We start from the raw sequence: 57,859 nt of genomic DNA, 5'->3' as shown, positions 1-57,859 counted from the left end.
TATAATTAACTAACTTACCTAACTTCCTTAATCTAATCAAATTAATTAAATGGGTCTTATATTAGGATCGGAAGAGTAATAATAATAGAATTAGTGGGGCAGGGTGGGGACAATGGAGCGTTTGACTTGGAAGTCGTCATGCAAAGACCTGCGAACAAGTTTCTCCTCAACCTTATCGAAGTCTTCCCATCTGCTACTTCCTCGAATGTCCTCTCTCCTCCTCTTCTTTCTTTTTCTTTTTCTTTTTCCATTTCATCAATCATCTAGATGTGCCCAAATATAATGTTATTCACCACACTCACGACATTAATCAAAGAGGTTGCCTCCAACCAATGTTTAGAAACAGAAATCACGTATGTGTGTCTCTATGCATAAATATATCTCATACGTATGCAAGAAAATGCGATGCTTATGATAATGCTGATTCATCATAATATGACTTAAATTGTCACTTAAACTATGCAGGATTTTATCATAAATTTTTAGATGACAATAATTCAATGAATTTTAAAACACAAAAACTTATTTGGTAATTTGTTTTTAGTTGATTGTTTTAAAAAACAAAGCAGTAACATGTTTTTAAAAATAAAAAAACCAAAAAAAATTTTAAATGTTTTCTTATTTTTGTTTTTGTGTTTATTTTTTGTTTTGAAAAGTTTTGAGAAATTTTTTTATCTTTTAACCTACTATCCACAACTTATTATTAGTAACGACAACATATTATTTTTTTATAGATTTTTTTAAAAATTATTATCCAAACAAACTCTTTTGTTTTCTTATTTTCAAAGCTTGCTAAAAACAATTTTATAAGATTATTTTAAGAACAAGAAAACAAAAAACAAAAATAAACAGGCCCAAAATCTCCCGAGGCAAGGCATGCCGTGCTTTTCTTTCCCTCCACTCGCGTGGGCCATCACAAATTGGCAATAGGTGGTTGTCTGAACCAACCCAACGCGACATTTTGTACTATTTAAGGAGCCGTACGAACCTTGAAAAAGTAATATCAAGACAAATTTTGAGTGGGAGAATTACAACGAAGTGCCTAAAAAATTACAAAATAAATTTTAAAAGCTGTCCTTTTTTATTTTAAAATTTTTATTCAAATTTATTATTACATATTATTTAGGTTGTTATTAAGATTTTTTAATAATTATTTTTCTTTCTTAGACCTAATTGTAATTCTCCCTTTTGAATTTGGAAAAACACTGCAGTCACAGAAGAAGTAGGAAAAAAATGAACAGCCTTGTTCCCTGGCATGACGTGGCATGTGTGCTTGATCACAACCCTATTATGCTTGAATGATTTTTCCATTGATGAGAATTTTGCCTTAAAAGATGAACAGAACAACAAATAGAGATACACGCAGGTTCAAAACATTGCACGAATTTATTGAAATATTTATATTTTGCTCATTAACTAAACCCTAATTATATTCGAGCTGGCTTTATACGGCACCTAGTGCTTGGATGCGTGAGCTGCAAACCGAGAGGCCACGGTTTATGAATGCCGTTATCGAAAGAATCTTGGGAACGATATGGTGGGCCGAGAATTGTTTAGTGGGCCGGGCCAGCAAAAGGCTCCGATAATTAGTGGGCATTCCTCTCCGCCTTTTCGTTGGGTCCAAAAGTAATTCATAAGATTTGAATTGATGACTTTATTTAATGACCGTTACTTCCTCTCCACTTAACTACTGAATATTGGCGGCAAGATTATCATTTTTGACAATGGGCGAAGCAGATAGCCCCAGTCATGGTTACGGCGCCGTTTTCACTTACATTCTTCTTCTTTTTCCAACGTATTTCACGTAAATTCGCTATTCCCTTTTCTTTCTTTTTTTTTTTTTAACTTATAGATTCACTATTCTTCGGACGAGTTTCAAATGCATTTATCTGATAGGAGCACGTGATCTAAATCCAAGGCTGGAGTAATTTGAATACAGAAACAAGTGTACAGGGCACATGGTTTCATGGGTTTTAGGACGCACACAGTGCCTAAAACGAAAGCTAATTGGTTTTTGGGTTGAGGCCGTCTTTGCCCTTTTTGTTCTAATGGGCCCAACTGTGGTCTCAATCCGCATTCCGGACTACAACATGAACCCGCCTCCCTATTCTATACACTGCATTACTGCCTTTGACCTTTGCTTGCTTGTGACTAGTGAGGTGGTGAAACAAGAGATCAAACCCAATGTTTATACTACAATATGAACATCACAATATATTATTGTTATCAAGTAAAATTGGAAAAGAATAAGAATGTGGGTGAGAATGGCGAAGAAGAAGAAGAAGAAACGGGATCAGGACCAGGAGCCATCGTCGCAGGGAGAACAGGCCTGTTTGGCGATGTCGGTGATCTGAACACCGGAGTCGTAGACGAGGCCAGCCTTCCAGTCCTGAGGCAGCACCTTGGGCGCCCATATCCATTTCCCGTCGTACCCTGACGTCACCACTATCCGCAGCTGCAATGCACCCGCCGGCACCCGATCCGTCGCCCATATGGCCCCATTCTTCCTGCTCATGAAGTTCCAGTTCGAAGACCCCACCTGTTTCAACATTCAACCCTTTTAGTTCACACATTTCTTTACTCATTTCAAGCCTTCTGCTCAGGCATTTCCACATTTCTTATTTACCTGAGCCACATCCACCCCCACTATCTCCGTCTGACCTCCCTGATACAGAAATTTAATTGCCAAGTAGTTCGGTTTCTTGCTCGATTCTTCCACCCGTACTCCCAGGTTCCGGTTTCTGTACTCGCATGGTACTCTGCTCCACACACCATAAATTAGTTTGACTGTAATGAAATTCCCATAAGTCACTGCTACAAGTACCCATTCAAACTTTGAAATCCCATTAGATAATCTGATATTATAAAACTAGTTTTTTATGGCTTCGCATCCGCTGCCTTAGATATGTCTGATATTATACGACTTCAGACCGTTACTGCTATTAATGTAGATGATCATCGTGCCATCCTGGTGGGCCCGGGGAAAGGGGACTGAATTAAGAAAAGATGAACTCCATCTAGACTTAAATACCAAGTGAAGATGAATTGATGAAAAAGCTCACCTCTTATATTCAACGTCGGCAATTCCGAGCTTCAAAATTTGTTGGCTCATACCCTTATTAGCCATGGCCACGAAGGCTCTGCTGCTGAGCACGAAATCAGTTTGATTGTTGTTGTTGAGATCGGTGACGACCACGGTAGTCCCTTCTTTTGTGCACAAACTCGGGTTCTTGCATCTTATCTGCAGAAATGTTATGAATTCAGGAGGACGGTATGCAGATGACTACAAAAGAAAATCGATAGAGGAACATAAGTTGAAGGACGCACCTGAAAGCAGGCACCACAAGCGGCGCCATCTTTGTAGACAGAAGGCACCGCCGCTGCCAGGCGTCCACCGCTCAATCCCACGGCCAAGGAGCCATACCCGCACGCCCCAGCTGCATACAAAGATCACCTCTCAGATATATGATAATTTCATTATGAAATCGGACAGGGAGAAGGGGTCCAATTAATTACAGGAAAGAGCAGAGGATTTAGAGAAGTAGGCGGCCTTGGATTGGACGACGCAGCGATCGCAAGCGGTGGCAGAGGAAACAAGAAGGGAGAGGAAGACAAGGAAGAAAGCCATATTGCGGTGAGTTCTGAGGTGTGACGAAGGGAAGGAGGAGGAGGCAATGAATAAATAGAGGGTAGAAAGGAGGAGTGTGGAGGAGGAGAACAGATAAGCATAGTTTCAAAGTGAAAGAGTAAAAAGGGGTTTTATAAAGTGAGATATTAATTAATAAAATAAAGAAGAAGACAAGTATGATTTCAACGCTGTGGCTACGTGGGAGTGCTCAGACAAGAAAGAATGAAAGGGACACGCTTTCTGGGGAACGCGGCTTCCTCGGCTCACCGGCCCTGCTTAGCACTTAGCAGCAGTATTACAGTGGGAAGAGTTTTTCGCATGCCTTTTTCTGATTCTGTGGTAGCATCGGTGGCAACAGGTGGCATTTGTCTTTTGCACTTTCGGAAATTTCCCCTTTCTTTACCCAGAGTAAAAGTACGGTGTTTTACTACAGGAGGATTAAGATATATAGAAAGTGAATGGCTGCTTTTATTCTAAAAAATTGAAGTGGATCGGCTTGGTGCTCTGTGATCATGTTATTTTGTTTTATAATTTTATGTTTTGTTGGGGTGGGGGGGGGGGGATTTGTTTTATACCAGGACCAATGACTGAGTTGCAGTTTGACAGGAGCTGGCATAAATAATGGTGATAAGGATAGGAAGCGGAAAAGAAGGGAAAGGGAGGGTGAGTTGGCTTGGGTGGCAAGCGGGGTGATTCGTTAACACTATTGGCTGCCCAAAGACAAAAAGGAAAGAAGCTTTTAAGATTGGTGGACAAGCAACGATGATTGCTTCTGAACTAGCAGTGATGAGGCTTGAGCCAAGTCTGTTTGCACTCATGTCCCACTCACGCTTCCCCATTAAGGATATCAACCAAACCCCCCCACCTAATCCCATCTCTCCCCTGTTTCTGAGTTCCCAGTGCCTATATTTTCAACACTTTGATTGATTAGAAAGGCTTTTGGCAACGTTGTCCAAACTTTAAAAAGACAACTTGATAACTACCATCCTGTGCCTCGGCCCAGAGCGCCAAAGCCCGTTGCATCCAGCTGTCTAAAACTAAGCATCGCTGAATAATAGCGTCCCCCACAACGACTTTTATTCAGTGGGATTATTCTTACGAATTAAGCCAGTCCATGATTCTGTAATTGCGATATGCTGCCAGAAAAAAGTACTTCAATCTTGATCCCTTTACATTAGGATACCTGCTTGGCTGTTTCTTGGATGCGGTATATATGCGCATAATAATATTTAAAAATAGCATTGTCCATTCTGCTGGCTAATGATCTTGTTTAACATATGAGGTCGGTTTTTAAACTCATTATTGCTTTGGACGGTATTGTAATGAGATCAAAATTCACACGAGTGAGGAATAAAATCACGTACGTAGCATTGTACACATGTATTAAATATTAAACGATGAATATATATGCCAGCGGAGTCTCCTCCACAGTCCACACCTTACCTTAGAACATAACATAAAAAGCATATAAATATGACGCTATTTTGGCGCTGCAAGTCTCAAGCATTGACTTTGATACAACTCATTACGTGACCAATGAAGAAGGAAAAGAAAGATTAAATGGAGAAAAGCGTAATTGAAGGTACACAGCATGTATTGGCTTGTCACTGCCAGCTGTTGTATTAGAAGAGAAAAAGGAGAGACGCGCTGCGGATTCAAACCTTTTAATTAAGCACAAATGACCAGTTGTATTATCTTCGTTTGTTCAGCCATATATTCTTTGCTTTCCTTCATCTTCAACACAAACACAACTCCTCTGTATTTTTGCAGGGTTATGTTCTGCATCCCCACAATTAGACATTCAAATCCCATATATAATGGGCTGCATTTCGAGTCTAATTAGTCCCACCAACAACAAGCAGACAATCGAGTCTAATTAGGAAATACTCTACTTCTTTTATTCATCAGACCCATATCACACGCTCGTGGGAATGCGACATTTGCCTGGTCATGACTTGGCCAATCTGTTTGATGTGTTGCATTATTGCATCTAATTTCCTGCTCGCTCAATCTATGTTCTCCTTGTCATTCCTCTAATAATGATTGGTACACTGAATCGTTCGTTAGATGTGAAATCAACTTACATATTAGTTAAGACTATTTACAAGCTGAGTTCTTTTGATTGTGCAACATGGGAAAAGCAAGGATCTCTTCTCATGCTTGCAACTGTAATCTGTGTTGTTTGAATATTATGAACCGCATGACTTGCTTTATTCTCTCTGTATAAAATGGGTTACTATTCGTTATGGAAACCTTGTTCCTGAGATATTCACCGGTATTTCCTTCTTCAAGGAGCCACCAAAGTTCTTGTAATTCTTGTATATGCATTTAATAATGTAATTCTGCTGACTAATTATTACAAGCACAATATCACTTGTTTCTTTTCTCCTCCATTTCAATCCTTAAAGCATTATCTAGATATATATAAATATAAATATATATATGAAATACATACTTGACATTTTATGAATTATTATCTGGAGTACACATATAACGTTGTTTTACTGAAATACTCCTAGTAACCAACGATTGAAATTATATTAAGATGGTCGGTGGTAATTAATGAACGATAAATTTAGGACAAAAACAATATTTTTAGGATATCAATACACAAATAATTTTTGTGCCGGTCTGACCCAATTAAGAATATTTCTAAGAGGCTATAACACACATGCATAACACTTTCTTTTTTTCCTCCTTGATTCCTCTTTTCTTGCGTCTTCCGACCTCTCCACGTCTCCTCTCTCTCCACCTGCAACTTTAGCTTGTCAGACATTAAAAAAAGAAAAATGTCTTGGCTTCAAAATATGGGTTCATGATCATGATAATTTCCAAACATTTATAGATGGCACAATCATCTAGATCATGACACAAAGAAGGATGCCTGGACTTTGGTGGATGAATTGGCTCCTTATGAATTGTCACCACATAAATGGGCTAAAGTAGCTGAAGTTTTATCAGGAAGGGATGCTTTTTTATGAAGTTTGTTCTTTTAATCTTTGTGATGTTTGCTTTAGTTATATGTATAAAACAGTAGCAGCAAACACATATAGCTCTATACACATAAGAATTTGGTAGAAGAACAGAGTTGAGGGGAGTTCATGTTGGACAAAAGGGGGTAGGGTTCATTGTCACTCACCCAAACAAGAAATTACAGTGATCAGATTTGGAGGAAGAAGGCGATGGAGATGAGAAGCATGAGGAGGATGAAATATAAGTAGATGGTCTGAGTTTAACAAGCTAAATAATAGAGAAGAAAGAGGAGGGTCAGGGGCGGGAGACGACGGAGGGATGAGGGATATTAATATCATGACAAGTAATCCTATATGGCGCATCTTCTGCTGAGGGCTATATCAGCAAGAAGTTAAGAGTCAAAATATGAAAAGTAAACCCCCCCCCCTCTTAATACAAGTATACAACGGAAGGATAAGAAGGTTTGTTTTAAACCTTTAAGTACGAGAAGAATGATATGTAGCTAACCTGAGGGAGTTACGCATATTTTAGCTTTTTATGGTGATATTATATTTTAGCTTTTGCAATACAGTAAATTAGAGGGGTGTTTTGATAAATATTATATTTCTTTTATATATATAATGAGAAATATTTTAATACAACCCTAAGAGCTAGAAAAAAATAATTAAATTAGTTATTTATAACAAATATATATTGACTTATCTAAATTATCATATTTAATCATGTGCATTATAATTATTTTTAGGCGGGAACCATTTACTATCAATATGAACATTTTGGATAAAAAAATAAATTTTTGAGACTATGCAAATTGAGGTTTTGTATTTAAGACTAAATTCAACTCCTAAATAACTTTTATATTAAGAAGTAGATATGGTATATTTCAATATACAAGAAATTTTTTCTCAAAATGTTTGTAGGAGTACATTAAAATTAATACTTACCTTACTTTCTTCACTAAGGCGGTACTTTCTTCATTAAGACGGCCCATCCCTGCATTCAAAAAAGGGCAAACTTAGAAAAATTTAAAATTATAACAATCTAAATGCATGCATGTATGTTAGATAACATAGGTCTTAAAGGATCGGAGGAATATTTTTTTCCACATGGAAATATCTTAGTTTGTCCCGAAGTTGCGATGTGGCTGGCGACACGGCTCCGCCCAACAATTGGGCAAGGGACGTGACTTTGGAAATTGAGGTTCAGCCCACCTTGGCGTGTCCGTTGATTTTGAGCTTTCTTCTCAGTCTCACCATCCGAACATGGATTTGGAAACACCTCAAAGTCCACCTAAAGCCTGCCCCCTTCATCCGTTAGCCTACAACTCTAGATCAGGCAAGTCAGTCCATTTCCAAATGACGATAAACCAAACCTCGTTGGGAAGAATCAATCCAAAGGACATGATTCTCATTTCTTTTTAAATTTTTTGTATCCATTATGAATAGCTCTGAAAGGCTTCTCTTTTGACTTTTGAGAAGTTCATTCATTTCAAAACCCTTCACTTCAGGTTTTAACCTTTTTTATAAACCTAATATTTTAGCATGTTCGGCTTTCTTGTGTATCCTTCGACGCCGTTACATCACTTGTTTGTAAGCGTTTTTTGTCCTTTTGGAGACTGCATGGCTGTACACAACTAATTTAAACAAATAAGTTACTTTCAGGAGTACGGACGAGAGCAACTGTTAGAGTTGCTTGGGTAAACGGGCCCAAAAAGTTAATGAATGGTTACCCGGAATAAAACATCTTAGCCTTGTGACGGATTAGTCCCGAGAAAAAATCCGCCTTCTTGCAAGCTTGTCCTCAATCATACACGAACACTGTCCACCACAAAACCCAACAAAGTGAAGTGAATAATTTAACAATTCACATGGCCATGCCCCATATCAGCATTGCACAGGGTAAGCAAAAGCATATGAGTGTGTCTGCTTTTACGTACATATACATATCCGTATATATACTGACACTTTTTTGTTATACGTATATATACCTGCGAGGGCAGGGTATTCAGACATTGCAATTTGCGACTAGTGAAGCCATCCATTTCTTGAAAGTCCTCTGGATCCAGTTACCTCCAAAAACGATGATGAGCGTGAAGCAGAGGATCATTCAGATGGCAAGGAAGTGGCAGAAAAGGGCTGCCAGCGGGAGAATTTCGTATCCAGGTGGAAGGGACTCATCCGATCATGATGGGAATGGCTGGGCAGCAAATAAGGGGCACTTCGTAGTATACAGTACGGATCGGAAGCGATTTGTGGTTCCCATAGAATATCTGAGGAGGAAGGTGGTGAAGGAACTGCTGAGATTGTCGGAGGAAGAGTTTGGACTGGCAAGGAATGGACCCATTACGCTGCCAATCGATGGCACCATGTTGGAGTACGTCATGTCGTTAGTGGGAGAACGTGTGCCTGAAGACGTAGAGAAGGCTTTGATCTCTTTCTCTACCATGTCTACGTGCCACGCCCTCCCCTGCTCTCCTCATCATCCTCTTCTCCTCACACGACAACCTACCATCTACGGCTTTTGACGATCTGCTCTAATGTCTTTAAATCAAGTATTCAGAATCATCTTTAATATCGAGTTAACCGTTGTGTCATCTGCTTTTAGGACCCGTTTGGTACGAGAGAAATAGAGGGGAAAATATTTTAACAAGCTGGATTTAAAAAATTAAAAAAGTGAGGTTTAAATCCTTTAATTTATTTTTACTACTCTTTTATGCTACTTATTCTCTTTATTATTAAAATTTTAAAACCCTACTTCTTTAATTTTTTAAATAGAGTTTATTAAAAAAATTTCTTCTTCTCTTTCTTCTATTTTTCTCATATCAAACAGTATCTTACGGTCCTGTAAATCACCAGAAACACAAGAATTAGGCCTTGCGTGTTCCAATCCCATGTCAAACAAACGAGGATCTTATTTCTACACTACAGTTCTATATGTCTTTTGAAATCCTGTCTGAGGGCATGTAGCTTTTTATTCACGCGTGAATCCTGCATGGCCAAGAGATTCAGTGGTGCACTGTCTTCTGCTCCCTACTTTATTAAAGAAACATTCAATCCTTAGCTTGGCCCTCCTGAGTTGCAACGCCATTTTTGATTTTGAGATGAGAAAGACGGGTGAAAAGGATTTGATGTTTGATTTACGCTACTGATCAATGGTCAGTGATCATGAGGTGCACATTATTGATGACAACCACCACTCCACTAGAGTTCCCACCACGTACACCCCTATATTTCAACCGCGCTATGAAATAAATCATTGAGGAGAGATAGGAAATTGGACGCCGTGCTTCAGAAGTTGTTTGTTATGAGTTGTGCAATACACGAGGATGTGAACAAATGTGAATCTAAAGTTTTGTTGCTGGCCCTCGTGTAAAAGTGGGACGCAAAGCATTTCCAGTCGCACTAATGAACTTATATCCATGTCACCTACCATCACTTTGGATAGTGTTATTGGTTGCTGGCTCGATCAGGGACAACGTAATTTTATTTTAATTGAAGGGTCAAGTGCTAATGGCTTAAATTACAATTACAAGTACAATCAAACACCGAACTCCTCATTTATAGATCAGAGGAAGCCTTAATTTTATATAATTAAATCACAAGGCCATTGGCAAAAGCAATGCCTTTTACACATCCAACCCAAACACGACGGCACAGAATGGAAGTCCTTTCCCCCGGACCGAGCTTGAGTATTGCGTTAGGCACTTCATGGAACACATCCATGATGAAAACAAATGAAATAATATCCATTTTTACTAGAACATTGATCAATATGTTGATAGCATAAATTATCTTTCTTGATGACGTGATGATCACATGCACAAGATCCAGATGGAATATTAAAATCAGACTGGAAAGCAAGCTGATTGCATTTAATTTGGACTCTTTTAATTTACTGACGTACGTCATCAAGACCAGGCTAGTCAAATGTATGAAACTTCCTTTTGGAAAAGAAAATATTTTTAATGTTCAAGAGTACGAGATATTCTGGAAGGAGAGTGATTTTTTTCAAAAAGACCAGGTTGTATTGTATTGTATGTGGATAATTACTGGTGAGAGGAAAACATGCAACTGAAAATAGAGCTAGTACATGCAGCTGCTGGCGATGGAAGGCGGAGGGTCATGAGGGGCAGTGATCTGAATTAATTAGTTGTTTGGATTTGGATATTTTAATGCCAGTATTGGGAATTGGTGCGCACCCAATTCCTAACACACGTCACCTCCACTTCCCAGCATTTTCTCTCGTTCATTTCCTCTCATTTCAATCATTACTTGAAATTTGGAAATTAGTGTTCCCCTACCTCCTTCTTTCCTTTCTCTCTTGATTTCTCTAATGAAATGGAAGAGGCGTCATCAACTTAATTGGCTCCTTAGCTTGTTAGAATTTTAATCTATATATATGGTCGTTCGTTATATATATATATATATATATATATATTGACGCTATTGAGCCAAATGAATTACATACTAGTTAGTTCATTCATGAAGCCTGTGCCAGTAATTCTATTCTTCTCAACCCATAACGTACTCTATATATGCATCTACATGTTAATTAATTAATCCAACAACATATAATCATGTGACTCCATAGTGGAACCTTTGTGTAAGTTACGTTGTCGGTCATGTATGGTCTAGAAAAAGAGAGATCAGATATATCCCCATAAAGTGCACCACTTGTAGAAATGAAAATGTCATTCACTACTTCTCTAAGAAAGGGACGGCTCTGATGTCCAATTTGGGGCTTTGAGGCAGTGGCCACAATGCAGCTTCCACTAATTCCACCCCCATGACTGTGAATCCCATTCTTCGTATATTTGTTCCAATTTTATATGACATACGCTTAAAATTTTACGACTAGCTAGCTTTAATTATTTTCCAAGTGAGTATATTGAGAAGGAAGAAAAATCGCTTATGATGCAGTCCGGTGGGCTGTCAAACTTGGGGGGCTGTGAAAGACTCGGAAATTAAAGTTGGGTAAATTATAGTGAAACAAAATGAGAGGGGAAAAAAACAAGGATTTTTAGTATGGATGTGTATACTTAGAGGAAGACGAAGTCGTGGTAAACTAAAATCACAACAAATTAAGCCAAGACCTCAGAAGTCATTCCAACAAACAGAGATCATAAATGCAAGCGACAAAAGACAAAAGAACGTTAAGTGATTCATTGATTATATTGACATTGTTGCTTGGGCGTTGCACAGCACATCACATTATTTATAACAAGTTGTGTTGTTATTTTAATAAATTGCACATTTAAAATTGTTACATCACTGTATGTTTACACAATAAGAACGTACAACAACAATAAACAAGGTATGGACCGTGTGGCAGAAGTCTAGAGGAAAGGAGGGCGAAGAATTTTAATGTTGGGGGAAATTGTGAAGCAAGTTCTCAATTCCCATCGCAAGTTCATACGCTCCCCGCCCCACCCCGGGTTAAGGTTGTATTACCACCCCTACCTACCTACGTCTTTAATTTCCCTTTTTCAGATTTTCCTCCTTTCTTTTATCCTCATGCGACACATGCTTCCTCCTATATCAAAGCACATTCCTATCTTTTTCTTTTTAAAAGGATGCCAACATACTTATTTTTTAAGAAAAGATTGCCTTATCTATTTCTCAAAATTAAACGCGCATGCATGGTCATTAAAAAAAAAAAGAGCGGCATTATTGTTTATAATTTATAAACAGTCTGTCTATTATAAATTTTATTCGGCAATATTAAAATATTGAGAGAGAAGAAAGTGGCATGAAGGAAATGAAATATAACATGTAGTGGTGAGGTAAGAAACAATAAAATAAATTATTGAAAGAGCTGGCCATAACAAACTAGGGAATCGATTTTGGTGCTCATCATTTTGATGAGTATTTTAAACTCACCAAATCTGAACGATCTATATCTGGTTTGAACTGTCTACATTTAAAATTTTTAATTGATTAGTTTAAATAAAAAAACTATTTTTTTTTAAAAAATAGTTAAGAGGTTATCTTTGTTTTACATTTCATTCATATTAAAATAATTATTTTGAATAAATAAAAATAAAAAAATAAATTCTGACTATTCAAATGAGATATAAATGATTCAGATCCGATGAGTTTAAAATGATGAGTTTAAAATGCAGTGAGATTGGTTTCTAACAAACTAGCTGTGGGTACGGGGTTTATACGACGTCAGTAGGTGACATCAAACCAATGATGTCATGACTCCTGTAGATGGCCATCGGAGGTGTATATAGGAATGGGGGGAAGGGCTTGACTCACTACACAACTCATTTGTTAAACTTTGGCCGTTAACTGATTCCCGGGCACACATATCATATCTTCAATCTATAATCAACCCAAACTAATTGGATATGGAAAAAGAGACTCAACAGCACACGTCGCCGGAAAATGTTCTGTCGCCTCACTCCGATGATGATCACCACCACCACCACCCCCAACCTCCCACCAAAGATTCATGGCTCCCCCTTACCCAGTCAACACGCGGTAATTCCTTCTTTGCTGCTTTTCACATCCTCAATTCCAACCTCGCCTTCCAAGCCCTCGGCGTGCTTCCCTTTGCCTTCGCCACTCTTGGCTGGTACGTTCCTCTCATTCTTCATACACTACGGAAATCGCTAGCTTTTTCCTCAGTCATATATGTCTATGCATGCACATACAGCTTTATTATATTTTTTTGTTAGGATGCATCTCATGGCGTAAGGGCCCCCAGAATTCTTGGTATATGCATGTATATACTTTTGGCAACTAGCTTTATTAATAATGAACTGGATCTCGATAGCTACCGTCACGACCTTCCCAGTTCATGTACATTGTAGAGATCCAAGGTTGACCCGACGGTCAACATATTTGAGTATAACGAGAGAGTTATGCAGGGCATGGGGTAGCGTATGCCTGTCGGTGGCATTTGTTTGGCAGCTGTACACCATATTCCTCCTTCTTCTGCTCCACGAATCCGTCCCCGGAGTTCGCCACAGCAGATTCCTTTTCCTCGCCATGGCCGCCTTTGGTAGTTCCTTATTTAGCCACGAAATTACTTACCTTATTGGTTGAAGGGGAGAAATATGGCTGTTGGAATAAATTAAAGGGGATATTCTTCTTTAACGTGCAGGTCGAAGGGTAGGTACGGCAGCAGCATTATTCCCGGTGATGTATCTATCGGGAGGAAGCTGCGTGATGCTCATCATCACGGGAGGTAGAACCATGCAGCTATTTTTCAACACCATTTGTCCCAAAGACGAGTGCCACGCGCACCCGTTCAGCGGGGTCCTCTGGTTCTTGGTGTTCACGTCCATAGCCATCCTCATCGCACAATTAACGCCCAGTCTGAACTCCGTTGCCGGCGTATCTCTCGTCGGGGCCATCAGCGCCGTCACCTACTGTACCTTGTTCTGGGTTCTCTCCCTCTCCAAAGGCAGGCCCACCTCCGTTTCATACGCTTCCTCCCTCTCCCGGCCTGGACATGATCACTCCGCTGTTTCTAACATCTCTGAGATTATCAACTCCATTGGCATCATTGTCCTGTCATTCAGAGGCCATAATGTTATGCTTGAGATTCAGGCGAGTGCTCTTTCTTTGTTTTTTTTTTTTTTGCTTCAGAGAGAATCCTCTCTTTAAGGTTCGTTGATTGACGTATTTCTCACGTGTTTTGAATTGCAGGGGACGCTGCCTTCAAGTCCAGAGAAACCATCCAAGGAATTAATGCGAAAAGGAGTGATGGTGTCATATGCAGTGATAGCCATGTGTGTGTTTCCGCTGGCGATTGCAGGATGCTGGGCATATGGAAACCAGGCAAGCAAGCGCAACCTTGTTGAGTTCCACTATGTTAACTCAGTGGTATCCTCTGTAGGGTAAAATAAAGGAGAGGCTTTTAATTGAATTTGCAGATAAGGGAGGGAGGAATGGCGAGCGCGTTCGCAGAATTCCATGGGCATCAAGTGACGAAGTTCACGATGAGGTTCCTGTACGTGCTGATAACAATACATTGCTTGAGCAGCTTCCAAGTCTATGCCATGCCTGCGTTCGACAACCTGGAGCAGAGATACATAAACGCAAAGAACAAGAGATGCCCAAGATTAGTAAGGAGCTGCTTGAGATTAATGTTGGGAGCATTGACTTTGTTCATAGCGGTGACGTTTCCGTTCTTGCCAAAGCTGGGTGCTCTGCTGGGAGGGATGACTCTAGTGCCCGTGACGTATGCGTACCCATGCCTCATGTGGGTGGCCATCAGGAAGCCTCCGAAAGGGGGTTATGTGTGGTGCTTTAATCTGCTTCTCGCTTGCTTGGGATTGCTTCTCTCTCTTCTTCTGGTGGCTTCGTCTATTTGGACTCTTGCCCGCTTCGGCTTACACGCTAATTTCCTCCACCCATGACCCATTCGTTCACAGCACGCTTGTTCATAAAATTCCATTAAACATGAGTACCGCCGGAAACTGGAAAGCGATCCAAGCTAACCCCACTTTTTCACCGTGTCATGTTTAGCCCCCGCTCGGTAAATAAATTAAAACCTCGAGCGCAAAATCCCTTTTTTCCAACTTCTATTTCCATTTGTAAAATGTACATTTTCATTTTATAAATGGACTCACACATAAACAGGCTTATATATGGAAAGGGAAAAAAAATAAATTCTGGTACGTTTGATCAATATCCCATGGATGTCGAGAGGGGTTTTCGTATTATCTCTAATCATTTTGTAATTTGTCTTTACTAATTAATGGAGCATAAAGTTCTTGCTGAAGTACAAAACCCCATTTTGTAATTACATGGAAACAAGTGAATGCTTCAGGTAAGACTAGGATTCTCTTTACTACCCTTTCCATCCTCTCTCTGTCTACTACTCTTTTTCTCCCTTCATAACTATTGGATCAAAATTTTAATGGTTCAGATTTAATATCTTATAAAAATAATGTTATTAAAAAAATAAATAAATTTAAACTATTAAACTTTGGTATGTGTAACATCCTTGAAAAAAAATTTATTTTTTCAAAAAAAATATATATTAAATAATAATATTTTATTAATATTAAAAAAAAAAAAACAACACACCCCAACTTTTCCACCAAAGTCGGTGGAAAAGCAGGGTGAATTGAAGGTGAAGAAGAATTTTGAAGCGGGTAATTAAAGAGGGAGGAGGAAAAATGGGGAAGGATAATAAATGAAGGTAGAAAATTTGGAGTGGACGGTTGAAATGAGAAGGATAAATAGAGGAAAAAGTGTTATGTAGAGTAGAGAAAGAGAGGGTGAGAGACGCAGGAAGAAAAAGAACAAGAGAGTGAGTGAAGATTTCTGCAAGTACGTGCTAGCATTTGGGGATCATTTAGGTACATAAAAACACTTCTTTCTATTAGATTTTTCTTTATGAATATTTTCTATATATTTAGAGTTTTATATTAGTAGTATCATTATAATGTTTGGAGAAAATTTTGTGATTTGGGTATAGAGTAAGTATTGAGTTTCGAAAATATTTGACCGTAGAAATTTAAAGATTTAGTATTAAGAAATTTTAATCGGTTTAGATTTGTCCATTTATTACCTATGATATTTAAAATCAAATTTATTTTGTTGAAAATCTGTCAATTATGATATATATTATATTTATACCGATTAAAATTAAGTTAAATAATTTATTTGGGTTGTTTGATATATTATTGAAATTTTAATCGGTTTATAGTTGTTTATTGATTGTTTTGAGAATTTTAAACTAAGATTTTGGTTGGAAAATGTATTATTCAAAATATATAGAATGTTTTTACTGATTAAATTTAAGTTAAATAACTTATTTGTGTTACTTAATATATTATTGATATTTTAATCAGTTTAAAATGTAAAATAGGTTAAGACTATATTATTAGAAAAATTTTGAAACTAGAAACTTAAGTTATAAATTGAGATTCTTACAATATTAGATAAAAACCATATTTTATAAATAGTTATAATTTAAATGAGTTATTTGGGTAGAGAAAAATTGTTATTTGAAGTAAGAATTTTTGGATAGTAAATATATGTATAAATATTATTAATAATAAATTCTATGTAATTTAAGTTAATTATTTGTTTGCATATTAAATTATATCTATATTATTTGTAGATTATCTTGTACTTCGGAGTTTGTAATTTGTGCTCTTATTTCTCAAGCTATGAGGTTAAGCTTGGAGTAGAGGTAACTGGGGTTAATTTATTTTATATACATGCCTTGGAATTGTAAAGTGTTTATTATGTTTTTATTTTCTCAAGTTAATTTGTGAAAGTATGCCTATGAATAAAATATATATTTTGTTATATGACAAATTTTGGTGAAGTGGGAAGTATGTTGATTTAATTATGCTTGAGTTGTGTTTTATGGGAAATTATGTCTTCTTGTGGTACTGAATTTTAATATGCTAATATTATGTTATTAAATGAAATGAAAATGTGTTATACTTTGTTTGAAATTATATCATCTTACTTTGAAGATTATGATATTTTGGTTCATATTGTGACTATGCATGGGGTTCATATGTGGAGGATGGGATTTTGTTATATGGAGGATAATTGTTCTTGAAATCCGCACGGCATGCCTACACTACGGATCCCAGTGTTTGGCTTTTTTGTTAGACCCCTGTAGTTCTTCCTTTTCCTTGGCCCGGAATTGATAACAAACTCTTGGGTAGACACCTCTTGCACCATAGTCCATTCTTGGGCGGTGTAGGTACAAGAGGGGGCCCATTGCTTGATGTGAGTGGGGTGACCTTTGACCGGGTTACTTAGCACAGAAAGCTCAGGTCCTTATCAAGGAGTCATAAGGAGGAGCAAGGTGATGGGAGGGCATATTTCATTGTGTTGTTGCATCTATGTACTTTTATATGAGTTGCGTTGTGGATGAAGAGATATACTCTTTTTATGTGATTGTATCTATTAAAGTATCATTTATTTCTTAAACTCTATTTAAGCACTACTTCACCAACTTGCCATCCTACTTGTATATGTCATAAATTAATACTTGATTACTGGGACTTTACGTCTCACCCCGCTATTCCTTCAATGCTTTTTAGGAGAGCCATCTAGTTTGGCTCGGCGCGAAGGGAAGCAACCAGAGGCATAGGCGAGCATAGCCTAGTAGTCCTCTTTTGGTTTAGGCATGTAATGTTATGTATATTGCCATTTTAGGACCCACAACTGTGTTGACATATACTTTCTTTTGTTTGGATGACTGTATTTGATGGAATGCTGTTAAAATGGCTGAAGGTCATAAGACTCTGCTATATGTGATACTCTTATGTGTATGACTTGTGAGCTGGGTTAAGCACCCTATGTCTCTTGTACCCTAAGTCTTTTTGGGATGAATGTTATGGTGGGCTTATGGGCGATTATTGTGTCCTAAGGCTTTGTTCTACGTTGTTAAACCCATGGGTGTTTTATGTATCCTGAGCCACTTGGAATGTTTTCAAATAAGTTAAACTCTTTATAACTATGGTAGTATTTTAACACTCTAACTCAATTCTTTTTCTACCATGGTTATCATTTTAAAAATGGTTTTATAGTTATATATTAAGAAGAGGTCTTTTCAGTATGAATAGTTCATAACTGTAATAAAAAATTGAAAAAAATTTGCTCTATAATTATAGCCTGCAGTTATGAATTGATCAGATCAAATTTTAGCAGTTTAAATTTATATATCTATTTTTAATAATAATATTTATTTTTATAAAATATTAAATCTGCATCCTTGGAGTTTTGATTCAATAGTTGTTAAGGAAAAAAAAAGATAGTGGAGGAGAAGAGAATGGGAAAGAAAGTGGAAAGAATCCAAGTTATTTAGGTAACTGGTAAAGTTGAAACTGCAACTTTTAAGCGGTGATGATTATGGCTTCGTCCTAAATTCTGTACAACAATCAAAGGGGCCGTTAATCAAGTTGGTGGGGGGTTAACTGAATAGTTTGGCTTTGGCCCACATGTTGATTAGCCAGTAAGTAACGTCTACGTTAGCACTCTAGAAGTTATGGCGCAGATAGAATTTGCTTAAAGGTATAGATATATAATTGATGGAGACATTTCTCATAGAATACAAGCTGGCTGGTTAAAGTGGAGGAAAGCTATCGGAGTTATTTGTGATAAGAAGGTACCTGAGAAACTTAAAGGAAAATTTTATCGAACTGCTATAAGACCAGCTATGATGTATGGTAGTGAATGTTGGCCAATAAAGGGAAAACAAAAGCACAAAGTCGGAGTAGCAGAAATGAGGATGTTGAGATGGATGTGTGGTTATACAAGAAAAGATAGGATTCGAAATGAAAAGATCAGGACAAGAGTTGGTGTGGCACCTATCCAAGAGAAAATGGTTGAAAATCGCTTAAGATGGTTTGGACATGTGCAGAGAAGGCCTTTGGAGGCCCCGGTGAGGAGGGTGGATCAAACAAGATGGAGTCCCATAAAAAAAGGCAGGGGAAGACCAAGAAGAACGTTGAATGAGGTCATTGAAAGAGACCTCCTAATCAATAACATATCTAAGGATTGGGTTGTTAACAGAGCATGATGGCGTCGTGTGATTCATGTAGCCGATCCCACCTAGTGGGATAAGGTTTGTTGTTGTTGTTGTTGTTGTTGTATAGATATATAATTGCGCTGCTTTAATGATTATTTTAAACATATTGAATATCCGAGTTACTTATTTCATAATATATATGCCCAGTAAAAACCCATCATGAATTGTGGTGAATAAGTTGTGCAGATATGAATCTGATAATTTTAAGCAAATTTTTACTTTTTTTTTTTTTCATAAGCTAAAAGTTTAGGTGAGTTGGGTTCCGGAGACTCACTAGAGCCAAAACATGCCTTCAGGCTCAGAGAGCCTTTACAGAGGTAATTACAGATCGCCCACCAACAAGGTTATCACATCGGTAGCGAGATTCAAACTCACGACCTTGTAAGTTATAAGTCAACTCTTTACCAACTAAACCAACTCTTGTTGGTTTTACACAAATTTTTACTAGCCCACTGTCCATACGGTATGAAATAGAAATGTCTGTTTAATTACAAATGAATAATTATTACACTAAGGTTCTGTTTGGTACGAAATATTGAAAATGTGGTATTAGAATTTGGATTGTAATTGAAAAAAATCATTAAAATAATATTTAGTATGAGTAATTGCTTATTATACGGGATTAGGCAAACCCACAAAGGTGAGATTGGGAAATACCATTTTCTCTCATGATATTATCTAATCTCACGTGCATCAGTTTGGCTAATTTCATATAACAAACAATCTCTTATACCCAATACTCTTTTAATAGATTTTCTCAATTGCAATCTCAATCCTAATTCCTCGTTTTCAATACTTTCTACCATAACCTAATGGCATAAATAATTTTTTTTTTAAAATTACTTGTGCGATGCAGGGGAATGTTGTTTTAGTAATCAGAGCAGAGAAATAAATAAGAAACTTCTTTTAAAAGTTATCACCACCAAACCAGGGAGAGCCAGAACACAGGAGGGCATGACGCGGAGGCAATCTAAAAGGAACAAATGGGGAACTCATTGAAGGATTTATGCCGAGACTGGAAAGAGGAGACAATCTGACAATTTAATTTTGAGCAGGTCGTCGTGCGCTCTGATTCTACTGAAGCGATGACATTGGCAAGTGACTTTCCAAATCATCGATGGAAGGAACAATATGATGGCTGATGATCATCTACCTAAGCGCCCTAGGACCGCAGATTATGACGTCTGATCCTGGAGAGTGGAAGCTACTTGCCTGTTTTCTTTCCTGTTTGGTTTTCTTTTCTTTTCCCGTGCATCCCCAAAAAAAAAAAAAAATTGTCACCCAGTTATACTGAAATATAGGCAGCAATTTATTTTAGTTTTTAAATTGTTATACCCATGCCTATTGAAAATCAAAGCCATATGTTTTGTTTTATTTCAAAATTTGCTATTCTTAATATGGAAGGGAGGAATAAGGCAGGAGGCTGTGGGGGTGTGTGCAGGGAGCGTGAGGGGAATTGGTTGGGAGGTCTTGTGAGGAAAGTAGGAAGATGCGGCGTGGAGGATGCTGAGAATTGAGATGGGGGGCTTGTTATTAGGTCTCGGGTATCTGCAGAAATTCAGAGGAAGGAAGCTGGAGGAAATTAGTGGGAACTGGGGAAGGCGGCAGCAGGCTCGTCGTGGGAAAGGTGAATAAGGCGCTGAGTGATGGTTGGGAGATGAGCGTCAAACACGTTTTCAGGGAAGGAAATGCGGTGCCTCATCGTTTACCTAAGATGAGTCCAAGTCCGACCTATGGCTCATAGTGCTTGGAAACTGGAAAGTCAGCCTGCTGATCTGGCTGTTTCGCCTCATGGGGATCGGCTGGGCAGGTCTCGGCCTCGTCCAATTTTTTTTTTTGAATGAAACTGTATTCATCAAAAAAGCAGTACAAATCAACAGTAGTAGGCCTAATTTTCATGGCCTCGTCCATTTAAGTTTTGATCAGCTTGTGCTTTGCCCCGTTTTTTTTTTCCTTCTTTAGCAAAAAAAAAAAAGAAGAAGAAAGAAAACAAAGAAAAAAAATAATATTAAAGCATTGTGTTTTAATTTCTTTTTTTTTTTGCCAACTTTGAAATTTTTCATTCGAGCATATAACTTATAAATTGACACTTGTTATACTTTCATATTTGTGCATATTAAGAAGGAAAAATTAATTTGAAGGTCCTATAGTTTTGTTCAATTTTGAATCAGGTCTCTAGAATTTTTTTTTCCTTTTTTATTGGCTCCTTTAACTTTTTATACCCATATTCCTCAGTCCTCACCTTTAGATTTGATTAACACCGTTAAAAATTTCCACTAGCTAAACATGTGTGATGAAGCTCTGCCCTTTCCTTCACCATCATTCTTACGGTCCCCATCCACCCTCTCCACAAAAACCTTTCCTTCCTTGGTTGCAAAGTTAAGGACCCTCTTTGACTTTTTTTTTCTGGCTAAAATATAATGATAGATGGAATTTAGAAGACTTTAGGGGATGTTAATTTTACTGCTTTTGTTTTTCAATACTGGTTAATTGCTTTTATTGTTCTGTCAAGTAAAAATCTTTTGATACTCTATCCTCTCCACAAAAAAGATTTATGCAAGCCTCCCCACTTATTAGCTATACTCAAATAACTAGACCAAAGCTATTTGCACTGATGATCACACACACACACTCTCTCTCTCTTCGAGTGTCTGTGTGTGTATAATCTTAGTGACGTCAAAGGAGGTTTAGGGTGTTTGGGTAATCGTCCAAACCGTGATTTGGGCAACAAATTTCCCAAACACCCATAAGAAATCAGAAACCATGGTTTGGGGAGAAGTGTTTTGAATTTGCTTTTGGGAAAAAAATTGAAGAGTGCCAGACGGTTTTTTTTTTAATGCCAACAGATATGAGAATTTGTTTTTTTTTACTAGACACATATACCCCTCTATCTTCTGCCTTCAGTCCTTCGCTGTTCAGAGGTAGTATGTTGTTGTTTTTTTTTTTTAAACCAGAAAAGAGGTAGTACGTTGTTACATTCTCTTCCGCCTTCTGTACTTTTTTTTATTCATTTCTTTTTTGTTTACAAAAAATTAGTCATCTTTTCCAAAAATATTTTTAATCTTATATTTTATAAATGTTTTTACACACGTAATAACAATTACTTAATTATATTAAAGATGAGAGGTTTTATATTATTATAAAAACTAGTTGTAAAAAAATGTTATAGAATTTCATATTTAAAATCTTTAAAGCAAATTAATATTTTTTTGTTAAAAAATAATTATTTTTTATAAACAATCTTATAATTTATAAATATATATACACATATTAATTATTTATTAATTATATTATCTTATATATTATTAATTATGTTAGTAAAAATTATTGCATTAACAATTTTATTTCTTCAAATTAAAATATATTATAAAATCTATCATTTATGTAATTATCATATTAACTTATGTCCTTTTTAGTAATTTGTATATATAAAAAATACTTCTGATAACAACTATCCAAGCACTCTCACTTTATCAAAATCATTTTTTTTCACAAATCTATTCTCCCAAAAATCTATTCTCCAAATCATGATTTGATTTCATTCAAATACCTTTTTAATTTTATATAATTAAAGCACAAGGCCATTAGTAAAAATAATGCTTTTACACATCCAACCCAGACACGACGGCACAGAATTGATGTCCTTACCCACGGACCGAGCTTGAGTATTGCGTTAGGCACTTCATGGAACGCATCCAGTATGCAGAAATTCTTGGGTTGGTGTCAACGGGGATTTATCCGAGTGGTAAGCGGCTTAATATCGTTTAAGTCAGGTTTCGAGTTCGAGTCTCAGCCAGGTGCGCGACGCAAGTAGGATCTAGATGTAGTTGGAACAAAGCTTCGGTGACTGGGTGGGTAACCAAAAAAAAAGAGAGCAAGTATACATGCAGCTGCTGGCGATGAAAGGCGGAGGGTCATGAGGGGTAGTGACCTGAATTATTTAGTTGTTGGAATTTGGATATTTTAATGCCGGTATTGCGAATCGGTGCGCACCCAATTCCTACCACACGTCACCTCCACTTCCCAGCATTTTCTCTCGTTCATTTCCTCTCATCTCAATCATTACTTGAAATTTGAAAAGTAGTGTTCCCCTACCTCCTTCTTTCCTCTCTCTCTTGATTTCTCCAATGAAATGGAAGAGGCGTCATCAACTTAATTGGCTCCTTAGCTTGTTAGAATTTTAATATATATATATGGTCGTTCGTTTTATATATATATATATATATATATATATATATATATTGACGCTATTGAGCCAAATGAATTACATACTAGGTAGTTCATTCATGAAGCCTGTGCCAGTAATTCTATCCTTCTCAACTCATAACGTACTCTATATACGGATCCACATGTTAATTACTCCTCCGGTTCTAAATATAGGACCCAATTATTGAATTGGTTTTGGTCCTAAATATAAGACCCATTTATCATATTTATCAGTTTTCTCTAAATTATCCTTATGGATACCCCTTCAACTATAATCAAGTAGAAAAGGAAGATGGGGTATTAAGAAAGATGATTATGGTATTTTGGAAAAAACGTGTCACATTTCTTATAATTAACTAACTTACCTAATTTCCTTAATCTAATCAAATTAATTAAATGGGTCTTATATTAAGGACCGGAAGAGTAATTAATCCAACAACATATAATCATGTGACTCCATAGTGGACCCTTTGTGTAAGTTGTCGGTCATATATGGCCTAGGAAAAGAGAGATCAGACATATCCTCATAAAGTGTAAACAAAAATTAAAAGTAGTAGTTGTGCGTCTGAATATTTTTTCCTCTTATTTTGCCCATTATTAAGGCAGTTGCATTAGAATCTACCATCACGTATGGGAAAATGGAATATATAACAGGTTTAAACAGTAGAGCACGCTAACTAGTAGCACTGGAGAAGTTAAAATGAAACACAGTTTATTTTATTCAGTCGTTGGCTACATATCAAACATTATCACATGGAATAAAGATACACTGAAGACACACGTACGTATAGGGGCACGAACAAATAATTAAAAGTAAAGAACACAGCATAATCGATATGTGTGTGTGTGTATGTATAGAGAGATCAGAGAGTAATGCGTATGAGCATAAGATAGAGTTAATGAATTAATTAATTTGCAGAAAAATGATGAGTAGGAGAAGAAGAAGGAGCGAGGGAAAGAGGAGGCTGAGCAGCCACGTTCACGCGCTTCATGGTGCAGACTCCTCTGATACATAGCAGATCAGTCTAGTTCTGGGGGATCACAGGGGATGAGTATGGTTGCTGTTCTATTTATACATCCCCGGTAGCCATCTACACGAGTCATGAGTCGTGCCGTTCCCCCAAATCGCGAATTCATTTTGCTACTTCGATACATAAGTAATGCAACAAAATAAAATCCCATAAACCGTTTTTAAAATTGCCCATCATTAATTCTTTTAATTAAAATAATTATACTTCGTGAAAAACGCTAGTAATTAAATTTGACCAAAATACGCTCACATTATGTCTATTTCATTTTAATTACATTGGCGTACGAATTTCATTTTTATTAGAAATTTATCCACGTTTATTTAGTAATCTCATGTATCCCCAATCAGTATATTTTCTGATTGATTCAAATTACTTTTAAATTTCAGATTCCTACAAAATCCAATTGTATCTATGAGACTATAAAATTATAAATCTAATGCATAGAAAATTATAAGTATACTAATCTTTTGATCCTTAATATAAGACTTATTTTACAATGTAATTTACATTATAAAATGAGTTTTCTTGCCAAGTCACTTGATAAGGTTGAATGGCAAAGTGTGACTATTGTTTGAGATTTTTCAGCTGACTGAAAGCAAATCTGATTTAGATTTCTCCTTGGTAACCCGCCAAGGTAATAGAGCTGCGGATTTTCTTGCAGCACCAGGTAGTAGAGAGGTGGAGCCCAATGGGTGGCTGACTACAGCACCACCACTCTTGCAAGAGCTTCTCTTGGCTGACTCAACTGGAAGAAGATCTGATGTTTTTGCTGATCCCTTTGTAAACTCTTCTGCTCTTTATGTTTGGAGTAGAGAGGGTGTTGGTTAGTTTTGGACCTTAGTTCTTTCTTTGTTATTGTCTTGTTTCCTTTTGTTCTTGTTTGTCCTTGTGTTGGTCTTTTTCTGGTGAGTTTTTTTGTGTGTGTTAGGTTGTATGGTTAGGTATTTTTTGAGTGGTTTTCTTTGGCTTCGGCTATTGGTGTTTGTAACTGATTTTTTTGGTGATTAATAAAATGGACTTGTTTTTTGGCCAAAAAAAAATATAATTCAACTCCCACAATATAGGTTTAGATTTGGACATGTTAAGTTACAGAATGGTTACATATCTGTCATATCATAATGAATTTGTTGGATCTATCGATTGTTGGCCTAAACAGGCAATTTAACTATCAATTTTTTTGCAGGTTATTATGTAATTCCCAGATTTAAACGTCACATGGGATTGTATGATATTTGAAAAAGTCATTACTTATCCCGTGGCACATGTCGAACAAAAAGTTTGATAATAAACACATCTGTCACATGTCATGGGGTTAACCAGCCAAATCATTACGAAAAAAGCACATTTTTTTTAAAAACGGAAAGAAAAAGAATTTTGAGAGCTAGAGAGAGAAAGTAGAGAGAGATGCTCCCTCTTGATTTTCGTGCGGCACACCCTTGCCGCCCATTGCGGTGAGTCCCTAGATAGAGAGAGAAAAAACCTCCGTTGCCATTGCAGCGGAGGAGGAGGAGAGCTTAAACCTCCCCTTCACATTTTGTGAGGGAGAGGCTACAAGTGACAATGGAAGCCACGATTGACATAACCTTGACTGAGAAGGGTGAACGGACTCCAACAACCGCTGAAAACAAACGCACCGCTAAGAAAGTCAGGATACAGGAAACAGATAGAACTGACGTAGAAATGGACACAGAACACACCGAGAACTCTGGTGATAGCAAACCCACATGGCGAGCCATTCAGAAATAGCTTTTTCATGATGATAAACCAGACAAAATGGATGAAGCTGAGACAACAGTGCAACCCATGGTTGATGACTCCAACACGGATGAGGCATAACAAGCCCCTGCGAAACAAACTCCCTCATTCAAAGACACATTACTTAACGAGGGCAATGCGACCCAAGCAAGGAAGAAGGACGACCTCACTATTGGGCAAGACGACGTTACTGTCACCATGGAAGGACTGATTCCATCCATTACTCTCTCACAGCAAGTCAAAGATATCATGACACACAGCATGCAATATGCTGTCATTGTGAAGCTGCTCGGGCAATATGTAAGACAAGACGTCTTATGTGGGAAAATAGTAAGTCTCTGGAGACCTTCTGGCAATTTTAAACTCACAGAGCTTGAAGGAGGGTGCTATATGGTTAAGTTCGAAAATTCTTTTGATTACCAAAATGCTATGCTTAGGGGGCCGTGGGTAGTCTTAGGGCACTACCTCACAGTGCATCCATGGGAGCCGATTATTTCACCCTCCAACCTGGAAATCAAGCAAGTATACGGCTGGGTAAGACTTCCAGGCCTTCCCTATCACTACTATCATAAGAATGTTCTTTGAACCATTGGTGAAGTCATTGGACATGTACTCCGGATTGACTACAACACAGAAGGGCTTGACAAAGCACGGTTTGTAAGGCTAGCGGTCAAAATAGACTTAACTAAGCCCTTGGTCTCCATGATCAAACTTGATGGTACAACCCAATTTGTAGAGTATGAAGGCCTCCCCACCATCTGCTACCACTACAGCAGATATGGCCACCTTAAAGCTACCTGTCCGACCAAAATACAGCAGCAACCACCAACTGTCAACCCCGTAAACTCCTTGGAAAATGAATTCGACACAGCACAGCAACCAGCACCGAACCCAGAACCTCAAGCGCGTGAAACCAACTTGCGAGAGACCCAACTCTTCGGCGCTTGGATGAAAGCACCATCGCGTAACAGTAAGTTCAGTCGGACTAGCAAAAAACCCGCTGCCACTAGCACCAATCTAGGAACCGAAGTCAATCACTTTGAGGTACTAGCCACCTCGGAGGACACTGACAAACACCAAAGTGGAAGCTCCAATTCTGACACCCCTCTTGAGAAAACCCTTGCGGCCTGCTCTGAAAATGACAAAAGGCAATATAAAAAACCAGATGGCCCCCAAAAGTCAACAAGCACCAAGACCAAAAAACCAGAAAAGACAGTACAGCCTGCCAAACCCAACAACTCTCTCTTTGAATCCTCGGCTTACCGCGCTATCCACATCCCGAAAACCCTTGACCCACACAAGCACACTGCAGTCTCTATCCAAGACACCAGACAAGCCTCCAATATCACAGTCGAAAAGCCCACTGCCTCAGCTGGCCCTATATTACCCAAGCCCAATTCCACAAACCCAACTGAGACAAGAAGCCTTCACCCAAAGCCACCAAACATAAGCCCAACGAAAGGAGGGTTCAAAATGAAATCTAACATCCAGATTAAACATCTGAAACAGAAGACCAAGGAGGACGTTGGCACAGTTGAAAACGAAATCACACAAGCATTAGCAGATGCTCTCGGTGCCACCCTCCCATCTGATGAAGAAACAATGTTTATGGAAGCTACGGAATCTGGCCTTAACTATGATTCTGCATCTGAAAGATCCGAAAAAGAACACTAATCCTTGTAGCTAATGAATCTCTCCATTTTTGTATGGAACTGCCAGGGTGCAGCCTCAAATAAATTCCAGCGAGTACTTCAATCCTTGCTCAAGGGATACCGACCAGATATTGTAGTACTTGTAGAACCCAGAATCTCAGGCTTGACTGCGGATAAAGTCATCAAGAAAATTGGCTATCAACATTCTCATAGAGTTGAAGCGGTAGGTTTCTCTGGTGGTATATGGCTATTGTGGAATGATTGTCATCACGTCAAGGTGCTACAAAATCATCGACAGTATATGCACACGGCTATATCGACAGCTTTGGGAAGCAAGGAGTTTCTTTTCACTACCATTTATGGGAGTCCAAATGCTACCTCTAGAGAGGCCTTGTGGACAAAACTTCTCAATTTAAACATTAGGGATGATGAGGAATGGCTTTTAGTAGGGGACTTCAATGCAACATTAGGTCCCAGCAAAAGGAAAGGAGGCTCAAGTAGATCTCAACCAGGCAATCGTAGCTTCAAAGAGTTCACTCATAAAGCTGGACTTATTGACCTTGGCTATTCTGGACCTTCCTACACTTGGAAGAGAGGGGGGACGATGGTCTGACTTGACAGGGCCTTAGGGAATGAGAATTGGCTCAAATGGCAACCCGAAACATTGATCATGCACCTGCCTAGAATACAAAGAGACCATAGACCCATCCTAATCAAAACAGAAAAAAGCTCCCCCATGAGTCGGCCACCCTTTCGCTTTCTAGCCTCTTGGGCCTTACATCCGGACTTCAGTCACATGGTCAAATCCAATTGGGATAGCAAAAAAAGGCTAGCAGATAATATTGAAGACTTCACCCAAGCAGCCTAAATCTGGAACCATGATGTATTTGGTGGAATAAATCAAACCAAGAAGAAACTGAGAGCACGTATTAATGGGGTGCAACGAGATCTGGAGAAGCACCCCTACTCCACCTATCTTATTGACATTGAGCGTGAACTTTTGACAGAGTATGAAAACCTATGCCTAAAAGAAGAGCTCATATGGGTACAAAAGTCAAGGAGTCAGTGGATATGCAATGGGGATCGCGACCCCTTAAGAATGTCATTCGATTCCCTTCCTCCGATGCCTAGAAGTTATGACCCCAATGCTCGTTGTGAGTTTCATATGGGTGGAATAGGACACTGGACCAACCGATGTTTCACATATTCAATTTTACCATACCAAAGCACTGATTCGCCAGAGAAGAAAGCAGATTCTGATGCTGAAAACTGATAATGGAGAATGGGAGGCTGATAAGAATAAACTTCGACAGTTGACTACAGAATACTTTTGCAATCTGTACACAAAGGAGCATCACATGCATGAACCCTTCAATCACTCAGGTCTGTTCCCTCCACTATCTGACTCGGTCTTATCACTTCTTGATGTTCCTGTTAGCAAAAGTGAAACAAAGCAAGCACTCTTCGATATGGCACCCCTCCAAGCCCCGGGAGCAGATGGGCTGCATGCAATGTTCTTCCAATCACAGTGGGATGTAGTGGGAGACTCACTCTTTGATGAAATACGCACGGTCTTTGAAGGTGGAGAAGTAGACCCTCGCCTAAATGAGACACTGATAGCACTGATTCCTAAAGTGGATAACCCACAAACACTTAAGGAATTTCGCCCTATCAATCTATGCACTACAGTGTATAAGATCATCACTAAGATAGTAGCGAATAGACTCAAGCATGTGATGCCCCAACTTACACTCCCAAATCAATCCAGCTTCGTCAAAGGAAGAAATATTACAGATAACATCATTATAGCTTAGGAAGCGATCCATTCTATGAAGAGGAAAACCGGTGCAACAAGTTGGATGGCAATCAAGGTGGACCTCGAAAAAGCGTTTGACAGACTTAGCTAGGACTTCATCGCTGAAACTCTAGAGGACGCACGAATACCAGAAAACTTAGTCTGCGTGATCATGAAATGCATCAGCTTGGCGAGGATGAAGGTAATCTGGAATGGAAGACCCACTGAACCTTTTACACCACAGCGAGGCATACGGCAAGGAGACCCGCTTTCTCCTTACATTTTTGTTCTTTGCATGGAACGAATCTCGCAATCCATCAACAAGAAGGTAATGCAAGGAACATGAGAAGCTATCCGAATGGGAAGGAATGGACTAGCACTGTCCCACCTATTCTTTGCAGACGACTTGATCCTTTTTAGCACCACCAACCCGGCCCAGATTAACCTCATCCGGGAGACCATGTGTGACTTCTGTGCCTCTTTTGGATAGAAAGTAAATGGAGTGAAGACCAGAATTTTCTTCTCTAAGAACACTTGCCCCCAAGACTCACTTCACATCTGCAGCATCTTGGGTTTCCAAAAAACCGATAACCTTGGCAAATATTTAGGCATCCCTTTGCTTCATGAAAGAATCACTAAGGACACATACTACTACATTGAAGAAAGAGTGCAAAGGAAACTATCAGGATGGAAAGCCAAGTCACTGTTCCTAGCCGGACGACTGACCTTAGCGCAAGCCGTGCTAACTACCATCCCTTTCTACGCAATGTAGACGACACGATTGCCTAATTCTACTTGTGCCAGAATAGAAGCCCATATTAGGAATTTTATATGGGGAACCTCCAGCCAACATAAAGGAGTCCACCTGGTAAAATGGAAGACCGTATGCCAGCCGAAAAACAGCGGTGGATGCGGACTCAAGAATTTAGTGGGTCAAAACTCATCATTTCTACTGAAAGTTGCTTATGCAGTCAAAACCCAGCCGAACCTCTTATGGGTCCAAATACTCAGAGCAAAATATGGATGGGGACGAAGGAAAAAAAAAAGAGCAGCAAATATCCCACCGCATCCTACCTATGGAGAAGCCTCAGCAATCTCTGGCATGAACTGGATCAGGGGCTTTTTTGGAAAGTAGGAGATGGTAAGCAAGCGCGATTTTGGACAGACCACTGGATTGGGGATCGAGGACCCTTATGTAATCTCGCGTTTCAACCAATACCTAATGCAGACCTTGAGAAAACTATACATGACTACTCCACCTCGACTAGGCAATGGAAGTGGACTGAATTTAGCCATCTTCTACCTCACGGCATTCTGAATCAAATTGCTGACTACCCTGTGCCCTCACATTCCAGTACCGAAGACTATTGCTTCTGGAACCTTGACAGTAAGCACTCCATTTCAATTCGGTCTGCCTATTAGATGCTTATGGCCGATGAGTGGGATGCGGCCGATCCACGTTGGAAACTTGCATGGAGCTGGCCGGGACCACAACGTATAAGGACCTTCCTCTGGCTGGTATTACAGAACAAGCTCCTTACTAACACAGAGCGAGCTAAGCGACGCATGACAAGCAACGACACCTATGGAGTTTGCAAGAAAGCAACTGAAGATATCAATCATGTCTTAAGGATGTGTGACCTGGCTGTCTCATGCTGGAGACTGATCCTCCCAACCCACCTTCACTCCAACTTCTTCGAATGCCCGTTTGAAGACTGGATACAAAACAACTTGAGGATGGGGAAGACCAATCCCCAGTGGTGTTCGGCTTTTGGTATTCTCTGTTGGAAACTTTGGGACGCTAGAAACAAAAAAATCTTTTGCAACGAGAAAGCCTCAGCATTTCGGGTTGTAAACGAGACTTTGTCTTTAAGCGAGCACGTGGAGCGAGCTAGACACTTCCGCCACAGCATGCGAATAGGATAATCTTGTTAACATCTGTTTTTTTATTTGTTCCCTGCTTTGTAACTTTATTATTTTAATAAAGCATCTCCTTTTCACTCGAAAAAAAAGCGCATTTTTTTCCTTTCAAATGATGAGACAGCTTTATCTGTTTTTCATGTGAATCGCATCAAATGACCGTTTTTAAAAACACATAAGCATGAGTTATTTGGGCCGACGTCAAGCACCACTTCTCAAATGAATCCACATACACGACCAATCCAGACAAGCCCCGACTTTCTTAAGGCTCCTCGTTTACCGATAAATAATGGACTGGGTCGGGCCCAAAAATCTCCCGTCGGAATTTTGATTATTCAGGTAACTTTATGATTTTTCCGGCAGTATTGTACAATAATCCTATCCCACCAACTCTAACTAGTCAATGTCAGAAAATTTTTCCCTCAAGTTTCTCATTTAAAACAGTTTTTCCATTAAGAAATGCCATAAATTCGTGCGTAAGCATATCAAAAGAATAATATCCAAGGAGACATCAAGCAGTGAACCAAAGGCGTATTTACTATATAATGAAACAACAAACTCACATGCTAACATAGACTAGTGAAGCATGCAGTGGATAACAAAAACAAGGAGGAACTGAAATGCACACGGAAGTGTGTGGGAATGGGAAGATGAGAAGAGATTGGGCTGGGAAAGTGAACTAGTGTAGGAAGTAGAAAGGAAAGGAGTAAAACATTGAGATCAGTTATAGAGACAAGAATGGGTCAAGTTAGCAGGTTTTCCAAGCTTGCTGCCATGAAGAGTGACAGAGCATCGGATTCTTCGATAGAATTTAGAGCGAACCAATGATCCCAGGATGTGAGCCCTTGATCTCACCACAAACGTGAGGTTCAGCGGCAACGCCACATTCTGCTTCTGCTGTCTGGCGTTCCCAAGAGCTGACACTCCTCCATACAGCGGCACTTGGTGCCCCGACACCACCACCACCATCTTCTTCTCCTTCTTCCTCTTCACATAGAACTTCTTCATCTGTTTTCACATACATCTCAACATTTTATACATCCACATTCTATCACAATTCAAACTGAAATAGATCATTTTGGACACCATATCCTCATTCTTGCCCTGTATTGTGGACACGAGTACCGCTTAGTCGCGACTCCTGTCTCTGTCACGAATTACACCCTTGTAACCAATTATCTAGCCATAACAATTCTGCGTCTAAAGATCTACAACACTCAATCCCAAATCCCGACACATATAATGTGTGATTATTTTATATAAGCTTTGCATAATATCAAGTATGCAAAAACTAATAGTGTTAGGAACACTGACGGGGAAGATCCTGTCATGTGAGGATGGAATCGGGTTGACGGGAATTGAGTACCGCCGAAGTGTGGTCATAAATAATTTAATGCGTGAAAAGAATATATGAATAAAGAAGACACGGATGAATGGAAATGGGCATTGGCGGAATAAATGTAGTGGGGCACACTTGTCGAGGGGAACTGAGAAAATTGATGAAGGAGAGCAGAGATGGAAGCAAGACCAGCAGCTTTTATAACAAAAACACCCAATCAAATTCAACTGATTCTGTATCACTGTAGTCCCCGAGATTGGTATTGACCCCCACCCCATCGAGCCCCACTGGCCCGAGCACCCAGCGTGCCATACCACCACCCTTCCCGTCCCCTTTTCCCTTCTTTTTTTGGGTTCTCGGAAAGGTCAAAGACCTTTACCCGTTGTAATTTTCACTCTGCGCATAGCTATGATCATCAAAGGGAGGGAAGATTGGGATGGGATATGAGGGATTACTTACTGCTACGTGTTTCGTTGTCTCTAACATCAAAAGCTACTTATTATTATTATTTTTTTGGCATACAAAAAGCTGCTTAGTTTTACCTGGCCGGAAGCTAGGCTGAGTTGATAGTAGTGAAGCTCAAGAGGAGTCGAAGTGACGTGGACGCCGAAGAATGTGGCTGGATTTCTGTACACGATCCTCACCGTTGAGTTCAACGACAGCATATCTGTTGGTACCCCGGTGTCATCATTCCCCGCTTGGATATTCAAGTTCTCGAACACTATGTTCTGCCCTCCCCCGCATTCCGTTCCATTTGACAAATAAAATAAGGACAATAACTACGTCAGGACCCGGTATCAAACAATCCAATCAAGACATGTTCAAAACCTAACCCCCCGGACCAACTGCAGAATCAACACAATGGAATTAAGAATTTGATCTGACCTTAACTAAAACTTTAGGGCCATAACTCTTGCTGGCTCCCCAGAGTATGAGAGAGAAGACCGTGAAAAGCAGCACGAAGAGCAAGATGAAGCATAGGTACAAGCGGATGTTGTGGCCGGAGCCTTGATCGGCGTCGCCGACGTCATCGTCGTGGTCGTCGTCGTCGTGGTGCTGGGACTGGTGAAGTTTCTTCCAGGAGGAGAGGTTTCTGGGGTTTTTGAGGGAGACGGAGAAGCGAGAGGTGGAGGACTCGCGAGAGTGATGAATGGGGGAGGAATGGTAATAATGGTGGGGGGAACCCAGAGGACTGGAGCCGTAAGACATTTTCTCCACATCGTGGTTCGACGGACTCTGAACGTAGTAGAGCGGTCTCCGAGGGGATCGAGCCGGCCACGACTGGTCCACGCTGGTCACCTCCGAGTCTGACTTGGTATGCATTCCGGCTTCTCCTGCCATGGAAGACGGTGTCAATATTCGGGAAACAAATTCAGTTTACCGTTTTTGTTTTTTGAAAACAAAAAGGGCAAGAAAGAGAAAGGCGCTTTTGATGACATTAAGGTTTACTGTGGAGGAAGATATGAAAAGGGGAGAAAAATTTTGGGAAGGAAGAGAGGCAGGAATAATACCCAGAGTCGAGAGAGATGAAGTGGCAGGGAGAGGTATGCTGTCTCTGCCCTCTACTGTAACCCACACGCAGACTTAGTACACGGGAATATCTGTTTTTCAAAAGCCTACACGCCTCGGCCTTTTTGGTCGTTTTCATTTCCAATATTTTATTACAATAAATAAACCGGCCTAGCCTCTCTATAACATAATATATTTATTGCATGGTTTATACTTATAGGTAACTGACCTAGCTTAAAAGCTTCATACGAACATAAAATTTATGACAAATTATTATTACTTGTCAAATTTGTGTAATGCACAAAGCTCGTCTAACTTCATATAATTATAATTGTCATGCAATTTTGTTTTGTTCGGCAAAAAAGAAATGTGATTTTGTTTGAAGAAGGTAAAATTTACGTGTATCTATTATTTATATGAAAACCAGTTTTTCAGCCTTGTAAAAAGGAATAGCATAATTAATTTAGGGAATAGGGAGTGAGAAAAATTGGAAAACGCGTGTGGGAGGGGCACAACTGAAATGCCAGTTAGAAAATGACTGGGATTGAATGGTGAGCTTTCGCTCCGTGCGGGCATCCAATGGGGGAGGCGCCGTTGGGATTACTTTATAATAACACAACAACGCCCACTGGTCAAAGTCCTCCAATGCACTTTTACACCTATTTAGCTTTTTTTGAAAAAAAAAAAAAACAGAAATTTGTTTGGGGCTCCGCAGTGGCTGCCTTTCTACAATAACCAATCAATTAACTGAAATGAATGAATGGGCGTTAGCAGCACAAAACAATTCAACGTTTTTGTGACACGGGAGAACGTTGCTTGACTCACAAAGCTCAAGGGGCGGGCAAAAATGTTCAAATGAGTTTGGTTTGAACACAAACTTATGTGGGCCCAATTCTGAGAGCAGTCTGCAGTCTGCACCACGTCGTTGCTTTTACTTTTTCAACAACACGCCTATCTCTGATCTAATCTCATGTTGAATGTACATACATGATTGAATTCAATCGCATACGCTTTTCTAATGCCGTCCTCTCCTCGTCCTTTGCCTTCTCTCTCAATTTCCTCCCCCCACACAAACAAGGAAAACATCCTGCCCCTGCCCCCATCTCATTCCCAACTACAACTCAACCCGCCTAATCTCCGCCCCCAACCAGCTTTCCCCGTAATTCCATTGCCATTAATTAAATCAGACTACTCTCATCTCAATTGTGAGGCCCAAGTGTCAGGGCGGGCTGGTGTTTTGGGCCTCCTCAAATTCCCGTACGAGCTGAGGATCCACATTCTCTTGGGGCTCCCACGTGGGCTGCTCCATGTCCGCCCATTTCACCAGAAACTCTGCCTTCCCCTCCTCCCCCTCTCTTCTCCCCATCACTCTCTCCGCCACCGCATACTCCAGTCCCGCTTCGTAGTCTCCAGCCACATCCTCTGCTACATACTTCGCCTTCACCCACTCGTTCTCCCCTCCGTCTTTCCATTTCACCAAATACTCCGTGTTTTCCCCCTTCCCTCTCTTCTCCGCTATCCCCTCCACCTCCGCGTACTCGTATATTGCCCCCTCCAGATATCTTATCACGCTCTCCAGCCCTATCCTCCTCCCGAACTGCATCGGGTTCCCCTTCGGTGTTGCGTTCAGAACTTCCTTCGCCAGCTCCAGCGGCGTCCGTCCCCTGTCGTCCTCCGCCTCAACGTCCGCCCCCAGATCCACCAGAAGCTTCACCACGCCCGGCCTCACGTATCCGGCCGCCATGTGGAGCGCCGTCAGTCCCCCCGAATTATCTCGATGGTCCAGATTTGCCCCCGCTTCGGCCAGGGCCCTCACGCACGGCTCCGACCCCAGACCCGACACGAACAGGAGCGCGGTTCGCCCGTCACTGTCGACCGCGTCGATGTCCCTGCCGTCGTCGGCGTCAATGAGCTGCTTGAGAGCTGCTTCGTCGGCTTTCCTGGCCGCAGTCCACCACCGGGTCTCGTACTCGGCCACCACGTCTTTGGCGATAAAATCGGAGGGGACCCAGGAGGGCTCATGACCATCTTTCCATTCGATCAGATACTCCATGCCAGTACCGCCTTCAAGGGCTCTGCTTCCGATAATACCTTTAACTTCTCCGTAGGATTCATCCTCCTTGTCGACGGGAGCGGGCGTGTCCTGGAAAATTTGCTTTTCTTGATTTTGAATGGCGCGGAAGGTGAATAAGGCGGCTTCAGTCGGTTGAAGGCGAAGAGATCGTGCGGGAAAAGTGAAAAGAGGTGAAGAATGTTTGTGTTTGGAAGTAAATCTGAAGTGGGAAACAGGTTTACTCAGAAGCAGAGCTTCCATTTGTGAGTTTGGTGGTTTTGGTTGAGGATGGCCGATTAAATGACGGGGACGGAAGGGTGATGGTGTTTGTTTGGAGATAAGGAATCACATCCACTTCGTGGTTGGAAGACGGACTGGATTTGGATAAAAGGACAAAAGACAAGAAATTTTATCATTGTTAGGGCTATATTTGAATTAGCGATTAAAAGAAATAATTTATTTTTAATCTGATTTTTTTAAAAAAATTAAATTAGGTAAAATTTGGATTAGGTAATGTGATATGTGTTTAAATTGATTTTTATAAAAGTTGGTTTGTAAAATAAAAAAATTGTTTAGATTATGATTAAATAAGTAAATTTAGTTTATATAATAATCAAAATAAGTATAAATTTTATTAAATAATAAAAAATTATTAAAAATATAAATAGACAAAATATAAGAAAAAAGTTATGTTTAATGAATAAAATATATTTATATTAGAAATTATGGTAATCTGAAAATTTTTGAATCAAATGGTATTACATAATAGATAATATATTCTACATAATTTATGTAAAGATAAAATATTATAAAAAAATATTTAAAATTATTTTTACTTAAAATAATATTAAAAATAAATAACTAAAAACTGGTTAAAAAACACAAAGAATATATAGGAAAAAATATAACAATAACATAAACATAACGATAAAAATATCTTTTAATTCTAAAACTATTTTTATATAAGTTCTAAGTAAGTTTTAAGTGTTTTTATAGTCGTACTTAAAAAAACAGTTTTATCTATAAGTTAGATTAGTCAAAAACTATGATAATTTTTAAATTTACAAACTAACTTATTGTATTTATAAATTACTTTTTTCCCCCCTCAAAACGTCTTACCAAACAGGCTGACTAATGACGGCTAGCGCTAGCCACAGGTCCACAACTATTGGGCTACGAATCTCAATGGCCGTGCCAAATGTTCACTCCAAACATTTGTGGTGGTTATGAATTTTCCTCGCAACTGGTTTCTTGCATAGCCTCCCATGTTGCAATCACTAAATTTTGCTAAAATATGCGAAGCCTTTTAAAGCATACAATTAATCTTCTCTTGCATTTGCCATCAAGTGTGATGGAGAAAGCATGCGATGAATGTGCATGCCTCACTCTTTTGTTTTGTTTGTTTTTTTTTTTGGGGGGGGGGGTTCTGGTTAACATGACAATTAGGCCATTTACGATTATTCTTTTAAGGACAAGAGGCCTACTCCTTGTGCAGGAATCCATCATGATGATTGCTGTAAAGAGGCCCAAAACAATTGGAGTTGAAAAGGGGAGGCTGGCATTTAAGCCCAGAGAAGGAAGAGGGAATCAAGACGCGTGGTGATTAGGATTTAGGAAGGGGGCAGGGGGATCAATTTGGGTTCCGCGTTGGAAGGAATTCGGTGCCATTATATTATTCCTCAGCCGCTGTACGTTTTGACCTTTCTTTTCTTGTAATTGAATAATGAAATCCAGTGGTGTTCCGAGCATGTTGGCCACCTGTCTTAATTGATTTATGTTCTAAAACAGAACAGGTGGGGCCATTATCATTCACATGGAACGGAACAGGGAACAGGTCCGACTTCTCCTCACTCCTCACCGCTATTCAACACACAGCTCATCCATGACTTTAATAGTCAACTCCGCTCATTTTTAATTCCGTGGTGTCTGCAGTTAACTCAGGGCATCTCCCCACACTAATGACGATGACCATGACTATGAGCAGCATTACTTCACAACTCAATTCAATGGTTTAAATGCAGATTTCTGGATCTTTCATATATGGCGTTATCACGACGCTGAACAGCTCCAAAATAAAAATGTTAATTAAAACATGACATAAAAAATCGAAAACTCAATCACAAAAATTACTTCCATGTGAAAAAGGCCCAACCTGTCATTTTATCCCAACACAATGTGGCCACAGCCGAAGCACCAAAAACAAAAAAAAACAAAACAAAAACAAAAACACAAGAAGAAGAATGTCTCGGAGACTGAGTATAAAACGAACCAATGTGGTTGAAGTTTGCGCGTATAGGAAGCCAAGCTTTTGCGGATGATGAAATGGAATTAGGTGAGGCGTAATAAAGTAATGGAAAAAGGCGGGCAGCACATCACATGAGCATATCGTGTGCTGCGGCGTCTTCCACACGAAAAATTGGTATATTGTCGCCTGCTCAGTTCCAGCCCATACATATGTTGCATCTCATCTCAAATCAGTGTGAAACCCTGTCTCACGCGCTTCTCTCACCCTATATTCTCCTCCTCAATCATCAAGCCTCATCATTATCAACTCTAAAAACAAACATGAATACTCTATTTTAATTCTCAATTATGCCTTAGCTTTCCAAATGCATCCTCCCATCCAATCCCATTTCCCTTCTACACCCAGCGCGTTCTCGCTCCCTTAACCTCTTTCACTTGTATCCCATTCCCACCACCTCCCCCTTATATACTCCCAGCTCCTCTGCCTCTGCCTGCCTTCATCATTCACTCCTCTCTCTCCCTCTCTCCCTCTCTTTGCCTTCCTCTTCATTCTATCGCCATGCTCCGTTTTTGCTTCCTCTTGCTGCTGCTGCCGCTGGTTACTGCCGAGGACCCTTACCGATTCTTCACCTGGAACATCACCTACGGCGACATCTATCCCCTTGGTTTTAAACAACAGGTTCTTCTTCTTCTTCCTCCTCCTCCTTACCATTCTATGTCTCCCTCATTTTGACTTACTCCTCAGCTCACGTCCATCTCATTCGTTCCGCATGCAGGGCATCCTCATCAATGGTCAATTTCCTGGACCCGAAATCTACTCTGTCACCAATGACAATCTCATCATTAATGTCTTCAATAACTTGCCCGAACCCTTCCTCCTATCCTGGTCATTACTCTCTCTTTCTCTTTTAATCTTCTTACCCTGGGGGAAAAAACATGATTACAATGTGCTGCCATGCTGCTTCATATAGGTTGACTTCCCTTCCATTGACTGTGTCAATTGAGCTATGTAAATGGACTTTCTTTTTTTCTTTTTAACCGAATGGCGTGATAATTGGGGTATACATACAATAATAAAGCAACCTGGCTTTAACACCCATTTTTGCATCTCCTTTCTTATAAAACTAGTCTTTCTTGATTGTCAATCCATTCCACCATGAGTGTGATCTAACAAATGCCTCGTTCCGAATTCGCGTAAAAAATACGAGTGTCAAACTGATCTCAGGGTGGGTGATCAATGAGACATTTCCATTCTTTTGATAAATTATAAGCCATACTCTAGAGACACGCCTTTATAATGCTAGCCTGCATTTTTGTTTCTTGTTTTAAAAAAATTTCGGCCGAATCTGCCTTGGAGTGAGGATTGCCAGCTTTCTTTTCCTTCTTGTTGGCATGCCAGTCCGACGTTATTGAATTCGATCACAACAGAAAGGATGGGTTTAACTTTTGTGGGCTGAAACAGAAAAAGGGACAAAACATGAATGGATTTAATAAAAGTCGCTTTCACCGTCACCAGCGAAATAAGGCTACCCAACAAAACCGAACCACCTCACATGCTAACCTCATCATCAATTACTATATCATTTGCTCATGACTTTAATGTTGAACAGGAATGGTATTCAGCAAAGGAGAAACTCTTATCAAGATGGCGTCTATGGAACCACATGCTCCATCCCTCCTGGAAAGAATTTCACCTACACGCTGCAAGTCAAAGATCAGATTGGAAGCTTCTTCTATTTCCCTTCTCTTGACGTCCATAAAGCTGCCGGTGGCTTTGGTGCTATCAAAGTCCTTAGCAGACCAAGGATTCCCGTCCCATTCCCAGACCCAGCCGGTGATTTCTCTCTTCTCGTTGGAGATTGGTACGCCATCCCTCATCAGGTATCTTTCTTTTCTTTCTTCCATTTCTTCCGCCCTCTGGCACCTGTTCATTCTTTGGACTACGTACTAATATCCTGCGACATATGATTTCAGAGATTGAAGGCCGTTTTAGATGGTGGCCACAGGCTTCCTTTCCCTCAAGCTTTACTAATTAACGGGCGTGCAAACGGCTCTAGTTTCACTGTGGAGCCAGGTAGGCCTTTTATTTCCATCTCCCCTGGCCTTCCATTCTCGGGGTACAAACAGACATTTGACAAGTGAACGGCATTATATCTATAATAAACAGGGAAAACATACAGGCTCAGAATATCAAATGTGGGACTTCAAAACACTATCAACTTCAGGATTCAAGGCCACGACTTGAAATTGGTGGAAGTTGAAGGAACTCACACTGTACAGACCACCTATTCTTCATTGGATGTTCATGTGGGTCAATCCTATTCTGTGCTCATCACAGCTGATCAGGCACCAAAAGACTACTACATTGTAGTGTCCACTCGTTTCACCAGCAGGGAACTCACTAGCACTGCCATTCTTCATTATAGCAACTCTCAGCAACCAGTCTCCGGCCCTATTCCTGCTGGACCAACCACCCAGATCGATTGGTCTCTTCAACAAGCTCGTTCAATAAGGTAAGCGCCACTCTCCTTTACATCTCACTGATCAATTTTGCTCTGCCAATGGCATTGATTAACCCATTTCTTCGTATTATTATTGCAGGACTAACCTTAGCGCGAGTGGGCCGAGGCCAAATCCTCAGGGTTCTTACCACTATGGTCTGGTAAATGTAAGCAGAACAATCATACTGGAGAGCTCAGCAGCTCAAGTTCAGGGCAAGCAGAGATATGCAGTGAATAGTGTATCGTTCATTCCAGCTGACACCCCCTTGAAGCTAGCTGATCACTTCAAGATTGATGGCGTTTTCAAGGTTGGAAGCATCCCAGATGGCCCTTCGGGTAAACCAATGTATCTTGATACTTCGGTCATGGGAGCCGATTTTCGAGCCTTCGTGGAGATCGTATTCCAGAATCATGAGAACATTGTCCAAAGTTGGCACATTGACGGATACTCATTCTGGGTCGTAGGGTAAGAAGTTCCCGCATCATATCAAAGTGAGCTTGTCTCAAATCTCATGTTCACAATGAATGTTCTAACAATACATTCTAATGCAGTATGGATGGTGGTGTGTGGACTCCTGCTAGTCGTAACGAGTACAACCTCAGAGATGCAGTTTCGAGGTGCACCACACAGGTAGGTTTTGTTGCTTTGCTGTGTGGCAGAGAGTTGCAGATCCCATTTGCTCGTTAGCAGAAATTCAAGTTGTTTTTGTTGAATTCTGTGTGACAGGTATATCCCAAGTCATGGACTGCAATTTACATGGCACTGGATAACGTGGGAATGTGGAATGTGAGAAGTGAATTTTGGGCAAGACAGTACCTTGGCCAACAATTCTATATGCGAGTGTATTCACCAGTGGAATCGTCCAGGGATGAATATCCTATTCCAAAGAATGCTCTTCTCTGTGGCAGGGCTGCCGGCAGAACTACAGGATGATGATGAAATTGCTCAAGAACACACACACAGTCAATTGATCCATTCTTTGAAAAGCACAATAATGGTTTATTTCAAGACAGGAATACCATTACACCATGATAATAAATTATTCATAATTATTCATTTTTTTATTATATCATGTATTATTGCCCTTCATTGATACAAATTATTCACACTGTTTCAATCTCTGTCTGTAATCGTGATCTATTTTACTCATTGCCAAAAGTTGGGTTTGAGGCTTGTGATTGTAAGCTTGTTTTAGACTCAGTCATGACGTTTGCTTGGAACAACAGTTCAAGAACAAGAATCAATTTTTGAGAAGTGAACTGGTGTTTGAATACAAATTTAATGGACCAAATCCAATGCCAAACATAAACCTTTATACATCAAACTGTTTGTCAAGAGATTATAGCTTCTCATTGGCATTACAAGTTTTTTCCCCAAAGTACAATTCAACACCACATTATATATATGTGCGTGTATAAAAGAAAATCATCCTTTACTTCAAATTTTGTCATACATTTTTAAGGAAAATTACATTCAACATAGGAAAGTTTGAAATTTATATGAATTTTTTTAAAATGATAATTATTTCTGAAAAATAAACTTAGTACAATCTTTTATTAGATCTATTGGAATAAAACCCTTGTCAATTGTGATAACTGATAAATAACCTTACATTTTGAGATGGAGGCCTAAGCTTTGCATTGCATTGTCCTGGACTTCCGGTCGAATTTCCGGTTCATGCTCCGGGAACCAAATAAAAAATAAAAAAATAAACAGAGGAAAAAAATGAAGGAAAGAAAGAGAATATACCGAAAGAAAACGAGAGAACAGAAAAAGGAGGAGGACGAGGGCGAGGACACTGACCTCCGGGAATATTATGCCCCAAATTTGCATAGAGAGGAAAGCATGGCAGACTGGTCTCACCTTCCCAGGGAACTCCTCCAATTGATAGCTGAACGCCTTCGGTTTACGTTCTACCTTCTCCGTTTTCGCTCCGTTTGCTCCTCCTGGCGATCCTCCGTTTCCCTCCTGCCTCACCCTTTACCCGCTAAATTCCCTGTTTTCTCCAATGTTGGCACTTCCGGTCATGGCACTTTCTGCCTTTCCAAGCGTACTCTTTTCCTCGTTTATCCACCTCCCTCCCTCTCCTTGTCCAATTCCGATCCTCATCCTTGGTTGATCAAAATCGAAGATGTTCGTGGTCAATTGGGTCTTCACGACCCTCTCTCCAGGTATCCTATCAAACCCCTTCCTAGGGATTTTCCCAGGGTGATGGATGTGCATGACCTTCCAGTCGTCGAATTGGGTCAAGAATATGTTCTCAACGATTTCAGCCCTCTTAATTCATTAGAAGATGCTGGTAGCTTGTATTTAGAAAAGGTCGTATTTATGTGGTTGAATTCCAAAAGCCAAGAATTTGCTTTACTTACCATTCATGTTTCGGGTAAGCTGGCTTTGTTTAAATCTGGTGATAAGGAGTGGACTATAATCCCCGACATGCCCACACCCTACGATGATGTGTGTGTCTTTCAAGGCCAGCTTTATGCTGTTGATGGTGCCGGAAGGACGGTAGTGGTTGGATTGGATTCAAGTGTTCGCTTGGTTGCTGAACCTGTGTTTGGCGGTGACAAGAAATTCTTGGTCGAATCCGATGGTCAACTATTGTTGGTTGATAAATACTTATCCTTCGACTATCAAAGCCTGGAAGCCTATGATGGATTTGACGATGATGTTTGTTTTGGGTGCGAGCAAGCAGTTAAATTCAAGGTTTTTAGGCTGAATGAAGAAGGCAAGGAATGGGTTGAGTTGAAAAGTTTGGGGGATCGAGTTGTGTTTCTCGGTGATGATTGCGCCTTTTCTTCATCGGCATCAGATTTATTCATCAGCGAAGGGAACCGCATAATTTTCAGAGATGATTATTTCAACGATACTGCCAAGGAAAATGGTCTGGGCGTTTTTGAATTAGATGACGATCGAATTTCTCCTATATCTGATTACCCAGGATATTGCAAGTTGTTCTGGCCGGCTCCAGATTGGCTCAGATTGCCGAGACTTAGAGTGAGTGTTAAATTTTTTTCCCCGATGTTTTCCTGCAAAATTATGCAATAAATTTTCTAACCTGGATGCTTTATTTGGTCTCTGCCATTCTGCAGATCTCAAAATCCTTAAGTACTTGTCATATATTACAGCTGCTTAGTTTGAGCATCTCTGACCTTTGGTTCATGTAGCTTCCACAAAACATTTAATAGTATGCATACTTATGGATAACATGTTGATCGGTTCCGTGATTGAATTATGGGAAGTAAATTGATTGCTTCCCCCCATTGTTGACGTTACACAATGAGGTATCTTGGAGTAGTTCATTGATTAGAAAAGCCGCAGGACCAAAATTTGAAATATGATGGGCTTGGTTAGCTTGGCATAATCACATCGGAAAAGGACAATGACGTAGTAAAAGATTGTGTAATTGATTGGAAGCACATTGCTTTCTTTCAAGTGATAGAGAGTTTATTATTAAGATTCAAGAAATTACTTTGTTTTGCCTACCACATATGTTAGCAGATATTTCAGTTGATTTTATGGTACTTTGGTCCCACAATAGCTGAACTTGTTGGTTGGTTATTCTTGGTCAACTTGAATGCCATGAAGGTCCTTGAGAAGCGTTTGAATATGGATTTGGGTTTTGCATCTTGTTCATATTCGGATCATAGAGAGAGTGGAATCGTAAATGTCCCTTAAATTGAAAATTAAGCACGCCTTCTTTTAGCAACTGTGGATAGCAGTTAGCTTCTTGTAGTCCATACGCAAATCATGATTTCTTCCATTATGCGATAATAGTGACGCTGGAAATACTGGTTAAATATTGCAAATGGTGGCCCCTATATGCCTCGCGCACAGTGTCAATTTTTTTGTAGTTTACTTCTATTACAATATAAAAAATGTTGTCCAATAATTCCTTTGCTAGTAGCCTGGTATGTAGTTGTAGTGAAAATAGGCGTATGCTATAGATTGCTGAGTGATCCGCTGGGTAGATAATCGTGGTTGCCAGTCTCAGATTATAATGCTGTTATAGCATGTGCAACAAATGCAGGATCAGTTGGAAGAACTGGCCCTGTAAAGATCCTGCTCCTGGAAATCTAAGCGCAGGCATGGATGCTCAGTGGAAGCTGAATGAAGAGCTAACATGCTAGGTGGAGGTCAAAAGAGAGCCAGCATACTTCAACATCTCTTTTCATCGACTAAGACAGAAGAAAACTTCGATTGTGTCACTACCTGAGAAAGTTTTAGAAAAGGAGTAGTATGATCGGGTCCAGAATGCCGTCTTCACTGATCCAGATGATCAGAGTTGCTGGTTTTATTATCTCTGGCTTACTTATCTGTTATCAAATGTGTATTGGTCAAAAAGACTATTTTCCCCCTACTTTGCTGTTTTGTTGATTCATCACTGAATGTGCTGAATGTAATTTCAAGAAACTGAAACTCCAATGTACATAGAGAAGCTTCTTTAGCCAAGACTGTTATCTTGGCGTATCGCTCATGATTGTTTGTCATTTTCAAGCTCTTTCTTGACAATTTCGCTGTTGGATGAACACTAAATAGTGTTACATGGTAGTAATATTATAAATTATAAGGCTAAATAGACGCATATAAATCGATAATGATTACAGTTAAATTTCATGTTTTTCAATTTACTCCATGCATATGTTTAAGCTGGCGTCAAGTTAATTTAGTTTAGCAAAAGCAATATTCTACTTGTATCGGGAAAACAAAGGTCTAATAAACAAATTTTTATTCTGCAAAACAAGAACAAGTATTTGAAAGAACCAAAATAGCTTTGAAGGTTTTTACGCTTAGTATGAAGAACAAAAAGGTGATTTTTAGTACTTAGGGTATAATTAGGATATATTAAATATTTCAGATTTTACTTTTGATGCTATAATGACGATTTTATTGGCTAACACAATTTACCACTTGATCATAACTAATAAATCTATCTTTATATGTGATATAGCAATTTAAATTTTTGCCTCGTAAAAATAATTTTAATAAATTTCATTGTTTTGGTGCTGGAAAAAAAAAGTATGCGTAGTTTTAGGGGTTGGGTCTTCCAGTTTGGAAACGCCGACGTACAGTTACATACATCGTTACCATGTCGTATCGTGTCTTGCCCCTTCAATTTTTAGACTTATAAAATGTGATTGACAAGAAAAGCAAGTACTGCAAATGAAGATGGGTTTGCCATATAATTTATGGAAAAAAAAGGTTTAATTTTGTCTGAAAACTATTCGCTTAAGAGTTATAAGTATCTAAAAAAAATTTTAGGGGTAATATTATCTTAAAAGTATTAAAAATATAACAATGTGGCTCTTATAGTTTAAAACGTTAATTTTGACTGTTGACACATTTCCATTCCATACATATCACCTCACCATCAAATCACATTCTCTCTCTTCCTTGCCTTGCTACAGGAGGTCTCTTTTTCTGCTATTCTGCTTGTCATTGCCCGTTCCCTTACTCCTTCCTTTCTTTCTCTCGGAACTTTCTAATCATAAAACTCCACACTTTAAAAACTCACCAATCTTGACTATATAAAAGGGGTATGTTATGTTTTGGCCATTTCCACAGGTCTGGGGCTTGCAAGCTTGGGGGTTCGGATTCACATAAAGAGAGTGGTTTTAAACTATTGATTAGAACAGAGAAAATGAGGATGAAGAAGGGGGTGGCTGGGTTCATTTAAGAAGATTTGGAAATATTCAGAGAGCATGAAGGAGGAGGACGGTGATGGTGGAATTGTTATGAGAAAAAAAATTATTGACTCAGATGATGAGATGATGTGTACGAAGACTATGTGTAGACATAAATCAAATTTAACAGTCAAAATTAACATTTTAAATGATAGGGACCATATTATTTTGTTTTCAACACTTCCGAAACAACATTCTTCTTAAAAAAAATTTCAGATCCCCATAATTCCTAAGCCAAAGGACAAAATTGAATATTATCCCTTTATAAATTGTTCTGTTTGATACTTATTATTTTCTTTTCCAATTATTGTCTACGGCTGTATGCATGTGGAAATCAAAAGGATGCTACATTAAATGGATCATTTACTAATAAAAGTTATTTCTTAAATGTGAATTTTTAGTCACGTAACCTTGTTTTTTTATGTCCGGTCTGGGTTAAGGCAAGAACCGGCCAGGGTTTGAACCGGTGGTAAACCGGTTGAGCCAGTAAGAACCGATGTTAAACCGGGTAAACCGCCGGTTTAGGGGGTTTATCCGGTTCACTGATTTGCCCCCTCCAGAGCCCAAAAACGACGACATTTTATTAAAAAAAAATTACAAACCGAACCAAAACCGGCTCGCCCTCGCAGCCTCGCTCGACCCCGCACCCCTGTCTCCTTCTTCCTCATTCGATCTCCAATCTCCATCTCGTCCTCGGTCGCCCTCGTAGCCACCGTGTGCTCACTGAATCTCCCAGCTCGCTGAAGCTTGCACTCTTGACTGCCCTCACTCTTGGTGTGGTCGTCAACCGTTGTCCACTGCCTCGCTTGAAGCTACTTGGTGCCTTGTCGTCGCCTCGCCTGAAGCTCCTCGCCTTGCCCGCACCTCACCTGAAGCTCCCTGCCCTGTCGTCACCAATCTAAGTTGTTAGTGAGTGGCCGAGTGCTCGCCGATCTCAGTTCTCCCAAGTCCAGACTCCCAATTTTCGTTTGAACTCTCAGTCTCTGCTCTTGGCCACTCTCAGCAAACTCACCTTTTTTCGTTTGAACTTGGAAGTGACGGTGATAATCTCTACCATCTATTATTTTTCTGGTTTAATTTTGCCATTTTGGAATCTGAATTCTGCTTCTACTTGAGGATATTCTGTGAAAATTAATTGTATTCTGAAATCACAATGGATTCCATGGATTTGTATCTACTTGAGGATATTCTATGTTTGGTTTGCACGAAGGAATAATTTCATTAATTTGGTACTCTGGAATAATTTGATACTCTAATTTAGAATTACTTGTTTGGTTTCAAAATTGTGAACTGCGTTTGGTTTAAAATTGTGGTCATTGTATATAGTTATATACTGAAGTAGTGAAGTTTGAATATGTTTTCGGTTTTAAAACTATGGACGGTTCCCCACTTTGTTCAATATGAAATCTGAAACTGAATAACTTGATTGTTTAATCATTAATGTTGTGTTAATCTTTTGATTTGTTTTTTTAGTAGCAGTGATAGATATTTCAAATAACCAAAGTTCTGGAAATGACAACATGACTCCTAATACTGGATCTTCAAATCCCCCTACCGAAACCTCCACACCCACATCCTCATTACGTGCCAAAACTGATCCAGCATGGGCACATATTGCGTACAAAAAAGAAGGAACACAAAATATATATATACGTGTCTTTTTTGTACTATTAGTTATAGAGGAGGTGAGATAAATATGATGAAGCAACATCTTACGGGCACTGTTAGTTAAATAGCTGCTTGTAAAAAAAGTTCTACATGATATACATTATAGAATGGCAGAGTCTTTAAAAGAAGGGTCAAAGAAGAAAACTATTGAAAGCATAGAAAAGGAAGTCGAAGAAACTTATGTTGAATCACCAAATGTCACAAGTAGTGTGAGAAAGAGGAAAGCTTCTGGGAGCATAGACAATTTTTTTGCTCCTAGAACAACTCCTGATTCCCAACCTGGCATTAAGAGTGCATTAACAACTAAAGAAGCAAAGCATAATGTGAAAATGTTGATTGCTGAATGGGCTATTGTAAACTGCATTCTGTTTAAGGCGTTTGATTGTCTTTTATTTCAAAAAGATGTGGATGACATTGCTTCAATAGGGCCTGGGTTTAAAGCTCCTAGTGCTTATGATTTTAAAACCAACTTGTTGAGTGACTAGAGAAAAGAATGTCAGTTACTCATTGATAGCCATCGAGCTAAATAAAACAATGGTTGCACACTCATAACTGATGGATGGACTGATGTTAGACAGTGTACTTTGATAAACTTCTTAGTGTATTCTATACATGGTATGGTATTTGTGAAGTCTGTTGATGCATCAGATCTAGTTAAAGATGCCAAAACTCTATTCACACTATTCTGTGAAGTCATTGAGTGGATTGGTCCTAAAAATATTATTCATGTGGTGATTGACAATGCAGCTAACTATGTAGCATGTGGTAGATTGATTAAAGAGAAGTATAAAAGTATTTATTGGTCACCTTGTGCTGCACATTGTTTGAATCTTGTATTGAAAGACTTTTCAAGCATGCCCATGTGTCAGACCTTACATCAAAGGCATCAAAGATAACTGTATTTGCATATAATCATATGGTTTTCTTATCATGGCTGAGGAAAAGACCGACTTGGAAAGAAATTGTGCGTCCTGCTGCCACAAGGTTTGCTACCACATTTATTACATTGCATAGCATATATATGCACAAGAATGACTTGCAGGCTTTAGTTGTTGATAAACACTTTGTGGACCACAAATTATCAAGGACTGAAGACTGAAGCAGGAAAAAATTTCAGTGCAATCATATTGGACAATCGGTTTTGGAATGATTGTTATCAAGTTGTGAAAATTGTATCTCCTCTTATAAAATTGTTGAGAATTATTGATTCAGATGAGAAGCCTTCATTGCCTTATGTTTATGAAGGCATGCGAAGGGCAAAAATGACAATTAAGGAGATGTTTAAGAAGAACAAGGACCTGTATAAGCCGTACACAACAATCATTCAAACTCGATAGGATAAGCATTTAAAGACCAATCTTCATGCAGCATCATATTTGCTGAATCCTGCAATCACATATGCTCTAGACTGCCCGATCAAGTCAAAGTTAATGATGGCTTTAATTGATGTGGTGGAGTCTTACTCAGATGAAGAGGTTGATGGCTTCTTGGTAATGAAACAAGCAACTACTTATTGTGAAGCTAAAGAATCTTTCAGTAGACCATCATGTCAAAAAGCAGCACAGAACACTTGACCCTTGTAAGTGTTTGTATTTAATAGTTAATAGTATATTGATGATCATTCACTAATTTTATATTTCATATTTTCATGATTTAGATGAATGGTGGACATATTATGAATGTTTAGTGCCAGAGTTGCAACGTGTTGTGATGCGCATTCTTAGTCAAACTTCTTCTTCTTCTGGCTGTGAAAGGAATTGGAGTTTATTTAAATGCATTCATACAAAAAGAAGAAATAGATTGGAGCACAAGAGGCTAAATGATTTAGTTTTCACAAACTATAACTTGCGATTGAAGCATAGGTAATTTTATAAGTTATGGCTGCTTTTATTTTGATATGGATTTACATCTAATTGAAATTTTATTTGTCAGGAGTACATTGAAGAAGCAGAAGGCAAGCTATGATCCTATTGACTATGAAAACATTGATTTGGTGGACTTTTGGGTGACTGAAGAAGATCCTGTTCCAGAGTTTGATGATAGAGATGTGGCAACATTTGAAAGTGTTTTCAACAATAAAGACATTTCAAATTTGACAACTCCTAGGAGGGATAACGAAGGTATTATTATCTTAGTTTCTTAGAAGTTATAAATATTTTTATTTTAATATTGATTTACACTTAATTGACATTTTATTATTGTCTTATTTAGGTGGTGATGATGATATGAATATTGTTGAATCTCCACCTCTGCAAGATGATGTTGCCTTCTACTTTTCCTCTTCCAACTATTAATGTCTCATTCCTGGCCCTGCCAATGAATTTAATGATGATTTTGATTTTCTGTAGTGATGAAGATAATATTTGTTAATGGTAGTTTGGTACAATTAAATATTTAAACTTTAAACCACGTTGGTTGTTTTTTGTATTTTGTTAAATGATTATTATTAATTAATGTTATTTTTATTGTCATTGCTAATTAAATTATATTATTTTAATATGATCGGTTTGACCCCGGTCTGACTCATTAACTCTTGACCCACTATCTAGACCAGTTCAGTGTCTGGTCTAATTTTTGTTCATTGCTAGAAACACACATTTACTTAGAAGGCACGAATGGGACAAATTTCTCGTTTTTGAGAAACCGAGACATGAAACCACGCATACAAATGACTCCAGGGGAAAATGTGCTCACACCAACTCAAAAACACATTTTACTATTTTAGAGGCTTTTACGTAATCCAAAATGAGGTTTTTTAATGCCCAGATCTTGTGTTTAGGCTCTTGAGTGCGTGGGGGCTATTGATTTCCTAAGTAATCTAGGTCAATTATTACGATGGAATAAACAAAATAGTGACCACTTCCTTACCTTTAGTATTTAATATGAAAACTAGTTGATTAATTTAAGTAAATTAAAAAAAAAGTAAAATTAATTATTTGTAATAAATAGGTGTTGTTTTTTTAAATATCTTTGCTAATAAAAAAATATTGACTATAACTACTATTATTACAAAAATTATCTTAAAAAATAAATAAATATGAGAAATAAATGGATCGAGGGTTTATATTTAAAACTAAAATAAAAGTTAAATAAATTCTTATACTACCTCATGTCCTTAATATAAGATATAGTTAACTAATTTGAAGAGATTAAAGAAATTAGTTGAGTTAGTTAGTTGTTATAAATAGGTATTATCTTTCTTTGAATGTTCTTGCTAATCATGTATATTAGCTAAAATTATCATTGATTTATAAAACTTTTAACATGTACAACTACTACAAAGATTACTTTAAAATAAATAAATATAAACAATAAAATAAATTGGTGACTTATATTTAGGATCAAAAATAAAAACCAAATAAACTCTTATAATAAAGAACGAAAGTAGTATTTGGGAGAGGACGTAGTATTACCTATTTAATTATGTATTTCGGGTTTCATTATTTCCTAAGCTCATGCAGATATAATAATTACTCTTCCGGTCTTTAATACAAGATCTAATTATTGAATTAATTTTAGTCCTAAATATAAGACTTATTTCTATATTTATTCATTTTTTCTAAATTAACCCTATGAATCTCTTTCAACCATAATCAAGCAGAAGATGGAATAAAGATATTACGGAAGATGATATAGTATAGTTTTTAGAAAAAACATATTATATTTTATTATTAACTAACTTACCTAACTTCTTAATTTAATCAGTTAAATAAGCTTATTTCTGGTAAAAAAAAAGTTAAATAAGCTTATATTAAAAACTAAAAGAGTATAGTTATATCCTGTAGAGCTTCTGTCTGCCGCTGAGTAGAAAAAGAGACTTGCTGTCTTATTCCGGTTCATCCGATCTGCACGGGTCGAGACGGGTTCGTTATCTCATCACCTCGTGGAGACGGACGGAAATGGCGAAAGGCAAGGGGAGGGCAGCGAAATGAGTCTGGATCAGCTTCCTTCTGCTCTTCTCGCCACAATCTTCACGAAGCTCGACATCTCTTCTATCTGTTCTGTCGCCTCCACCTGCTCCGCCTTCAAGTCCTGCGCTTCTCACATCCTCTCCTTCCTTCCCAATTTCCACCTCCTTGTATGTAATCTCTTCTTCGGATCTACGATGATTTTCGATATTTGTTAAAAACCTTTGTCGCTGCGTGAGTCCTTTTAAATTTCTCATCTTGTTTTCCTTTCTTGGACTTATTGCGTGTTGTGAACTCAAAGAACGAGATCGGAAATGGGGCTTGGGTTTATTGTTTCTCGTGAAATGTGTGCTGTAAACCGTTAGTGGATTTGGTTCTTTTATGAAATCCCAAATTCGGGTGGTTCTTTCTCTCTGAATTACAATTCCGAGAAAGCTAATCTTTCTAGTACTGGAATACGTATATTTACAGGACATTGCGCCAACTGTGGATTTGCTGACGCCGTTGCTGCCACCGAATCCCTATCTTAGGAGCCTCAAAGTTGATTGTGGTCGGCTTGATGATTCAGCTATACACCTTCTGGTTAAACCATCTTTGCAGGAGCTTTCTCTGCATAACTGTTCTGATTTTAGTGGGAAACTGCTTTCTGAGATTGGGAACCGATGCAAGGACCTAAGGTTTGCTGTCGATTTCATTTGAAGCTAGATAACCTTGCAGATTGCTTGTTTGATCATGATGATATTTGGTCTTCGATTATGGCGCTGCAAAGTTTGTAAATTTAATGCGATTTATGGTTCTGCTGTTATCATTTCTTCTTCTTTGCTTGCATCAGGTCTCTCTACTTGAGTTCAGTGGCAGAAAAAAGAGGGAGATCAATTCATATTTCTGATCTGGAGGAGTGCTGCTTGCGGCTGCTCTCAGTTGGAAGTAAGGCATAATTTCAAAAGTAGTTTGGGATGTTAAAAGCTATATATTATTAAGATCTTAAAGAACTTTGAAGTTACCTTTGTGTGAAATGGTTATTAAGACAACATTCTATCATCACATACCACTCCATTCTTGCTTGTCATGTGAAAAGCCCACTAATTCCCCGAGCTTTACTAACCACGCGTCCCGTTGATGAGACACTCAAGAGAACCCCAATTTTCATAAATAGTTTCCTCTATGTAATTTTTAATTATGACAACATCATCTGCAATAGTTAGCTTTGATTTGTATGAATTCGTTAGTTAGCTTTGATATGTATGAATTCATTGTTTTCCCACATTTTTGTAATTTAATAAGTAGTTTAACTATGCTAAAATATTTTGATTAGCCCCTACTTTCTGAGGTCTGAAATCTGAATCCAGTATATCATTTCTTTTTTAATCTCCAGTGAAACGTACTGACATGTGCATCTATCACTTGTATTTTTTCTCTATGCTCATATAAGTGGAATAATAAGATTACGAAATCTTGACTTTATGAACATTATAAGTTTGGTTCCATTGAACTGAACCTTTCTTTGACGACCATGACTTATCCCAATGTTGTTCGTCAGTATTATCGAAGTTCAGAAGAATTATTCCTCAACGTAAATATTATCTGTGTTGTGGGTGTAATCATTTTGGTAAACAAGGCTGGATGTGACAATTTTTTAGGATATATTCTGTTAGGCATTTGTGGTATATGTAGTTGTAATGTTTGGGTTTGATGTTCAGTTAAGTAATACTGTTGTATATGATCACTAATGCATGTCCTGGGAATGTTTAGATAATTTGTGTGTATATCTTTGTTGACTCTATGGATTCTTCATTGTGTTCGCTCGGGTTTTTCTCCATAGATCTATTCTATTCAAAATTATTACTTAATCTTCATATTTACCTGGAACAAGGGGACATTCCAAGACGCAGGGAAAAATTATTAAATATCAAATGGTGGATTCATCATAATAGTTTATTCATAAAATTGCTCATTGCTAAAATTTTCCGTATGTTTGTTACTGAAGATAAGCTCTTACCCCTCGTGTACAATATTGAAATCATTCTGTTATCGTTTGTTCAATTATATCTAATGTGCACTGTGATTTTTTTGGTAGGCACTGATTCTGATGTTTGATGTCTCTCTATTCCTGCGTCATAATTTTGCCCGAGTTTGGGCCATGGCCTCAGAGAAAATCACATCTCTTGAGATCGGCTACATATCCTCAGTAACAGTGACTGAACTGCTTAGCCCAAATTTAGGATCCCATCAGTCCCTAAATCCTGTCCAATCATACGTATTGCCTAGTATTCAGAAGCTATGCCTTTCAGTTGACTATATAACTGATGCGATGTGTTGGTACAATATCCAAAGGACTAGTCTTTTTGACCCATTTGGACCTTCGAGATGCACCCCTCATTGAACCAAGAATCACCTTTGACCTAACCAATGCTGGCCTCCAACAAATTAATCAACATGGAAGGTTGATGAAACATCTGTCACTTGTCCGGAGCCAGGAGTTCCTAATTACTTACTTTCGAAGAGTAAATGATTTGGGCTTACTTTTAATGGCCGACAAGTGCAAAAATATGGAAAGCATATGCCTGGGTGGCTTTTGCCGTGTTACAGACACAGGTTTCAAAACTATCCTGCATTCATGCTGTCGCTTATACAAGCTTAAGGTGTCTCATGGGACTCAGTTTAACTGATCTAGTTTTTCATGATATTTCTGCAACGTCCCTTTCCTTAACTCACGTGAGCCTAAGATGGTGCAATCTATTAACCAATCACGCTGTCTTGAATTTGGCATCAAACAAGGATCTTAAAATTCTGGACCTGAGAGACTGTAGGAGCCTTGGGGATGAAGGCCTCCGAGCCATCGGTGTTCTTGCCAGACTAAAAATCCTACTACTGGATGGCTCTGATATAACAGACACGGGGCTTTCATACTTAAGACCACGGGTTATACGTTCACTTAATGCTTTGTCTCTAAGAGGGTGCAAAAGACTTACAGATAAATGCATCTCGACTCTCTTTGATTGCTTGGTCCTCCGCTTGAATTGAGAGAACTGGACCTATCCAATCTTCCTAACCTGTCTGATAATGGAGTTTGATGCTGGCAAGGAGTCAAATTCCAGTATCTGAACTCCGGATGCGACAGTGCCCTCAAATTGGGGACACCTCAGTGATGCATTGGCATCGATGCTGGTTGACGAGGCCAAATGGCATGGAAGCAGCTTGCGGTTGCTGGATCTGTACAACTGCGGGGGCATTACACAGCTGTCATTTAGATGGCTAAAGAAAACCATACTTCCCAGGTTGAGATGGTTGGGAGTGACGGGAAGTGTAACAAGGATATGGTGGATGCCCTGGCCAGAAGCAGGCCTCTGCTGCACGTGGCATGCCATGGAGAGGAACTTGGGCCCGAGCCCTACGATAGCTCTGATAGTTTATACACGCATGACTACGGGGAGGTTGATGAATTTGAGCAGTGGCTCCACGAAGGCGACATTGATAGTGACGACGAGGAGATGGGCTACGAACCCCGAAAACAATGTACTGGTTGTTTAGTTTGATAATCGATGTATTTAGATGTTTGTGTGTGTTGTATACGCTGTAACTTGTCTTAGCTATTAGCATCTAGAGACGCCTTTGTGTGTTATGTTGCAAAGGAAACGCTGTGCATAACAATTTCGTGATGTTTGGAAGTTGGAACTAGCTCAAATCATATCAGCTTATCAAACACTCTCCTACCCTCCTTTTCAAACTATTTTTTTCCCCAGAAAAATGATGCCACTTCGTTCCTGGACATAAAATCTACTTCTCTAGTTCTATTTATAGAGCAAAAAGAAGATTTTTTTAGATCTTATTTAAGTCATTTTATTAAATTTTTAATGTGAATATACTGTTTTGTCCTTTATTTATTATAGTGTAAGTAATTATTTTTTTTAAAAGACGTATATATTAAATAGGGTAAAGTTGAAAAATTGTTATATTTTAAGGGAGAGTTAATAATTTTAAGATTTTTTTTTGTTTATGTGAATATACTGGAAATGTCTTATAAATAGGACTAGTGAGTAGTTTTAATAAAAAATTGTATTACAAACTAAATATCTGGAGGTATTATTTTTCGTAGATCGGGGGGGTGGTTTGGAAGAATTATGATTTTTAAAAGTAATTTTACGTCGTATATAAAGTGAGTAATTTTGTTTCAATTGTATAAAAACATTTTTTAAAAGTGTTTTTATTTTTATTTTTTGTAATTACTAAACACTTTTTAGTTAAATTGAGCGAGTGTAGGCGGGTCATAAGTCGGTGTTGTGTAGTTACGTTATGGCATATTGAAAAATAATATCAGAAAGATTAATATCCTCTAGAGGACGTTGATTTGCTCTCTGACTGATATGAAAAGATGAGAAGCTAGTGCTAAAATAGTTTAAGAAAAAGGGAATGCAGAATTCAGAATGGAATGGGGGTGGTGACAATGTCAGTCAACTCTTTTCAAACTTGTTTGGAATGATTTATAAATAATTTTTATAAATAGTTTTTTAATCATAATTTCGAAATATGAAATATGAGAGAAAAATTCTGTGTTGATTTATATGAAACATATTTATAAGTCTAATCCGCTATTCATGTGGCAAGTAAAGAGCATTGTCCATGTTGGATGCTATGGAATGAACGCAATAATTTTATCTTCAACAAGAAGAGTCCACGGCCACAAGCTAGTCAATGAGACTATTTCTTTATTGATCATATCAGGAAGGCAGAGGATTTTTGTAGTCAGCTTTAGTAACTTGCTTTTTGCTTGTTGCATGATTTGGCATTAATAAAAAAAATTGCACTAACAGTTGACTTTAGCACTTTTTATACTGGAAGTGCTTTGTGCAACTTCCTTGAGCCTGTTTGGCAGGATTTTTATGGGCTGAAAATTAGCTTATTTTTGCTACAAGTCTGATTGGAGAATTGCTTGGTAAACGTACATTGAAGCAGGAGAAGCTACTGGATCTGGCTTATTGGATCAGTGATTGGAGCTTTATACTGTTGTGATGTGTCAGCTTTATTTTTCTCTGAGTTTAGTCATCCCTAATTTAAGGTCACTGGTGTTGGAGAGATCGGAGCTAAACAAAACAAAACGCGATGAAGGGCTTGGGTGTTAAGCCCAAAACGCCAGGATGCATTTTTTAGCATTCTTTTTTAATAAAAAAATGTGCAGTTGCAAAAAACACACACCACGTGAGAATTGAAATATCATAATAAAAATGACTGATAATTTATGATAAAAGTAATAGAATGTGATTGCCTAATTTATTCACGTAAATTTTCATTTACTTTTTGATAAAAATTAGCGCTTTATCCAAAAAAAATATATAAAAAATAAAAAAAATAAAAAAATAAATTAAATTACTCATTTTGTAATAAAATATGTCTTGCTTTCTCTCAAGTTATATATAGCTAATAGAGATATTTTAAAAAATTATAAATAAGAGAAAATGGATTAAGGTATTATATT

At 38.7% G+C, this 57,859-nt stretch overlaps 8 protein-coding genes and 1 pseudogene across 9 annotated transcripts; 6 read left to right on the top strand and 3 right to left on the bottom strand.

Moving 5' to 3' along the window:
* Positions 1-2,046: 2,046 nt before the first annotated feature.
* Positions 2,047-3,755, bottom strand: LOC114734251 (expansin-like A2). Its single transcript, XM_028921838.1, has 5 exons — positions 3,517-3,755; positions 3,328-3,437; positions 3,063-3,241; positions 2,627-2,759; positions 2,047-2,539 (listed from the first exon to the last, which is right to left on the bottom strand). The coding sequence occupies exons 1-5, from the start codon at positions 3,626-3,628 to the stop codon at positions 2,294-2,296; spliced, it is 780 nt and encodes a 259-aa protein (XP_028777671.1). The 5' UTR covers positions 3,629-3,755; the 3' UTR covers positions 2,047-2,293.
* A 4,926-nt stretch (positions 3,756-8,681) lies between these two features.
* On the top strand, positions 8,682-9,125 carry LOC114734277 (auxin-responsive protein SAUR61-like). The gene has a single exon (XM_028921870.1). The coding sequence runs from the start codon at positions 8,682-8,684 to the stop codon at positions 9,123-9,125; it is 444 nt and encodes a 147-aa protein (XP_028777703.1).
* A 3,778-nt stretch (positions 9,126-12,903) lies between these two features.
* Positions 12,904-14,469, top strand: LOC114734286 (lysine histidine transporter-like 8). Its single transcript, XM_028921882.1, has 4 exons — positions 12,904-13,180; positions 13,476-13,609; positions 13,712-14,160; positions 14,260-14,469. The coding sequence occupies exons 1-4, from the start codon at positions 12,954-12,956 to the stop codon at positions 14,452-14,454; spliced, it is 1,005 nt and encodes a 334-aa protein (XP_028777715.1). The 5' UTR covers positions 12,904-12,953; the 3' UTR covers positions 14,455-14,469.
* Positions 14,470-26,310: 11,841 nt separating this feature from the next.
* Positions 26,311-27,786, top strand: LOC114734269 (uncharacterized). The gene is made up of 3 exons (XM_028921858.1): positions 26,311-26,442; positions 26,550-26,634; positions 26,711-27,786. The coding sequence occupies exons 1-3, from the start codon at positions 26,311-26,313 to the stop codon at positions 27,784-27,786; spliced, it is 1,293 nt and encodes a 430-aa protein (XP_028777691.1).
* A 4,137-nt stretch (positions 27,787-31,923) lies between these two features.
* Positions 31,924-34,399, bottom strand: LOC114734235 (uncharacterized). The gene is made up of 4 exons (XM_028921814.1): positions 34,330-34,399; positions 33,704-34,152; positions 33,361-33,546; positions 31,924-32,487 (listed from the first exon to the last, which is right to left on the bottom strand). The coding sequence occupies exons 2-4, from the start codon at positions 34,139-34,141 to the stop codon at positions 32,200-32,202; spliced, it is 912 nt and encodes a 303-aa protein (XP_028777647.1). The 5' UTR covers positions 34,142-34,152; positions 34,330-34,399; the 3' UTR covers positions 31,924-32,199.
* Positions 34,400-35,075: 676 nt separating this feature from the next.
* On the bottom strand, positions 35,076-36,742 carry LOC114734226 (signal recognition particle 43 kDa protein, chloroplastic-like). Its single transcript, XM_028921803.1, has one exon. It carries the CDS (start codon positions 36,639-36,641, stop codon positions 35,547-35,549), a length of 1,095 nt encoding a protein of 364 aa, XP_028777636.1. The 5' UTR covers positions 36,642-36,742; the 3' UTR covers positions 35,076-35,546.
* Positions 36,743-39,077: 2,335 nt separating this feature from the next.
* LOC114734207 (L-ascorbate oxidase homolog) lies at positions 39,078-42,248 on the top strand. The gene is made up of 8 exons (XM_028921768.1): positions 39,078-39,303; positions 39,401-39,510; positions 40,235-40,505; positions 40,599-40,698; positions 40,792-41,137; positions 41,226-41,591; positions 41,678-41,756; positions 41,853-42,248. Exons 1-8 carry the CDS (start codon positions 39,184-39,186, stop codon positions 42,057-42,059), a joined length of 1,599 nt encoding a protein of 532 aa, XP_028777601.1. The 5' UTR covers positions 39,078-39,183; the 3' UTR covers positions 42,060-42,248.
* Positions 42,249-42,910: 662 nt separating this feature from the next.
* LOC114734215 (F-box protein SKIP23) lies at positions 42,911-45,603 on the top strand. 2 transcript variants are annotated; one of them, XM_028921791.1, is made up of 2 exons: positions 42,911-44,123; positions 45,157-45,603. In XM_028921791.1, the coding sequence occupies exons 1-2, from the start codon at positions 42,972-42,974 to the stop codon at positions 45,181-45,183; spliced, it is 1,179 nt and encodes a 392-aa protein (XP_028777624.1). In that variant the 5' UTR covers positions 42,911-42,971; the 3' UTR covers positions 45,184-45,603. The 2 variants fall into 2 exon arrangements, with proteins under 2 accessions (XP_028777624.1, XP_028777614.1); XM_028921781.1 differs by lacking the exon at positions 45,157-45,603 and adding an exon at positions 44,219-44,650.
* Positions 45,604-52,404: 6,801 nt separating this feature from the next.
* LOC114734243 (F-box/LRR-repeat protein 10-like) lies at positions 52,405-55,922 on the top strand (annotated as a pseudogene).
* The last annotated feature ends 1,937 nt before the right edge of the window (positions 55,923-57,859 follow it).

The sequence above is a fragment of the Neltuma alba genome, unplaced genomic scaffold (genome assembly GCF_004799145.2).
Source record: "Neltuma alba isolate B1F8T4 unplaced genomic scaffold, ASM479914v2 tig00002628_pilon, whole genome shotgun sequence".
Lineage (NCBI taxonomy): Eukaryota > Viridiplantae > Streptophyta > Magnoliopsida > Fabales > Fabaceae > Neltuma > Neltuma alba.
This window is presented reverse-complemented; position numbering and strand designations above follow the sequence as displayed.

Coding starts and splice junctions, on each gene's coding strand:
- LOC114734251 (XM_028921838.1), bottom strand. CDS start 3,628: ATGGCTTTCTTCCTTGTCTTCCTCTCCCTTCTTGTTTCCTCTGCCACC. Junction 3,242..3,327: donor CTTGTGGTGCCTGCTTTCAG/GTGCGTCCTTCA, acceptor ACATTTCTGCAG/ATAAGATGCAAGAACCCGAG. Junction 2,540..2,626: donor TGGGGGTGGATGTGGCTCAG/GTAAATAAGAAA, acceptor ATGTTGAAACAG/GTGGGGTCTTCGAACTGGAA.
- LOC114734277 (XM_028921870.1), top strand. CDS start 8,682: ATGATGAGCGTGAAGCAGAGGATCATTCAGATGGCAAGGAAGTGGCAG.
- LOC114734286 (XM_028921882.1), top strand. CDS start 12,954: ATGGAAAAAGAGACTCAACAGCACACGTCGCCGGAAAATGTTCTGTCG. Junction 13,181..13,475: donor GCCTTCGCCACTCTTGGCTG/GTACGTTCCTCT, acceptor AGAGTTATGCAG/GGCATGGGGTAGCGTATGCC. Junction 14,161..14,259: donor ATGTTATGCTTGAGATTCAG/GCGAGTGCTCTT, acceptor TTTGAATTGCAG/GGGACGCTGCCTTCAAGTCC.
- LOC114734269 (XM_028921858.1), top strand. CDS start 26,311: ATGGAAGGACTGATTCCATCCATTACTCTCTCACAGCAAGTCAAAGAT. Junction 26,443..26,549: donor ACGTCTTATGTGGGAAAATA/GTAAGTCTCTGG, acceptor TGCTATGCTTAG/GGGGCCGTGGGTAGTCTTAG. Junction 26,635..26,710: donor CCAACCTGGAAATCAAGCAA/GTATACGGCTGG, acceptor CCATTGGTGAAG/TCATTGGACATGTACTCCGG.
- LOC114734235 (XM_028921814.1), bottom strand. CDS start 34,141: ATGCATACCAAGTCAGACTCGGAGGTGACCAGCGTGGACCAGTCGTGG. Junction 33,547..33,703: donor GCCCTAAAGTTTTAGTTAAG/GTCAGATCAAAT, acceptor GGGGGAGGGCAG/AACATAGTGTTCGAGAACTT. Junction 32,488..33,360: donor TCAGCCTAGCTTCCGGCCAG/GTAAAACTAAGC, acceptor ATGTGAAAACAG/ATGAAGAAGTTCTATGTGAA.
- LOC114734226 (XM_028921803.1), bottom strand. CDS start 36,641: ATGGAAGCTCTGCTTCTGAGTAAACCTGTTTCCCACTTCAGATTTACT.
- LOC114734207 (XM_028921768.1), top strand. CDS start 39,184: ATGCTCCGTTTTTGCTTCCTCTTGCTGCTGCTGCCGCTGGTTACTGCC. Junction 39,304..39,400: donor CCCTTGGTTTTAAACAACAG/GTTCTTCTTCTT, acceptor TTCCGCATGCAG/GGCATCCTCATCAATGGTCA. Junction 39,511..40,234: donor GAACCCTTCCTCCTATCCTG/GTCATTACTCTC, acceptor AATGTTGAACAG/GAATGGTATTCAGCAAAGGA.
- LOC114734215 (XM_028921781.1), top strand. CDS start 42,972: ATGGCAGACTGGTCTCACCTTCCCAGGGAACTCCTCCAATTGATAGCT. Junction 44,124..44,218: donor TCAGATTGCCGAGACTTAGA/GTGAGTGTTAAA, acceptor GCCATTCTGCAG/ATCTCAAAATCCTTAAGTAC.